Below are 72,089 nucleotides of genomic sequence, written 5' to 3' on the forward strand. Positions count from 1 at the left end.
TAGTAGTGGTCTATTACCGAAACACTTCATTAGGCAGTCTACGAAGTTCCCTCAATTACTTCGTGAAAGGAAACACTGACACATGAAGCTCGTCCGATCACTTCATAAAAGAAACGAATTGTAACAACGTAAATTTTCAAAACAATTTTTCATTTTTAAAACATAATTTCATTCATAAGATATCATAAGAATCCATTGTATCACATGTCATCATAATAAAGCAAATCCCAAGATCTTTAATACATAAATCCCATCAGTGTGTACAAATCATGCCGGCGCCTTCACGCGATCCTCACTAGTACCTGAAACACATCACACAAACACTGTAAGCATAAATGCTTAGTGAGTTCCCAAAATACCACATACGCACATACGCCACTCAAGGCTATAGCTCTACAAGACCTTCCGGTCCATGTGTCTCAGGGGACTTCTGTCCCACAATCCTGGTAGACCATCCGGTCCTACCCATAATGACCTTCCGGTCCATATCATAATGACCTTCCGGTCCATAACATACTACTCATAACATAACATAGCACATACATATTAAATAACAGCATACATCACATACTCCTCACATAAGACCTTCCGGTCACACATATTACCACTCTAGGTAAAGTATAGTGAGAAGACTCACCTCGTACGATGTCGGATAACCTCTCGTGCTCGATAACCCGACCTAGCCTTCTCCTATCAACATAATAACATCTCTAATCAATACTTTCTCTTGTCCTCATTTCTAAGGAGTGGGTAGAAGACCATTCTACCCCTCCCAGATCTTTCCCTAGAACTAGCTTGACCAAAACCCTAAGGTCAACTGAAGTCAACTCAAGTCAATGGTCAAACTTTGACCAGACTCGTCGAGTACACTTGTGTGACTCGGCGAGTCCAGATGTCTTCCGAATCCTCATAGATCCTCACTCGACTCGTCGAGTTAAACTTTCACTCGACGGGTTACCACCGGTCATGAATCGCGGGGCAACCCGACTCGACTCGGCGAGTTCCTTCCATGGCAACACTCAAATGACCTTCTGAGGTCAGATCTGTTTCTCTAACCTATAGATCTGACCTTACCATACTCAATAATCACGTAAAGGTCCGACCTTTACACTCATGTAACGTTCAATATGCTTCTTTTGGTGAATTAGCCTCTAAAATGGCAACCTAGGCTCATATCTCTAAGGAAGTAGCATAAAGCAGGGAGGTTGGGGCTCTCTGGACCTCTCAAGGTCCAGATCCAGAGTTTAACACTCAAAGGGACATCATAAGCATCATATCCAAGCCAATAAAGGATAGAGAAAACCCTAGATTCAAGGGTTCTTCACCAAAACAGAAAAGGGTTCGATTTAATACCTCAAAGATGGAGTTTCCTTGCTTGAAATCACAGAATAGCAACCCCCTTGACCTTCTTTTGCTGGAATCTCCTTCTTCTTTGCAAAAATCACACCAACAAGGATTAAAATAGCCCTTCTCTTCACACCACACACTCAAGCTCACTAGGGTTTCTCTCTCTGGACAGGTAGCCGCAAATGAGGGCCATAAGGTTCCTTAAATAGGGCACATGCCCGAGGATTTAGGGTTTCCACCCACAGTGCCTACTCGGCGAGTCTACTCTTGGACTCGTCGAGTAGTTCATTAAACTTATGTGGCCACCCTGCTTCTACTCGACGAGTTATAGCACCAACTCGTCGAGTAGGTCAATGATTCACAAAAATAAATAATTAAAATAATATACCTGGAAATCCGGGTGTTACAATTCTCCCCCACTAGAATCAGACTTCGCCTTCGAAGTCTCGTTCTGCAAACAGCTCTGGATGCTGTTCCCGCATCTCCAACTCCGGCTCCCAAGTCAGCTCGGACCCTTTCCGATGTTGCCACTGGACCTGAACCAGGGACACCTCCTTGTTCCTCAGAACCTTGATCCTCCGATCCAAGATCGCGATCGGCTTCTCAACATAATTCAGGCTCGCATCCACCTGAATATCTTCTAGTGGTACTACCGCCGACTCGTCGTCTATACACTTCCTCAACTGAGACACGTGGAAGGTATCATGTATCTGGCTAAACTCCGCAGGTAGCTCTAAACGATATGCTACACTGCCCACCCTCGCGGTCACCCTAAAAGGACCAATGTACCGGGGCCCCAACTTGCCCCTCTTCCTGAATCGGATCACTCCTTTCCACGGAGACACCTTCAGGAGTACGAAGTCACCAACCTGAAACTCGAGCTCGGAGCGTCGCTTATCCGCATAACTTTTCTGGCGACTCTGAGCTGTCAGCAACCTTTGTCTGACCTGCTGTATCTGCTCAGTCGTATGAAGCACTATCTCAGTGCTAACCATCACTCGTTGTCCTACCTCTCCCCAGCAGATGGGAGTCCGACACCTCCTCCCATACAACAACTCGAAGGGAGGCATACCAATACTCGAATGGTGGCTGTTGTTATAGGAAAACTCAGCCAATGGTAAGTACGTGTCCCAACTCCCTCCGAAGTCCAACACACATGCTCAAAGCATGTCCTCGAGCATCTGAATCATCCGTTCACTCTGTCCGTCAGTCTGTGGGTGGTAAGCGGTGCTAAAATGCAACCTCGTACCCAACTCCTCATGGAATTTCTTCCAGAATCTGGAAGTGAAACGTACATCTCGATCTGACACAATCGATATCGGTACTCCATGTCGCGATACCACCTCTCTCACATACATCTCTGCCAGCCTCTCTGCGGAAGAGCTCTCACTAATAGCAAGGAAGTGGACGTTCTTCGTCAGCCGGTCAACGATCACCCAAATTGCATCGACACCCCTCGCGGTCCTTGGCAATTTGGTGATAAAATCCATGGAAATATGTTCCCACTTCCACTGGGGAACCTCGAGTGGCTGCAACTTGCCATGCGGACGTTGGTGCTCGGCCTTAGCCATACGACAGGTCAAGCACCTCTCAACAAACCACGCCACATCCCTCTTCATACAGGGCCACCAATACTCTCTCTTCAGGTCCAAATACATCTTAGTGGCCCCGGGATGGATTGAGAACCTCAATCTGTGCGCCTCCTCCATCAGGATGGTACGTGCCCCGCCCGTAAATGGCACCCATATCCGACCCTGAAAAGTCATAAGCCCTCGGCTATCGGTAACAAAATCAGATACCTGTCCAATCACCCGCTCTCTCTTGCGGTTCTCCGGTCTCACAGCCTCTGCCTGGGCCTCTCGGATGGCATCCAACACCGGAGTCATCACCGTCATCCTCATACAAATATCTCGTATCGGAGCACTCTCCGCCCTACGGCTCAGGGCTTCGGCTACAACGTTAGCCTTTCCCGGGTGGTACAGGATCTCGCAGTCATAATCCTTTACCACATCCAACCATCTCCTCTAGCGCATGTTCAGGTTGGGCTGATCCATCAAGTACTTCAAACTCTTGTGGTCCGTGTATATGATACACCGAACCCCATACAAATAGTGACGCCATATCTTGAGGGCCACGACCCCTAACTCCAAATCGTGGGTGGGATACCTCACCTCGTGAGGCTTCAGCTGCCTCGATGCATATGCTATCACGTGTCCTCTCTGCATAAGCACCGCACCCAACCCCGATATCGTTGCGTCACAATACACCACGAAATCCTCCATTCCCTCTGGAAGGGCTAACACCGGGGCTTTGCACAACTTCTGGCGAAGAGTCTCAAACGAGGTCTGCTGCTCTGGACCCCACGTAAAAGCAACGCCCTTCCGGGTCAACCTAGTGAGTGGCACGGCAATCTTGGAGAAATCCTTGATAAATCTCCGATAGTAGCCGGCCAACCCCAAAAAACTCCTGATCTCGGTGGGGGATCTCGGCACCTCCCAACTCATCACCGCCTCAATCTTGGCCGGATCGACCAATATCCCATTCTGATAAATGAGATGCCCCAAGAACTGGACCTCTCGTAACCAGAATTCACACTTGGAGAATTTGGCGTAAAGCCTCTCCGATCTCAAAACCCTGAGGATCTCCCTCAACTGCTCCTCATGCTGCTCTCGGGATCTCGAATACACCAGAATATCGTCGATGAATACGATCACCGATCGATCCAACATCGGCCTGCACACCCTGTTCATGAGATCCATGAACGCTGTCGGTGCATTGGTGAGCCCAAAAGGCATCACCACGAACTCGTAATGCCCATAACGAGTCCTGAACGCCGTCTTCTGGATATCCTCATCTCGCACTCTCATCTGGTGATATCCAGACCTCAAATCTATCTTGGAGAACCAAGACGCTCCATGTAACTGATCGAACAGTTCATCGATCATTGGTAAGGGGTAACGGTTCTTGACCGTTAACTTGTTCAGCTCCCGGTAATCAATGCACATCCGGTGTGAACCATCCTTTTTCTTGACAAAAAGGATCGGCGCTCCCCACAGCGAGCTACTCGGTCAAATAAACCCCTTCCCCAGCAGCTCCTGAAGCTGCGAGGATAACTCCTGCATCTCTGGCGGCGCAAGGCGATAAGGCGCCTTGGCGATAGGCGCTGCCCCCGGAACCAAATCGATACGGAACTCCACCTGCCTCTCGGGAGGCACACCCGGCAACTCCTCGGGAAAAACATCCGGGAACTCACGCACTATCGGAACATCATCAATCGAACTCGATCTCTCCGCTGCCACCCGTGTATCCATCACATAAGCTACAAACCCGCTGCAGCCCTGCTGTAAACTCTGTCTTGCTCTGGCATCCGAACAAAATGCGGACCCACATCGGGTACCCTCGCCATATACAGTCAGCACTCTCCCACTAGGGTCTCGTATCGTCACTGTCTGCCGCTCGCAGTCTATAACCTCCCCAAATCGGCTCAACCAATCCATACCCACTATAATGCAAGCGTCCCCCATCGCAATCGGGACCAGATCTATCGGGAACTCAACACCGAAGATCTCGAGTACACATCCTCGAATCACGTCAGAAGCATACACCGCTCGCTCGTCAGCTATGGAAACTCGTAGAGGTCGACTCAACGCCTCTCGTCGAATACTGATGTGCTGCCTAATGCTAACGATACAAATGATCGACTCGCACCCGAGTCAAATAACACCAAAGCAGGTACAGAACTCACAAGAAAAGTACCTACGCATATCATAATATAAGCACAATATCTCAACTCAACATAAACAAAAGAATGAATACATACTAGCCACGACATTGGGCGCTGGGCGGACCTCCTCCGCTGTCAGCTGGAAGGCTCTCCCGCGAGCCTTCGGTGCCTCGGCCTTCACTGGCCGACCCTCGGTAGCTCGTGCAGTAGCAGGGGCAGATCCCTACGCTGATCCTTGTGATAGTTGTGGGCACTCGGCCCTCCGGTGACCCGTCTGGTTGCAATTAAAGCAAACCATAAATCCCTTGGGGCAGTCCTTGGCTCTATGCCCCTCCTTTCCACATTTGTATCAAGCACCCGCCCGACACACTCCATCATGTCCCTTGCCGCACTTCCCATAAGTGCGGCCCTTCTGGCCTCCAGATCTCGTATCAGCAGGCTTAGCCCGCTTGGCTGCCGGCTGTACCTGTACCGGTCGCCTGTCACTCCTCTGAGACTCTGCCTCCTCCCTGGCCTGAGTCTCTAGCTCAATCTCCCTCTTCCGGGCATTTTCCTGAAGCTCGGCAAACGTCCGGTACGTCGAGTTCGCCACAAACTCGTGAATGTCTCTCCTCAGTATGCTCAGATACCGGCTCATGCGTGCCTGCTCGGTAGACACATGCTCAGGGCAAAACATCGCCCTCTCATGAAACTTCTTGGTGATCACAGTAACAGAATCAGTACCCTGCTTGAGGGACAAGAACTTCTGGGCCATCCGTTCCCTTTCCACCGGGGGAACTTACTCATCACGAAACATAGTGGTGAACCTCTCCCAGGTCACCGCAGTAAGCTCAGCAGGGGTGAAATCCGCCGACACAAACTTCCACCAATCCTTCGCCCCCAAGCGAAGCTGGTTCAGTGCGAACCGTACTCTCAGATGCTCCGGACACGAGCAGGTGTAGAAGCATCCCTCAATGTCAGAAATCCATCTCATCGCAGCAATCATATCTTGTGTCCCATCAAACTCTGGTGGCTTCGTGTTGCTGAACTCCCGGAACAGCAACGAGTCACCCCCCTGAGGTCTAGCAGCAGCAACAGCTGCAGTAGCTGCAGCGGCTGCAGCCTCAGTAACCGCTGTGTATCTCTCGTCAAACGTCTCAATGAGGGTGGTCTTGATAGACCCAAACATCTCTGGTATCTCTGCGTGGATAGCCTCAGCCACCTCATCGTGGATCATCTGACGAAGCTCCTCGTCACTCACGCCGCTGGCCTCTACTCTGTGGCGTGTCCCAACCATGATGTCTCTGAAATACAACATAAAAATATCAGAGACTCGCTCGAGTATGCAGGCACTCGATACCCATCCCTACTTGTTCCTTAGTACCCTAAGGATTCTTACTTGGAATGCGCACTGATCCGGTGTTTTCAGTAGTACGGGCCCTATACTACCGTCCACACCGCATCAGTATTCACCCCAAGTCCTCCTCCTAGGATCCTAGATCACAAGTACTTTACTTCTCGCTAAGCACAGGCTACCCTTCGGTAGGCCCCTCGTAAGCTCCTCACTGCTACCTACTCACTCTCAAGCATCTCATAGCAGCAGTAATCTCCTAGGCTAAGGCATCACAAATAAGGTCACTCTAGTCCTAACATGAATACGTACCCTTCCCTAGCATACATAACATATCATATCATATCTCATAACACATAATGTAAGGGTATTTTAGGAAATCACCGTTCGAGCGCTGACTGATCGTACACACTACTTCTTTCTGTTTTTTTTTTCAAATTCTTTTACTTTTTAGAAAAATTGTTTCTTTTGTGAAAAACTTTATCAAATCCTCAGTTTCAGTTCAGATACACCCGGAGGTGCATCTGAATCCCTCAAACCAAGGCTCTGATACCAAGTTGTAACAACGTAAATTTTCAAAACAATTTTTCATTTTTAAAACATAATTTCATTCATAAGATATCATAAGAATCCATTGTATCACATGTCATCATAATAAAGCAAATCCCAAGATCTTTAATACATAAATCCCATCAGTGTGTACAGATCATGTCGGCGCCTTCCCGCTATCCTCACTAGTACCTGAAACACATCACACAAACACTGTAAGCATAAATGCTTAGTGAGTTACCCAAAATACCACATACGCACATACGCCACTCAAGGCTATAGCTCTACAAGACCTTCCGGTCCATGTGTCTCAGGGGACTTCCGTCCCACAATCTAGACCTTCCGGTCCTACCCATAATGACCTTCCGGTCCATATCATAATGACCTTCCGGTCCATATCATAATGACCTTCCAGTCCATAACATATTAATCATAACATAACATAGCACATACATATTAAATAACAGCATACATCACATACTCCTCACATAAGACCTTCCGGTCACACATATTACCACTCTAGGTAAAGTATAGTGAGAAGACTCACCTCGTACGATGTCGGATAACCTCTCGTGCTCGATAACCCGACCTAGCCTTCTCCTATCAAAATAATAACATCTCTAATCAATACTTTCTCTTGTTCTCATTTCTAAGGAGTGGGTAGAAGACCATTCTACCCCTCCCAAATCTTTCCCTAGAACTAGCTTGACCAAAACCCTAAGGTCAACTAAAGTCAACTCAAGTCAATGGTCAAACTTTGACCAGACTCGTCGAGTACACTTGTGTGACTCGGCGAGTCCAGATGTCTTCCGAATCCTCATAGATCCTCACTCGACTCGTCGAGTTAACCTTTCACTCGACGGGTTACCACCAGTCATGAATCGCGGGGCAACCCGACTCGACTCGTCGAGTCCCCTTATGGACTCGGCGAGTTCCTTCCATGGCAACACTCAAATGACCTTCTGAGGTCAGATCTGTTTCTCTAACCTATAGATCTGACCTTACCATACTCAATAATCACATAAAGGTCCGACCTTTACACTCATGCAACATTCAATATGCTTCTTTTGGTGAATTAGCCTCTAAAATGGCAACCTAGGCTCATATATCTAAGGAAGTAGCATAAAGCAGGGAGGTTGGGGCTCTCTGGACCTCTCAAGGTCCAGATCCAGAGTTTAACACTCAAAGGGACATCATAAGCATCATATCCAAGCCAATAAAGGATAGAGAAAACCCTAGATTCAAGGGTTCTTCACCAAAACAGAAAAGGGTTCGATTTAATATCTCAAAGATGGAGTTTCCTTGCTTGAAATCACAGAATAGCAACCCCCTTGACCTTCTTTTGCTGGAATCTCCTTCTTCTTTGCAAAAATCACACCAACAAGGATTAAAATAGCCCTTTTCTTCACACCACACACTCAAGCTCACTAGGGTTTCTCTCTCTGGACTGGTAGCCGCAAATGAGGGCCATAAGGTTCCTTAAATAGGGCACAGGCCCGAGGATTTAGGGTTTCCACCCACAGCGCCTACTCGGCGAGTCTACTCTTGGACTCGTCGAGTAGTTCATTAAACTTACGTGGCCACCCCGCTTCTACTCGACGAGTTATAGCACCAACTCGTCGAGTAGGTCAATGATTCACAAAAATAAATAATTAAAATAGTATACCTGGAAATCCGGGAGTTACACGAAGACTCCAAAGCTCTTCAAAATAAAAAGTATAGGGAAAATACTAATAAAGTACTCCCGTACGCTCCCGTACCCTGACACGTAATAGTGTCAAAAAGAAGAACTTTGTACATGATACTTATCGGATAAACACATAGTTTAAAAACACCTAATGAACACTTAGTTCAAAAATACCTAATGAACACTTAGTTCAAAAATACCTACAGGTTACGAGTCTGCTAACGTTCCACTAGACTATCTAGAATAGTCTGTGGTCGTTGTCTATACTCTGCTAGATGACTAAATCATCTTAAACATCGATACCTCTCATCAATTTTTATTTCATCGCACATCATCTAATTCATCTACCCATGTTTACCCCAACATATTTGTAGATATAAAATACATATACAGTTTAAATCATTTAAAACATGTATAATAGTGTTCATCTAACATAGATAACAAGTATACAGATAATATGCACACATAGCACGTAATTAATATAAAATACTTCATATCTATGTGTAAGATGAAAATAATATGCACTTACTTGTTAAGACGACAATTGGACAACACTTCGTCCCTTAAAACAATATTCTTCGATGAAACCGGGACGTTTTCTGAAAAACCGGGCTTCACGCGGGCAGAGTTTCGGCTCGAAAAACTCTTTTTCTCGGGAACTTCAGGATTTCTTCGGGTGCTAGGAGCGTTCCCGAGGCTTCGGGGTGTTTTAAGATGGCTAGAGAGGGAATATAGAGTGAAAGAGAGTGTGAATTAGCAACCATTCCCGGATACCCTCGAATTCTATTTATAGGGTGAAAATTCGACATTCACGTCGTGAACCAGGCATGTTCACGTCGTGACTTTGATACTGGTCATCCCCTAGGCTTGCCATGTGTCTTCTAGGCTCGAAACACGTCGTTTACTGAGTTCACGTCGTGAACACCGTGTTCACGTCGTGAATGCAGTCAAATTCTCGAAGTTTGTGCTCCGAACTTCAAAAATTCATATCTTTCGCATACGAGCTCCGTTTTTGACATTCTTTATATCCACGCATAGGTGAGATTATGCTCTACATCTTTCATTTAGACTCCGTCGGCTAACTTTGAATTTATTTTTAATATTATATTAATATTATATTTTTAACGAGCCGGGACAGGAAAAGTCCGTTAAAAAATCATAACTTCTTCATCCGACGTCAGTTTTCATCTGTCTTTTTACCGTTGTACTACTATTAACGAGATATTCGATTCTCGTTTAGGTTGTTTCGGCTAAAAACCACTCGATCTTTTATTCGAATTTCGGGCTGCATATTACTAAGCCGAAACTTCGAAAAATCATAACTTCCTCATACGTTGTCAGATTTGGGCGTTCTTTTTATGCACGCTCTCGGTTTAACGTATTCTAAGACTTTTGTTTAGATCGATAAGGCCAAATATCGCTCTATCGTAAATTCAAAAGTTTACGTCGCGCTGTGTCGTGCCGGTTCTGTCGCGAAACTTCGACGGGTCATAACTTCTTCGTTATAACTCGGATTTCAGCGTTCTTTATATGTACGGAATCCTTGTAACATATACTACAACTTAGTTAAGATAACTCTTTCTAAATAATCTTCCGTCAAAAAATCATTTTTGACGCTCATTGTCCTTAAATTGACTAGCCCGAATCTGCGGGCGTTACATGTGCACCCTCAGTCTAATGGTGGGTGGATAATATCATATCCTTCAAATTTCTCATTGATTTAAAAATGGTGAATTTTGTTTGGTCTAGAGGTAAAACCCTGCTAACATTGGTAGTTTTAAACATTTTCCATTTAGTAAAATCTGGTTCCAAATCCCAATTCTGATTTCAAGCCCAATTTTGGTTTCAAATCTGATTCCAACTTATTTCCAACCCTAAATCTGGTTCTAAATAGTCCAAAATGGTTTTATATCGATATGGTTCCCGATTCCACTAAAATATCAATTTGATTTTTGGATCTTCGGGTCTGTTCGGGTCGAGTGGACCCGTTTACACCCCTAACGAAGATCAAGTCTTGTGATCCCAATTGATGAAAAACAAAAATCACACACGAAGCTATGGGAACTATAGATATGTTAAGCTGCTTAGTAATACCATGAAATTACGGGAAAGACAATACTAGATGCTAGGTTACGTAGTGTTATGACGGTTTTAGAAGGTTTGGCTAAAAAGACACCCCATTTTACCATATAGACACCCTAATTTAATATTGAAATATTTCTATTGGTTAAAATTGCATTGTTTTCCGAAAAAGCTGATTATAAGTAGTTAATTATAAGTTGACTTTTAAAAAAGTGGTCAATGGAGTGTCCAATGGGTGTCTTATTAGCAATACCCTTTTAGAAAACCAATTTGGTTTCATATGTGAGAGGTTGACGATTGCGACGATCCAACTCTTTTAAAACCTTATATATATATATATATATATATATATATATATATATATATATATATATATATATATATATATATATATATATATATATATATATAGGGTGAGGTTCAATAGAGAACCATAATTAACCAAGGAACCAAGGACCAATCTTTTTTTCAACTTTTACAACTTATTTTTTATCAAAAAAAAACTAAAAATACAGAACTTCATAACTTTTTATCCTTTTTCCAATGATATCAAATTCGAAATTTTTTTTTACGTCAAATTCACAATGTGAATCCGGATTCACACGGTGAATCCGAAAAATATTTTTCACATTCACAATGTTAACATATGAATTTAGATATTTTTAGATTTTTTTTTTCGATAAAGAATAAGCTCTAGAAATTGAAAAAAAGATTTGGTTCCTTGAATAACCAATAATTATGGTTCTCTATTGAACTTTTCCATATATATATATATATATATATATATATATATATATATATATATATATATATATATATATATATATATATATATATATATATATATAGAAATATGGATCTCTACATAGTATCTAACTACATTGATAAGGCATATGATCGAGAGATATACAAGGGGTGTCTTATGAGGCGATTTGGAGGTCCTTGGAAGCTAAAGGGATCATCGATATATATATATATATATATATATATATATATATATATATATATATATATATATATATATATATATATATATATATATATACATATATATATATATATATATATATATATATATATATATTGATAACGTACCTAAGACGGCACGACAGAATCGCGCCTAGCCAAAACGTTGAGCGTTCCAGTCGGGCTAAGCCCAGCAGGCTCAGCGCCCGCCAACGCCTCTGGGGACAGGATGCCCAGGCGAAGGGCTCGCGCCCGCTAAAGAAGGCTCCCAGCTCCAAGACAAAAGAGACAATCAGGGGACAAATAGTGGATCAGACCATTACCGCCAGAGCCAATAAGAGCGCCCTGACGGTTGAGGATGCACGACTCTCCAATCAGCGCCTCTGATCTTGTCTCCCCAAAAAGCGATCCTGTCCAGTACGGACTGGGCAGGAGCGCTAGGTATAAAAGGATGCACCCTCGGAGTCACGAGGTAAGCTCTTCTCTCCTAAAGAAGACACCAAAAACCCTAGATATCTCCTAACTTGACCGTCGGAGCGTTCTTCCGGGAGCACCCTCCCGGAAAGCGGCTGACGGCTTCTCTTTCTTGTGATCTTGCAGGGATAACAAGTAACCTGATCCAGGGGTGTTAATCCGGCTGCAGACCAGGTCACATCATTTGGCGCCATCCGTTAGTGAGACGAAGAACACAAACTAAAAGCAAAAGGCTGAAGAATCAATGGCGTCCGACGGCAACGATGGACGCGACGACTCTCAGGCTAGTCCCATACGCTCCATGGCAACGTTGGACGAAACACCGCCGTCCACGGCGGCCAACAGAGCAACCCTAGGTGAAGGAAGCTCTACGATAGTCACCAACACCGCCTCGTCACCGGCAACTCACCAACCGAGAACAACTCCGGCGGGGCCACTCTTAACCACATCCCTTCAGATGCCGCCATTCTTTGTACCACCAACGCAGTAACCACCGCCGGTCCACCCAGCGATGCTACCACCAAGCCAAGTTTTCAACAGTCAACCGCCGTTTACGATGACACCGTTCAACCAAGTGACGGGTGGATTAGGCCCAATGCTTTCCCTACCCCCATTTGCGCAGACTATGGTGGCTCATACGCCACCTATCTACTCGAAGGCAGGCACGCGGGCCGGACCGACCATTGCCTCCAACCATAACCTCCAGCAGGCCTCGACGATCAGCCCCTTAACACCAATACACCCCTTCTCCTCCGGCTATCCTCTCCAGTTGCCATTCCAACAACACTCCTTTTACGGACCAAGTCCAGGCTATCATGCATCGTTGTCATGCGGTTTAAGCCTCCAACACCAGTCACAAGGCACATCAATCGTCCCAACCCAAGACTGCCTTTCTCGCAGCGTTACATCCCCGTTTGTCAAAGAGTTGCTAGACTACGAAATACCGAACACGGCTAAACTACCAACGCTCAAAACCTATAATGTCACTACCGACCCAGACAACCACATCGACACGTATGAGTGGACAATGACGTCTCTGAAGCTTGATGAGAGGTTCTGCTGCACATATTTCCCGACGACTCTCGATGGCAATGCAGGCACATGGTTCAAGACGTTACGTCCAAGCAGCATCTCCAATTTCGCTCAACTTAAATACTTATTCCTCACCAACTTCATGCAGCTACGAAAGTACAAAGGAGATTCTCATTCCATAATAGGCTGTAAGCAAAAGGAGGGTGAAAACCGTGCGAGAATATTTCACCAGGTTCATAAACGCCACCTTAGATGTGTCGGGACACGACGAGGGGCTCATAGCTGGCGCTTTCACATGGGGCCTTTTACCAGGTCCCTTGTCACAAAAGCTTATGGGTAAGAAACCCCAAACAAGGGCCGAGTTAAAGGAGAGGGTAGAACGATATCTCAGGCAGGAAGAAGGCGAGGCAGCGAAACAGGCATACCTAAATGCCATGACAACCAAACGCCATAACCCAAGTCACACGGACTTTCGAGGAGGAAGTAGGTACTTTGGCCAGGCAAGGAGGCCTCAGGCGAGGTTTCGACCATTCGATAGAGACGACAGACGGAGTCGTCGACAAGAGGTGTATGCGGTATCAGAGAAACAACAGCCAGCCAAGTCACCCAAGAGCCGGTATTGCGAGTACCACAAAAGCAAGACACACGATACGACCAATTGTTCGGTACTCAAGAAAGAAACGGAGGAAAAGCAGCTCAAAGGAGACTTGGTGGAAATAGCACGAAGCTTGCGCGCCAAGTTTGACGCCGAAAACGCCAAGAACGCACCTCGAGAAGGAGTTCAACCCAAGGAAATATTCATGATACGTAACAAAAGAAGTAGGGAAGCACAGTCGCCGAACCATTGGACCCCCGGGCCCCCGGCGCGGACGCTCACGTTTTCTGCGCAAGACCCTCGTCCTGAGGGATGGAGAGGTGATAACCCATTGGTAATCCAGGCCTCCATCAAAGATGTGACCATACACAGAGTGTATGTCGACACAGGGAGTTCGGCAGACATAATCTATGAACACTGTTTTCGGCTTCTCCCAGATCGATGGAAAGACAACCTAAGACTCACGGCGGGGCGGCTGGTCGGATTCACCGGCCACAGCCTGTGGCCGCTGGGCACGATTCACCTCCCCCTGACAATCACCAGCCATGATAAGCAACGAAAAAAGACGGTCCTGATCGACTTCGTGGTCATCCGAGATTCGGCAGAGCACAACATCATCTTGGGTAGAACGGCCCTCCTAAAGCTAGGAGCGGTCCCGTCGACTATGCATGGAATCTTGAAATTCGACACTCCGGCAGGTCCAGCCACAGTACTCGCCACCCCTCCCAGAGAATTGCAGTGCTTCACGGTAATGAAGCCAGCAGAGATGACTAAAGAAACAAAGAAGCCACGACGAGATCCGGCGAAAGGAAAGGAAGTAATCAATGAAGAATACCCTGATCAGCCGATCAGCATTGGTCATAACCTCCCAGGTCACGTGAGGGAGGCAGTAGTCGACCTACTCAAACGGTACAAACACATATTTGCATGGACTCCCACAGACATGGTGGGGGTAGATAGGAAGGTCATTGAGCATAAACTGGCGATCAAGCCAGGGACAAAGGAAGTGAAGCAGAAGAAAAGGGTCCAAGGAGGGGACCGCAACAGGGCAATTAATGCAGAGGTGGCTAAGCTGGCGGAGGCTGGAATAGTAAGGGAAGCAGTTTTCCCAACTTGGATCGCTAATCCGGTTATGGTGCGCAAGCAGGACGGGTCATGGCGTATGTGTATTGACTTCTCAGACTTGAACAAAGCGTGTCCCAAGGACTACTATCCCCTCCCGGAGATCGACCAGAAAGTTGAATCGCTACAAGGGTTCAAGCTGAAGTGTTTCCTGGATGCATATAAGGGATATCATCAGATTCTGATGAGCGAGCAGGACGAAGAGAAAACGGCTTTCTACACGGATCATGGCACCTTTTGTTACACCAAGATGCCTTTCGGTTTGAAGAACGCGGGAGCCACATACCAGCGCCTGGTCGACTCGATCTTCGTTGAGCAAATTGGGAGGAATATCGAGGTGTATGTCGACGATATGGTGATTAAGAGCTCCCATGAAAACAAAATGTTGCAGGACATCGAGGAGACTTTTCGTACACTAGAAAGGGTCAAAATGAAATTGAATCCGGCTAAGTGCACGTTCGGGGTAGAAGAAGGACAGTTCTTGGGATACTATGTTACCAAGCAGGGCATCCAGCCTAGCCCAATTAAAGTGGACGAGTTTATGGAGACACCACCCCCAGACACTCTCAGGGACGCACAGGGTTTGAATGGGAAGCTCACGGCTCTGAGTAGATTCATCTCGAAATCCGCTGACAAGGCCATGCCACTATTCCATACACTAAAAGGTTGTATTGAAAATAACAACTTTCAATGGACAGCCGCGGCGGAAGAAGCGCTCCAGAAGATTAAAGAAGCACTACACAAGCTACCTACACTGGCCAGTCCCGTCCCGGGTGAAACACTGCAAATGTACCTCTCGACCTCAAATGAGGCGATATCCTCGGTGTTAACCGTAGAAAGGGAAGGAGAGCATAAGCCGGTATATTTCGTGAGTAGGGCATTACAGGGTCCTGAACTCAATTACCCCACCCTGGAAAAGCTGGTCCTGGCACTCATTTACGCGGCGCGACGTTTGAGGCGCTACTTCCAGGCGCACCAAATAGAGGTGCTAACAAATTGCCCGATCAAACAGATATTGCTTAAGCCAGAAACATCGGGCCGGCTAGCAAAGTGGGCGATCGAGCTGGGGGAGCATGATATAAGCTATCGTCCAAGGACAAGCATTAAGGGACAAGCACTGGCTGATTTCTTGCTCGAAATTCCAGACGAAGGAAACTTAGCCAAGGAAAGAATCTGGGCGGTAGAGGAGGTCCCAGCAACGACCATTCGTGGACGCTATACACCGATGGGGCGTCCAGCAGGGAAGGCTCGGGTGCAGGCTTAATCTTGACCAGCCCAAAGGGAGAGGAAGTGACCTACGCTCTTCGGTTCGACTTCCACACCTCGAATAACGAGGCGGAGTACGAAGCCTTGCTCGCAGGGTTGCGCTTAGCCAAGCAAATGGGGGCGAAGGCTGTGACAGCCCTGACAGATTCGAGATTAGCCGCGAACCAAATTAACGGAAGTTTTGAGGCAAGAGATAAGAGAATGGAGAGGTATGTGAGAATGGTGAGACAACTGATCCAGTCCTTCGGACAGTTCACGATCAAGCAAATACCCCGGAGCGAGAATAAAAGGGCAGACGCTTTAAGCAAGTTGGCATCCACATGTTTCGACCATCTATCGAAGAAGGTTTTGGTAGAAGTGCTCAGGGAAAGAAGTACGGATGAGCAGCAGGTGAATACCTTGACAACTACCGGGCCCACATGGATGACACCATTTATGGAGTATTTGCAAAGGGGGGTGTTACCAGACGACCACAGTGAAGCCAGGAAGATACGAATAAAGGCGCCCTCATATGTATTGATAAACGGGTAGCTGTACCGAAAAGGGTTCACGGCACCGTGGTTGAAATGCGTAGCTCAGGCTAGAGGGATGGAGGCGCTACCGGAGGCGCACGCAGGTCAGGCGGGCGCACACGAGGGAGCCAGAGCTTTAACGGGTAAAGTGCTCCGAATAGGAATATATTGGCCCACTGTACACCAAGACGCGCTGGGAGTGACTAGGAAATGTGGGGAATGTCAGTCTTACGCTCCAGTCCAAGCAAACCCGCCAGTACCACTGCAGAACATATCCAGCCCATGGCCATTCTACCAATGGGGCATAGACATTGTAGGCCCGTTCCCGGAGGCACCTGGAAAGCTGAAGTACATGGTGGTGGCGGTAGACTACTTCACAAAGTGGATTGAATCAGAACCGCTAGCGTGCATATCAGGAAGACACATGATAAAGTTTGTATGGAAAAATATCATGACAAGGTTCGGAACACCTAGGGTGCTCGTCAGTGACAATGACCTACAATTTGCTGAAAATCCTTTCAGAGAATGGCGCGCCGGTAAAGGGATAAATCAGCGGTTCACATCAGTGGCACACCCACAGGCTAATGGACAAACAGAAGTGTCCAATCGAACTATTGTGAACGGCATCAAGAAACGGTTGGGTAAGGCAAAGGGGAATTGGGCAGAGGAGTTACCGGTAGTACTCTGGTCGTACAGAACCACTCCACGAACAAGCACACGGGAGACCCCGTTCAGCCTAACATACGGGACGAAGGCTGTACTTCCATTGGAGATAACTGTTGGCACGTTGAGAGCGGTCAATGTGGATGAAGAAAGCAATGCCCAAGACCTAAGATTGAATCTAGACGTCCTCGAAGAGAGACACGAGAAGTCGGAGATACGCCAAGCTGCATACAAGCGCGTAACAGAAAGATATTACAATTAGAGGGTGAATGAGAAAGCATTCAGAGTAGGCGAGTATGTGCTGAGAAGAAATGAGGCAAGTCGAACCCAACCTCAAGGCAAGTTGGGCCCAGTATGGGAGGGCCCGTATAAGATCATAGAAGCGAATAGGAACGGCGCGTATGTATTGGAAACAGTGGAAGGGAGGCGGATACCAAGAACATGGAACGCCAGAAACTTGAAGAAGTTTTTCTTTTAAGGGCAAAATGGAAAATAGCCCTAGTTGTCCACTGTCGTACTTAGCATACCACATTTTTAAGTACTTAGTGTACTTGATTTCATGCTCAGAGACATGATTCTCATACTTAGTGTATTGGAGCCCACAGTTAATGTAATCGAATGATTGATATGCTAAATTTTAATACTCAGTGTATTAAATCTTGTAGTGATTAAATACCTAAAACATTGAATTTTATTATTGGGTGCTTAGAGAACCCAGCCTTGACACTTAGCGTGTCAATACTAGTGTGGGCAAAATAAAATGCTTAGTGCATCAAAATACCATTAGAAGAAAGCAATGCTTAGAGCATGCAACTGGACACCTAGTACACCAAACGTTCTTACATACAATCAAAAGAGTAAATTTTTTAGCAAAACCCATACATCACGTGTCCAGATCGAAACAACAAAAAAGAAAGGAAACTAAAACAACCATAGAGAATATTTTCACGCCCCAGGAGGGGTAGCACATGATGCCGGAGCATCTTTGTTTTCATCACCATTGTGTCAATCGCCAACAACCATTCCCACCACCACATTCTCACCACCCACCCCAATGTCACGGTCGCCATCATCCTCAATACCTTGCCCACCCTGACCAGTATCACCTTCGATCACCTGCATAATTTCATCGCCTCGAACCACCATACCCTCAGGGGTACCTTCTGAACCAGAGAAAGAACACAACTCCCGGAGGCCCCCAATATCCAAATCGCCCAAACCCAATAAAGATGCATGATCCATACTAGCAAACGATAACAGAGCATCATTCACGCTAACCACCGGACCAGTGGAAGGAAGACGAGCACCAGCATCATCAGACCCAGCTCCAGCGGTCACCTTCTGAACGGATTCAATCCCAGCCACAAAAGCAGCGTGTAGGAATGAGACTTATAGCATTCGTGAAATCTGGATGCTCAATCAACTTATCCACAATACGAACAACACCCACACGCACTAACCAATCCAAATCCCAGCGAGAAGCACCCGCATATGATTGCAAAGAAGAGATTAACTTGTCACGATCAACAGCATCGCGCTCAAGACTTTCCACTTGAATCATCAAGCCTTCATTCACTTGGGTAAGGGAGTCGACCTTGGCCTCCAAAGTGGCTCTAGCTTCGTCAAGGATAGCCTTTTCAGATACAAGGAGCTGACATTTTTGTTCAGCTAGTTGGAGGTCTTCACCAAGCTCGCCAACGCGACGCTCCAGCCCCACCACACGCGACTCACATGTGGCATGGGTGGCCTCCATCTCGCTAAGGGAGTGGATGTGTCGGGAGCCGGCAACAAGGTAAAACATGGCTTGCGCGGTGGCGTAAGCCATATTGTGGACAAGAGAAGGATTACCCATAGCCTCCATGTCACTAACTGCAGCAGGAGGAAAAGCATGGCGAGAGAACTCCAGAGCGTTGGCACGAACAGATAACCGGGAGTCATTGTGAAGATTCCACCAAGGAGCAAAGACAGGGGGCCTGGCAGAACTCTCCCCGGTAACACCACCCAGAGGGAGTGACGCCTGGCCGGGATCACTAGAGTCCTTAACAGGAGAAAGCTTCGAAGGGAGAAACGGAACACTCGGAACAGGTAAAGGAGAGACAGACGAAACGACGGGCTGATCACGCGCCCCATGGATCCCCTCGGACTGTTGCGCGTCGTCATCGGGGATCACAACCACGCCGGTTGGCATGGAAGCCATAGAACTCAACAGGCGGGAAAAGCTACGCCTGGTTTGAATTCTTTTGGCAACAGTAGGTGCGCTGGTAATCAGCTCATCCATGGCCAAGACGGCTTTCCTCTTCGCCTGCATACACCGGGCGTCAGAAATGATACCCTCCTTGTTGTCCTCGCTACTCTGCATGGAAGAGGAGAGGGCACTACCCATAGGCATGACAGCAGAAATAGGGCGAGCATGGAAGGGATTCGTCTCCGACGCCGACTCGCCTGTAGGGGAAGTAGAAGGAGCAGCAGTCAAAGCAAGCTGGACCAACCGGCGAGGCGGAGGGAGCCGGTCAACTAGATCCACCTCGCTGTACTCCAACTTGCCCCGGTAGCGTTTCCGTAGAACCTCATCCATAGACAAAGAAGATTCAGCACCTGGGAAGGACAGAACGCGAAGTATCAGAAAAAAAAAAGAGAAGATGAAGAATAAAAAGAGGAAAGGAGAAAGCCAAGCAAAGCACTTACCGTCAACGTTGCAAAAGAACACCGCCATTTTGCCACGTCGCCTCCAAGAGGGACTCATCCCTACACCAGAAAGGAGGGCCTCAGAGTAGTCCTCAGGAGATATTTGGACGCTCTTAAGGTAATCAGCAACTCCCTGGTTGTGGGGGAAAAGCTTAGGGATGGTATCAGCAAAAACATTTGCACGATACCGACCGCTCCCAACCAGTTCTTGGGGGTTCGTCCGTCGGGAACTAAAGCATGCCCCCCCCCCCCCCCCCCCGCCGAACTGAAAAGGTGCATTTATCTCCGGTGACGCAGAATCTGAAGAAGTACTTAAACACAAAGTAATCGGGAAGATAGCCATTGGCCCTGCAGATCATCTCGAATGCTACCACTTTGTTAACGGCATTCGGGGTCAGCATCTGCAAACTACAGCCATCTTTCTGCAGAACCTCTTCCTGAAAGTCCGTCAACGGGATGCGGATGTCGGCGTCTAGGGTTTTCAAATAAACCCCGATTTTGCCAGGAGGGGGGGATGAGATGCTAGAACCCGGAGAAGGATATTCCACACCCTCCACAGAAGATAAACCATATGAGATTTCAAGCTGGCTGTATTCAGCGGCGGAGGGAAGGATACCAGGAAGACTCGCCATAGAGGAAGAGAAAGGAGGAAAACACATAGAAAGGAAGACGAAGAAGAATGAAGGAAGAGTGAAGGCAAAACAAACCCTATAAGCGTCTTTATAAAGAAACAGAAAGGGCGGGGCATTTAAAATGTCTGACACGATGACGTAACTGCCAGCCATCATGCGCAGTCACGTCGCCATTAAGGGCGGAACGACGGGTAAAGAAAAACCAACACGTGTAAGCTAGTTAAGCCCGGAACGCCGTAACTAGCGCTGCAACGCTACGGCTACCGGACTGGGGGACTTGATGACGTGCCTAAGACGGCACGACAGAATCGCGCCTAGCCAAAACGCTGAGCGTTCCAGCCGGGCTAAGCCCAGCAGGCTCAGCGCCCGCAAACGCCTCTGGGGACAGGATGACCAGGCGAAGGGCTCGCGCCCGCTGAAGAACGCTCCCAGCTCCAAGACAAAAGAGACAATCAGGGGACAAACAATGGATCAGACCATTACCGCCAGAGCCAATAAGAGCGCCCTGACGGTTGAGGATGCACGACTCTCCAATCAGCGCCTCTGATCTTGTCTCCCCAAAAAGCGATCTTGTCCAGTACGGACTGGGCAGGAGCGCTAGGTATAAAAGGATGCACCCTCGGACTCACGAGGTAAGCTCTTCTCTCCTAAAGAAGACACCAAAAACCCTAGATATCTCCTAACTTGACCGTCGGAGCGTTCTTCCGGGAGCACCCTCCCGGAAAGCGGCTGACGGCTTCTCTTTCTTGTGATCTTGCAGGGATAACGAGTAACCTGATCCAGGGGTGTTAATCCGGCTGCAGACCAGGTCACATCATATATATATATATATATATATATATATATATATATATATATATATATATATATATATATATATATATATATATATGTCCAGTCGATGATCGGTATTGGACCTATTCTAAGACTGAGAATCGTTCTCGGTTGAAATTGAGATCTATCAGAGTCCATCTCTTAGCTCGTACATCTTTTCATTGATCTTGGACGAGAGTCTTGCGAGATCTACATGAAGCAACTTTATGTATACTCTTTATTGACATTGTCTTGTGGTCGAATCTTTGACCGAGTTGAATACTCTATTAGACACCTAAAGGTTGTCATTGGAAAATAAAAGGCATACAAATCAACCGTTTTAAAATGAAATATCTTTGGTGCAGTTTTAGTGGGATGACAATTGATGGGATAGATTTATGGATACGGAGCAAGCTCTTTTCTGTTAGGATTCAAGTATTTGTGGTCTTATCTATAAGGGAGGGGTGTGGAGGTAGGTGTCACAATCACTGGTTTTCGTTTTGTGCATGCTAATGGTCATTTGTGTGACATGCTCAACATCTAGCCAGTGGCGAACGCAGAAAGTTTTAGTAGTGGTAGCACAAAAAAAAATCTGAACAAATCTAAATTAGTAGTGGCACTAATATTTTAAGACGTAGCAACTAATAGAGAAACAAAAAAAAATTACACTAACTGCCGGAATCGGAGCAGTGGCCCGGGACCCCCCGAGCTCAACTAATGTCCGCCACTGCATCTAGCTCCCTTACCCAGTTCCCAATTCAGATCGAATATTCATGATATGTTGCTGTTGCTATAGCTAGTGCTATTGCTATTGATGTTTTATCATAATAATAATCCAACTAGCTATAAACTATTTTTTTCATCTTGTTTAAATTGTAAGATTGGTTGGTTAAAAGGCATGCGTATAAAAAGTGTTTGGACATATAAACATTTGCCTTGGTTATAAATGGTGTATCATCTTTTCCAGACCCTAAGAGACATCCGCGACTATGGGTTAAATTATAGACTTCCGACTAATATGTCATTCGGAGTCGATGACACATCCATAAAAGCTTTTTGCTTCACTAAACTACATCATTGGCTAGAAAAAAAAATTATAATTGCTTGAAACAAAAAGATGGAATTCACCTTAATTGTTTATAGGTCGTTTTTCGTGTTTGGTTTATTCTTTCATTATAATTAAACAAAAAGATGTGGTTTTGTTTTCTAAAACCTAATATACCAACCTAGACATTCACATGATTCAAACATACAACTATCTGTCACACCTAGTTTCATTGTCACACCTAGTTTCATTGTTCTATTAATATCAGTCTCAGTCCCAATCATAGTCCGAATGAGGACATGGATAAAGGTCAGATGAAGACCACAAGGTGAAAAGAAAACAATGCTAAAAAAAAGACCAAAGACTTTAGTTGCATTTGAATTTTTTTTCCTTGTTTTGCATCACTCCATATCCATCCATCCAACCCCTCACTCCATATCCATCCATCCAACCCCATTAAGAAGTATATTCACTCTCACCAAATTAAAACAGAAGACATGAAATTGGAATAGGAATAGGAATATAAAAAAAGACAATCTCTGACTACTCTTCAAACTCATGCATATGATCTAACAGGTAATTAGCAGCCAGCTCTTCATTCTTGTTGCATGCAAAAAACACCTCCAACACCAACGCCCTATCAAATCCCATCGCTTCAAGCTATACGCATTTTTTTTTATATAAAATTAAAAATAAATGTCAATCATTTCCAAAAACAAAACCAAATTCAAATCAATACCACAAATAGAAACAGCTTACACGCTCAATAGATTCCCGCTCCTCAGGTGTCACAGTCACCGACTGTGGCACGGCTGCCCCAAGCTGCCCAAGTGGGTTCCTGTGTCAAAGACCATTTTACCCTTATATTCCAAAAGACAATTTTCACAATAGTCAAGGGCAAAAGGGTAAATAAAAACATACTCTCCAGCTTCAACAGGTTCGTTGATCAAACGAAGGAAATCAGCTTGGTGCTCTTGAATCAGTCTAACAAGATGCGGATTTTGCTTCCCCAATTCTTGAAGCATCGGCTAAAAAAAAATACAAAAATAAAAATAAAATAAAATAATAAAACATATTTATAATTCAAGAGAAATAAATAGAAAGTATGATAAATACCTGCAAGATTTGAGGATTCGCCTGCACCATTGCCCGGAAAGCCTGAAACTGAGGGCTGTTCCTCAGGAAATCCAAGTTGCCACCACCACCACCACCACCCGCCGCCGCAGCATTGGCGGCCATATCAGGAAGACCCTACCCAAAAATTTAAAAAAAAATCAAAGTTTAGGGACCAAATGTGGACAAACTCAATAGTTGGATGAAAATTTTCAACCTAAACCCTAATTTGCATACCTGAGGAAAGAGGTCCAATGGATTTGCATTTGGACCACTTGGAAGGACAGCTGGCGGTTGTGTGGTTTGGGGGATGACAGCTGGCGGCCCTTGCACTGGTGGGGCGGCGGTTGCTGGTGGGACTTCAGCTTGCTCAGGGATACCCTGACAAATGACATCATAAATAGAATAACATTAAACATTTATTTATTTTTTTATTCAAAGGATTAAATAAGTAAATGAGGATTCAGGGGTACTTACGGAATATAAATATTCAACAGCTCTTTCAGGGTTGTTGAAGGCGGCACGAAGGGCACGAATGACAGTGTCCCTGTCCCATGTCCCGCCACCCATATCAAGAATCTGCTGGATTGCACCTTCCAAATTGGTTCCTGCAACCAGATGTGATGCCGCCTGCCCATACACATTTTCCGGCGGAGCTATGGCGGTGTCTGATGGTGGAGGCGCAGTGGCAGGTCTGCATGGAGTCAGGGGCAGAAATGGAAATTTTATTTTTTTATAAACTGAATACAAGAGGAGTTATATAAAGTAAAACTCACGGTGTCACAGTAACAGGAGCCGCCTGAGGCTGAGGGGCTGCAGCCACTGGAGGAGCAGGGGCGGCGGCAGTGGCGGCACTTGGCTGAGCCGCCTTTGAGGCAGGTGCTGATCTTGAAGCTTCACCGGAGGTGGTTTTGTTCTGTAACGAATGTAGAGTTGGTAATAAATGAGATAAGATGAAGATGAAGATGAAATTACTATTTTACCCTTGGATAAATTCATGTATATTTTTACCTTGGATAACATAATGACAATAAAACTATTTTCAGCAACTTTGTTTTCATCCAAAGTGGTTCCATCTTTAAGAACTTTCCCCTGATGGATAAGCATTTGTTGTCCAGCTGGATAAACATCTGCTCCTTGAACAGTTTCGATGTTTTTCTTCACATCAGCAACCTGATTTATAATAATAATTAGTCATTCTAATAAAAAAAATAGGTAAAAAGTGTAATGGTGGAAAGTAGAAACATTTATTGTAAAGAAGCTTTGTATCATTATATACTTTGTAAACACTTTCGATTGTGATATAACATTGGATTAAAATGATGAAAACATTGGATTATATATGCATTTAGAGTAACAATATTAAGGTAACTAAATACGCTTGCCATGCAGAACCCTACAACAATAATTATTAAAAGAGGAAAGTCAAGGTATCACTCATAATTGAATAAATATGTGGTTGAGAATCATGCCATAACTAATGCACCAACAATTTTTGCATCACATAGATAGAAGGAATCATCATCTTAACTATATAATGGCACAAGGAAAACATATTACAGCAAAATAAGGATTGCAATTAACAATTTCACAACTCAAAATTTAACTTCCTAGGTTTAAAAAAGTTGAGAAATAAAACTGACCCTAAAAATGTGCATTATCAAGAAAACCACCATCGATTGTGATAAAATTCATTTTTTTTCCAAAAACAACAACATGATATCCAATAGTGCATGTTGATTGATAAGCCTAGGCAAATGTGGCATAATTAGATCAGCCATCAACTTAGAAACATCACATAAGGATACAAAAGTCTAAACTAATGATGCGCATATCAACTAATTCAATAAAGAATGGTACCTTATATGCTCAAATATACAGCTATCTAAAACACAATACAACAAATTGACTTCACAACAAGTTGTGATTTAATTGATTTCCTAAATGAGATGAGTTTCAGCTAAGTGTAATCAAATATAGGATTGTGTAACTGTAAGCCAATCTGGTTAACTCCCTGCATAACAGTAACCAGGCACAATCATATATGGATTTCACATCTTTCCACAAAAGGATTCCCAAATTGGATAAAATAAACCTACACACAAGTAACCAAGTAGATGGCTGCATAAGCAAGAAACATGCTTCAGCTTGCGCAATAACGTTTGACAACCAGTTTTATATCACAACCCAACTAATTCTTATATCAACTGAGCACAACCACGCAATTATACCTACTACGAGAGACTACTGAATCCAATTCTCCCAATCTTTACTCTAATTTCGGTGAATTCACAGGAAAAAAGAACATAGAAAGATTGAGAAGTCCATGCTTAAACCCTTCTAAAAGATCCCTAAATGTTACAACTCTACAGCAAAAAACAAAAAACACTCGTTAAACTTTCTCGAGTTAAATTACTGATCAAATAGCGCATAAAACCCTAATCTCCGATGAATCGCACGTATAAACATTTGGATTCCATAAAAAAATCAGAGGTAAATCGAAACAAACCGTGTCTTCGGGTTTCACTTGGATTTCGAAGTGAGTCCCCTTCAACGTTTTGACAAAAACCTTCATCCTTCAGTCTGTCGTCTAGAGTATAGAGTTGCAACTCAATCGAATATACGCTTCCGATCTGACGTATAAACAGGGATTACAAGGAAGAGGAAATCGGAATCAAGAACGGATATATAAAAAACTGAATCAAACCGATTTCGACTCCTGTGTGTTGTGTTTGTGCAGAGTACCCTACCCCAATTCTCAAAGCAAGAAGAAAGGTGGAGTAGGTATCACGCGTTCAGAGTCTTGTGTGTGAGACGCGCCGTAGGATTTGGGATCTATTTATTCTATTCCGTAAAAGTGAAAAATAGACAAATTTCACAAATGGTCCTTATTGTTTTAAATTTGTCCCCAATATATAAAACCTTTTTTTGCATTAATGGTCTGTTTCGATAAAACTTTGCACGCCAATGGTTCTTATTACTAACACCGTCAGTTTTTCTATTAAATATAACATGAAAAATACTATATTGCCCCTCTTTTATTTCATTACTCTCACTCTCTCTCTCTCTCACACACACACAGATCCATAAGGATCATTTGGAGGCTTCTTTTGTCTTTCATTCATCATCTATCTTCACTCTTTTAAAAAAACCCCAAAAAATCACACCCGTCATAGCTTAACTACCGTCACTCACCAAAGTTAGATCGTCGTCGTACACCATAGCTAGACCGACCGTCGCCACTCACCATAGTCGAACAACCATCATCAATGATATGTAATGTGCCATCACCGACCCCCGCTGCTGTCACTTACCACCATCACCCTCACATGTATGCTCTGATATGCTCGATTTTGTCGATCTTCTCTCTGTCGCCACCAACTGTCGTTGTCGGTCTGCTCCTTCGTCATCAACTACCACCATCTCCATCATTGTGTCTTCAATCTCCATATGAGGAGACCATGAAATTCATCAGACCCAACCACCACCATGAAGTCAATCCCAAAGGTCTATATTTCTGAAACTTCGACCTTACCCACCAAACATTGTGTTTCTAGGTTCAATTTAAGTGGGGGCAAGATTTGAAGATTTTCAAGAATAATCAATTTTCTAGGTTTGTTTCTAGAATTGAAATCGATTTCTAAATTTAAAATAAAATAAATAAATAAATAAATAAATAAATAAATAAATAAACTTATGGGTTTGCAAGAACAATCTATTTCATATGTGTCTATTCATATCTATTCTACGTTAAGGGTTAATGGAATCAAAGAGGTAGACAATGGTGCTTAATTAAATCGAAGCTAAAATCATCCCACAAATGGAATCAGAAATCGTGTGTGCTTTTCGGTAGATTAACTCATCGGGTGAACTCTTTTCATACTTTCCATGCAACTTAGATTAAACCACTGATGGGTTTTGATAACGAAAAATGATCAATTTTATAAAACAATTTTAAGAACGGTAAATGAAAGACTTTTCTAATAACTAGTTTATTTGAAAATCATTTCAAAAAAAACACCACGATGATCCAAGTACATGAACTAGAAAGATAACAACAACCATAGGATGTTTTAAGAGATAACCTTTGAAGCCTTTGATCCCACTTGGAATTACGGGAGTTGATGAAGATAGCAAAAGCTCAAGAAAATAGTTTATATACAATGTATCCACCATCAAGAATAAGACATTTGGAATACTAGTTCTCATCTTCGTTGAAGTACTTCTTAAGCCTTTAAGTGCTTATCTTAAATAAGCACTAAAGGATAAGAACAAAAAGACATGAAAAGGAAGGAGAATAGTGATTTCGTTTTTCACTTGAAAGAGAAAAAAAAAACTAGCCAAAAATGCTAGCCCCATGCATTCTTTTATAGTCTCGTGTAAGTAAAGTTTTTACCTTATAATAATATAAAGTAATATTAGTCTTTTAGAAGCATGGAGAACAAAGGAGGTAGGTTGAAAAGCAACCTCCATGGTTGAATAAAATATTCGGCCATGTCCTCTTAAGAAGAAGACAAAATGTTAGGCTAGTTTCTTTAACCAAAAAACTAATTAACTAGTAAGTCCATAGTTTATCAAAGTGTCCAAAACTTTGTACATGACTTATTAAATCATATTATATGATATAATAACCAGTTTTTCTCTCTTTAATTATTATTTTCACAAAAAACAATTATTCCCTAATTAAATACAAGAGTTGATTTTATTTATTAATAATCATATTAGTAATAAGTATTCAAAATGTGCCAACTTGATAAATGTATGACCATATAGGATCATATGTTATTATAAGTATCATTAAATAATGATTCTTAAGCATATAGATCCAACAATCTCTCACTTGTATAAGATTCATTACATATTGACATAGATGATAGTTGGCGTCTAGCAACAGGCTACTGTCCCTAACAAGACACGAAGGGTGTCATCTTATGTAACGCCCGTAGATCCGGGCTAGTCAATTTAGAGATAATGAGCATCAAAAATGAGTTTTTGATAGAAGATTATTTAGAAGGAGTAATCTTAACCAAGTTGTAGAATATGTCACAAGGGTTCCGTACATATAAAGAATGCCGAAATCCGAGTTATAAAGAAGAAGTTATGGCCCGTCGAAGTTTCGCGACAAAACCAGCACGACACTACGCGACGTAAATAGTGAATTTACGATAAATGACTTTTTGGCCTTAGTGATCTAATCAAAAGTTGTAGTATACATTAAACCGAGAGCGTGCATAAAAAGAACCCCCAAATCTGACTTCGTATGAGGAAGTTATGGTTTTTCTAAGATTTGGCCTAGCAGTGCACGGCCCGAAACTCGAATTTTAGATCGAGCGGTTTTTGGCCAACACGACCTACATGAGAATTGAATATCTCATTAATAGGAACTCAACGACAAAAATACAGACAAAAACGGAGTCTGTATGTAGAAGTTATGAATTTTACGCAGATATTTAACAGTGTAGTCACCTTCTACTGTTAAATTTACGATCGGTCGAGAATTAGACGACGGAGTCAAAAGAAAAGTTGTAGATCTTATTTTTACCTACGCGTGGATATAAAGAACGTCAAAAACGGAGCTCGTATGCGGAAGTTCCGGATTTTAGAAGTCAGAAGTGTGCTGTGCGAAAATGGGTGATGTGTCACAATCTTGGCCATTGCTTTCTCCCCAAGTCTTGCCACCAGATGGTGACATGTGGCACCAAGTTCAGCCATATTTCACCCTATAAATAGAACACCTCCCACCCTCATTTTCTTCACACATTTCCCATTCTTTCTTCTTTCTACACTCTCTCTAAACCTCCCAAAAACTACCCTAGCGCTAGAAGAAAGCCCCGGAGCGGTCGACGGCTCCGAGAAGAAGAGCTTTCGGCTCGGAAGTCCTGCCCCTGCAGAGCCCGGCTTCTAGCCAAACCCCCTCGTAGGTAAGATACGCCTACCTAATTTTTAATATAGCTTTTATTTAAATATAGTAACGTTATTAGGACCTTATAATAATTATTTGAGCTATTATTATGGGTTATATAAGTGTCATTATAATATCTTTTTAACCACTCGCGGTACGGGGAATCCGGATTGAAGGGCCGCCTGGGTTGTTGGATTTCAGAAGTGCTATATGCCAAAATGATCCTGCCCTCCAGTGTTTCATGTCTGGCCCCTGTCTGTACATAGTGGGTGAAGAATATTGTTTTAACGCTTATATAATAATAATAATAGCAAGACTATTAATTAGTTTCGTTGAACATTAGACTAAACTCTAGTGGTAATGATACTAGGTTTTGTCAAAGGAAAATTGTTTTAAGAGTAACGAAGTGTTGTCCGAGTGCCGAGTCACCACCTTTACAGTTGAGTGCATAGTTACTTTCATCTTACACATAAATATGAAGTATTTTATATAAATTACGTGTTATGTGTGCATACTGTCTGAATACTTGATGTCTATGCTGGATGAACGGTTTTATACATTTTTTAAATTATTTAAACTGTATATGTATTTTATATCTACAAAATATGTTGGGTAAAACATGGGTAGATGAAATATGAGTTGGATGATGAGATGAGAGGTGATATAGACCATGAGATAAGGGTGAGAAGCGAACAATGAGAGAATCCTTTTACCCAAGTGTTGGCCCCATCATCTAGCAGGGTATGGATGACAACCATGGACTATTCTAGACAGTCCAGTGGAACACTAGCAGGTTCGCAACCTGTAGGTGTTGTGAACGATGTGTTCACCGGTGTACTCTAAAAACCCATTGACATGTATTGCGAGTGGACTCTCGAAAACGATACTGTCAATAAACGAGATAACCCTGGCAGCTGCGCCTAAAAGACAATACCGGCAGCTGCGCCTTATAGAGAATGTCATAATTCTGGCACCTGCGCATAAATGATAAAATTAGCAGTTGTGCTTGACAGTTGTGTCATTGACAACGATGGACTTCGTACCTATTCCTTAGGATAATCCTTAGGAATAAATGAACGAGAAATAGCTGATTCTTAGGGTAGATCCTTAAGAGTAAAGAAGATAATGGGGATGGGTAATTGGGTTGATTGTTTGATGTTTAAACATAATAATTATATTATTGTGGGTTGAAAACCCTATGTACTCACCAGGTTTCCCAACCTGACCCACTCAAGCTTATTTGTATCACAGGTGTCGATATGAAGCTACTTTACACTGAGAGATTCAAAAGAGATGTAGATCACTAGTGTAAATGAATGTAAGTTCTGTTTATGCTTATGTTTCTGTATTGACGATGACATCCCAAATGCTTTAAAAAAATGAATAAAAATACATTTCTTAGGAAATGCTTTGATAATGTATTTATCATGTTTTTCTGGGAACAAATTCCGCAACATTTTTATTAAAAGAGATACTCTGATTTTTATAAAGCATAAACTGAATCGGTCTTTTCTGACCGTGAAAATGGGGATGTCACATCTTATCAACAACCAATTCCAAGAGCTCAAAGCTACAATTGTTGCTAAGGGTGTGGTATTAGATATTCCGTTGTCTAAGACATCATGTTGAACATGAGATACGAATCGTGATCAATCTCATGTGGTGTTCAAGTTTTAGTAAGACCTTAGATGTCTAACTTTTAACGAATAAGAGGAACAAATCTCATCTTGACTACATACGCCCATTATGTAGTTCATGTCATACCCAACGATGGTCGTTATAAATAATTATTCGGAACAACGTTAAACCATGTCAAAGCACAACAATTCCTACACTCAAGTCCCAAATATGTATCTCACGTCGAAGAATACAAATATACAACCTTTTATAAAACATTACTTATGACTACGATCCACAAAGTGATTTTGATGCGGGTCAGGTCCAATAATTATTCTCCTAATCAAGTACGTATGAAGATGGTAGCAACTCTTGTTATTTTCATCTATATGAAAATCAACCAATCCATTCACATTAGTCTTACCTCATAGATGCTCCCACAACTATGAACGACTATGGACAATTAGAATAACCAAGTTATTCAAGGATTAAACATGCTAATATAGAACACAACAATTATTTAATGAAAGACTATATCCAATATATCGACTCATTACAATATGTGTTGCTTGTAGTGCTCCAATATCCAAATACTAAATTTCAATCAAATACATCTACTTAGGACAATAAGGTCCTATAGCACTAGTGTCACTTTCATGCTTTAGCTAATGAAGGAACTTTGTTAAGTAGATTTGACAAACTTGATTTGTATAAACTTTGCGAATGGCTAAATTTTCAGTTATATATATATATATATATATATATATATATATATATATATATATATTGTAAATAATTGGTGGTGTTGTAAATAATTGGTGGATGACATAATAATTGGTGCATGGTACATATGTCAACATTTCTAACTAGTTACAATTATATGTTAGTAAAATTTGTAGTATAAATACCCCTCCATTGTAAAGAATGTGATACACCAAAACTTATAAGAGATATAACTTTCATATTCTCTCTAAATATTCTTTCTTCTCAATTAAAGTTTTTATCAAAGTTTACTAGTTTGGTTTGATTTATAGTTACATTAATTACGTTTAATTCATAACACGTTATCAGCACGAAAGCTCTAATCAAGGTTATTAAACAAGTGAAAAATCACATCTATCTTAATCAAGGTATGTATTACTTATTAAAAACACTATTAATTATAAAAACCTCAATCATATTAAAATAATAATAATACTAATGAATTAATGAAACTTATACATTATGGACTACTAACAATTTTTATTTATTATACTAACATTTCTTTATGTATTCTAATTTTTATACTAACATTTACATTATGCAACTAATTTTTATTTATGCAAACTAACATTTACATTATGCAACTAACTTTTATTTATGCATACTAACATTTATATTATGCTACTAACTTTTATTTGTTCATACTAACATTTAAATTATATTTATTTATACATGTCAATGTTTATTTATATTTTAGATACTCTTCATAATTTTATTTAAACATTTACTAATATTTATTTATGTTTCTAATTAGTAAAATTATGTATTAGTTATAAGTCTTATTACATGATTTATAAAATACATATCCATATATACGCAACGGGAATATATATGCAACGGTTATAAACAGCAAAAACAACGACTATATTTTTTTACCATAAATAAACATCTTTACCCTGCTTATTTTACCCACAACAAATTTTTCTCTCTTGTATCAAATAAATCAATTTCAAGAAATCAAGCTTCAAGATGATTCATCCTTTTGTGATAATCATGACTATAATAGTCATGTTACTTTTCATCCCAATCCTTAACATCGAAGATAATATGGAATTTCATCTACTTTTAGGCTTGTATGCAATGTTAGCTTTACCGCTTCTTTTTTGTGTAATATTTATTGAAATAAATGGATTTTAATTTTAATTTTTATTTTGTTTAAAATTTATAGTTACATTATGTCCAACATTGCAAAGCTCGAGTTTGCAGCACTTGAAGTTAGTGGGAAAAACTATGTGTCATGGATGATAGATGTAAAAATGCATCTTGAATCCATGGGTATCTCAAATACTATATATGAATTTAATAATTGTTTGGCACAAGACAAAGCAAAAGCACAAGTTTTCCTTCGTAAGCATATTGATGAAATGTTGAGATTTGAATATCTTGATGTTACTGATCCAAGTATTCTCTGGAATCTTTTGAAAGAAAGATTTGATCATCAAAAGGAAGTTATACTTCCAAATGCTAGAGATGAATGGAGAACACTAAGGTTTCAAGACTTCAAGAAAGTAAATGAATACAACTTAGCTTTGTTCAGAATATGTTCACAACTCAAGTATTGTGGACAAGCGGTTACTGATGAAGATATGTTGAAGAAAACTTACTCAACATTTCATGTAACAAACATTACTTTGATGCAACAATATCGGATGCAAAAGTTCACAAGATATTCTGAATTGAATGCATGTCTGCTCGTTGCAGAACAAAACAATGAACTCTTGATGAAAAACCATGAATCTCGTCCAACGGGATCAGTAGCACTTCCTGAAGCAAATGCTACAAATATTGATGGTCATCGAAACAATACACGTGGACGAGGGCGAGGTCGTGGTCGAGGACGAGGCCGTGGCTATTTTAATCGAAACCAAAGCCATAATCAGAACCATAATTCTGGTCGTGGACAAGTTAATAATCGTGGTCGTGGCCAGAAAAGAAATAATTACCAATATTCACAAAGAAACAATGTCCACACACAAGATAAGGCCAAAGTGGCAAGGCATGACACTGGGACATCACAAAAATCTGATGGTTCATGTTATAGATGTGGTAGCACAGGCCATTGGTCAAGGACCTGTCGCACACCTGCACATCTTTGTCAACTTTATCAAGAGTCCATTAAAGGAAAAGGAAAAGAAGCAAACCTCATTGATAATGTTGAATTCACTCAGCAAATGGACGAGGGCGAGGTCGTGGTCGAGGACGAGGCCGTGGCTATTTTAATCGAAACCAAAGCCATAATCAGAACCATAATTCTGGTCGTGGACAAGGTAATAATCGTGGTCGTGGCCAGAAAAGAAATAATTACCAATATTCACAAAGAAACAATGTCCACACACAAGATAAGGCCAAAGTGGCAAGGCATGACACTGGGACATCACAAAAATCTGATGGTTCATGTTATAGATGTGGTAGCACAGACCATTGGTCAAGGACCTGTCGCACACCTGCACATCTTTGTCAACTTTATCAAGAGTCCATTAAAGGAAAAGGAAAAGAAGCAAACCTCATTGATAATGTTGAATTCACTCCGCTAAATGTTGCTGATTTCTGCAATGACATGGAAGACATAAACTAAAAAAAAAATCTATTATTGTTCTAGTAAAACTGTTTTTCCTTCGTTTGTTTTTCATGTAATGTCTTTCCTACAATAAATGAACTTTATTTTTAATAATAATTATGATTATGTTTACTCATTTATTATTCCTTTTATATGTGAAGTTTAATATGAGTCCAACTGGAGCACAACACCAAGAAAAGATTGGAGATCTTTGTATAGCAGATAGTGGTAGTACACATACTATTCTGAAATCAAAGAAATATTTTTCCGAATTAGTACCAACAAAAACAGTCATACATACAATATCAGGTCCTGCAGACTTGATAGAGGGAACCGGGAAAACCCATTTTATATTACCAAATGGTACAAGCTTTTGTATAGAAAATGCCTTATTTTCTCCAAAGTCTAATAGAAACTTATTAAGTTTCAATGACATATATTTCAAAGGATATGACACAAAAACTGTGACCATTGAAAATAAGAAATATATGTATATTATAGACACAAACCATGTGCTTGAAAAACTACCAACACTTGATTCTGGTCTGCATTATACATATATACATATGATTGAATCAAATATGGTAGTCGAAGGAAAACATTGTGATCCTGTGACATTCAGTTTATGGCATGATAGGTTGGGCCACCCATGATTAACAATGATGCGAAGGATAATTGAGAATACACATGGGCATCCATTGAAGGACCAAAAGTTCCCTCAATCCAATAGCATAAAACCATGTACATCTTGTTCCCTTGGAAAATTAATTATAAAACACTCTCCAATGAAAGTTGAAAGGGAGTCACCTAGATTTCTAGAAAGAATTCAAGGTGATATATGTGGACCGATTCACCCACCATCTGGACCATTTAGATACTTTATGGTCTTAATAGATGCATCCAGCAAATGGTCTCATGTTTGCCTATTATCAACTCGTAATATGGCATTTGCAAAGTTTCTTGCCCAAATTATTAAATTAAGGGCACATTTCCCTGATTATACTATCAAAAGAGTGAGACTTGATAATGCTGGTGAATTTACTTCACAAGCATTTAATGACTATTGTATGTCTGTAGGAATTGTTGTTGAGCATCCAGTTGCTCATGTACACACACAAAATGGTTTAGCTGAATCACTGATTAAACGTCTCCAGCTAATAGCTAGACCATTGATAATGAGGACCAAACTTCATGTTTCTGTTTGGGGCCATGCAATCTTACATGCTGGATCATTGATACGCATGAGACCAAGTTCATATCATGTATATTCTCCACTACAACTTGCTTTCGGTCAAGAGCCAAATATATTCCATTTGAGAATTTTTGGGTGTGCAGTATATGTCCCTATTGCACCACCTCAACGGACGAAAATGGGTCCTCAAAGAAGGTTGGGAATATATGTTGGTTATGAGTCAGTCTCTATTATAAGATATCTTGAACCATTAACAGGTGATGTTTTCACAACACGCCTAGCAGATTGTCAATTTGATGAGGCAAATTTCTCATCATTAGGTGGAGAAAAGAAGATTCTGGAAAAGGATGTGTCATGGCATGAGCCTACTTTATCATATCTTGACCCTCGCACAAAGCAATGTGACATGGAAGTTCAAAAGATAATGCATTTCCAAGAAATGGCAAATCAATTACCTGATGCATTTACTGACACAAAAAGGGTGACTAAATCATATATACCAGCTGTCAATGTTCCAGCTCGAATTGACATTCCACATGGACAATCTGATGATAAAGTCACTCAAGAGTCTAAAACACGCCTGAAGCGTGGAAGGCCATTTGGTTCTAAGGATAAGAACCCACGAAAAAGAAGAGGAGCAGAAAATGCACTAGATCACGATGAAAGTGTTCCTGGAGAAACACGAATTATTCAAATTCCCCCAAGAAAGGAGGATGATGCATTAAATTATGGTCAGACAAATAGAATATGTGACCAAAATGAAACTGACAATATAGGTGCAATATTTTCTTATTCAGTTGCATGTGATATTATGAATGATGATCCCGAACCACAATCTGTCATTGAATGTCAAAGAAAAAATTATTGGGCTAAATGGAAGGAAGCTATGCAAGTTGAATTAAATTCTCTTAACAAGAGAAAGGCTTTTGGGAACATTATCCTCACACCTGAAGTTGTGAAACCATTAGGATATAGATGGATCTTCGTACGAAAAAGAAATGAGAAAGACGAAATTGTAAGATACAAGGTCAGGCTTGTTGCTCAAGGTTTCTCTCAAAGACCTGAAATTGATTATGAAGAAACTTATTCACCGGTAATGGATGCAACCACTTTCAGATATTTAATCAGCTTGGCAGTATCTAAAAATTTAGAGATGCGTCTTATGGATGTTGTTACAGCTTACTTGTATGGATCACTTGATAGTGATATCTATATGAAAATCCCTGAAGGATTTAAAATGCCTGAAGCGTTAAGTGCAAAACCCAAAGAAATGTATTCTATAAAATTACAAAGATCTTTGTATGGTTTAAAGCAATCTGGGCGAATGTGGTACAATCGTTTAAGCGATTATTTGACAAGTAAAGGTTATAAAAATAACACTATTTGTCTATGTGTATTTATTAAGAAAACAACATCTGGATATGTAATCATAGCAGTCTATGTTGATGATCTGAACATCATTGGAACGAATAAAGAAATCCTTGAAGTGATTGAACTTTTAAAGAAAGAATTTGAAATGAAAGATCTTGGAAAAACCAAATATTATCTTGGTTTACAGATTGAGCATATGCCTAACGGAATACTTGTGCATCAATCAAATTACACAGAAAGAGTCTTGAAACGTTTCAATATGGAAAATGCAAATCCTTTAAACACTCCAGTGGTTGTTAGATCATTAAATATTGACAAGGATCCATTTCGTCCATGCGAAGAAAATGAAGAAGTCCTTGGTTCAGAAGTACCATATCTAAATGCAATTGGAGCTCTTGTGTATCTTACCAATTGTACTAGACCTGACATTTCTTTCGCTGTAAACTTGCTAGCAAGATTTAGTTCATCCCCAACAAAAAAGACATTGGAATGGAATCAAACATATTTTTCGATACCTTCGAGGAACTAGTGATTTAGGGTTATTTTACCCTAACAATTCAAAACAAGGCTTGATTGGTTATGCAGATGCAAGTTATTTGTCTGATCCTCATAAAGCTAGATCTCAAACTGGATATGTATTCATGAATGGAGGTACTGCAATTTCCTGGTGTTCTCAAAAGCAAACACTTGTTGCCACATCCTCAAATCATGCTGAAGTAATTGCACTAAATGAAGCTAGTAGAGAATGTACATGGTTAAGATCGATGACACAACTAGTTTTAACTTCATGTGGACTTGAAAAGGATATATGTCCAACTTTAATTTATGAAGATAACTCAGCATGTGTCACTCAAATGAAAGAGGGATATATCAAGAGCGACAGGACAAAACATATACCTCCAAAGTTTTTTGAGTACACTCAAAAGCTTATAAAGAACCATCAAGTTGAAATCAAATATGTTCAATCCAGTACCAATGCAGCAGACCTTTTTATGAAGGCACTTCCTACTGCAATCTTTAGGAAACATGTCCATGGCATCGGAATGCGACATGTGCATAGAATATAATGTGACGGGTGTCTAAATAAGGGGGAGTCAACTATACACTGCACTCTTTTTCCCTTCGCTAAAGTTTTTTTCCCACTGGGTTTTCTTTAACAAGGTTTTTAATGAGGCAGTACGTCAAAGTTGAACGCTAAAATGATGTCATCCAAGGGGGAGTGTTGTAAATAATTGGTGGTGTTGTAAATAATTGGTGGATGACATAATAATTGGTGCATGGTACATTTGTCAACATTTCTAACTAGTTACAATTATATGTTAGTAAAATTTGTAGTATAAATATCCCTCCATTGTAAAGAATGTGATACACCAAAAGTTATAAGAGATATAACTTTCATATTCTCTCTAAATATTCTTTCTTCTCAATTAAAGTTCTTATCAAAGTTTACTAGTTTGGTTTGATTTATAGTTACATTAATTATGCTTAATTCATAACAATATATATATATATATATATATATATATATATATATATATATATATATATATATATATATATATATACTAGTTGTGAGACCCAAGTATTACATGAGTTATTTTTTTTTAAAAGTTAGATATAAAATCTAAATATTTGAGAATTTTAAATTTAGGGTTATTTCCATAAAAGACCCTATATTTTGATTTTTTGTTCTTTTTAGACCTAAAACTTTTTTCTTTTTCGAAAAAGACCCAAATTTTACCTACTACTTGTTATTTTAGACCCTAGCAGGTTACCAAAAGGGAAATTAAGTATTTTCATTTCATAAAAAACCCTATCTTTTGTACTTTTTTCCATTTTAGACCTAAAATGTTTTTTTTGTATTTCAAAATAAACTCAACTTTAAAATTGGTTACAACCTTTAACACTAGTTGTATAAGGTACTTAACTACACCGATTTAATGAAGCTTAACTTCGTTCATGCATAAAAACGTGATTATATCCTTTCAAATTAAAATGAAATCCTAAATTTTATTTTGGTAATTATTATGATTATCCTTAAGAATCAATAACAGTGACACCCGAAGGTACATAAGTGTGTATAAGTGGGTTTTCGATAATATAGAATTTCTGTGGGGGTTTTATTGTTGATTGTAGTAGTGGGTAGGATGTTGAGAAGGTAGGTGGCAAGAACAAGAGCATAGTTCCAATAAGAAGGAGTAACGGATGCTTGAATGAGATTGGTGCGAATCATATTGTTAATAGTGCGAATGATTCGTTCGGCTTTGCCGTTTTGAGGTGAGGTATAAGGACAAGTAAACCGGAATTGTATTCCATGGGTGTTGCAAAATTGGTGAAAAGAAGAGTTGTTAAACTCACGACCAGTATCGCATTGAATGGTTTTGATGTGTTTTGCAAATTTAGTTTGAATGTACTTGTGGAATTAGGAGAAGAATGGTAAAAATCCTCTGCCTTCTTATTAACGGTAAAGGGTATATATAATACAAATACATGTAATCCATATAGGATAGGAAACGGATAAATACCATATTTACATGGATAAATACAATAAATATATACAAGTAATATATTTCACTAATAAAATTATATGGTATTTTTTTTCTACAAATAAAAAAATTTGTTATTATGCTAAAAGATTCTTCTTAGCCATGTATTATCCATGTTACCAAAAAATATCAAATTAAGATCAAACTTTTTATTAGCGGTAATAATAATGTTTCTATAAACAATATATCAAGTTTAATGATATAATATATATCCAAGATAAAGTTTAATTATATCTTTTAGACAAAAATAAAATTTTGCAATTCTTTTAGGTTATATTCGCTCAAAAGATAATAGATTAGATAACATTTTTTAGTGTATACAATATACATGTATAATTTCTTTCTCGGTGTAGTCAAGAAGTACCTTATATATTTGGTCTTGAAGATTATAATCAATTTTAAAGTTGAGTTTATTTTGAAAAAAAAAACATTTTAGGTCTAAAATGGAAACAGCTACAAAATATAGGGTCTTTTATGAAACAAAAATACCTAATTAACCTATTGGTGACCTGCTAGGTCTGAAATAACAAGTAACACATAAAAGTTGGGTTTTTTTCGGAAAAGAAAAAAAATAGGTTTAAAAAGAAAAAAAAAATCAGAATATAGGGTCTTTTATGGAAATAACCCTTTTATGTATAAGAAAATAAGAAAAATAATGAATTATTAAAATTGAAATGTTTTTTTTATATTTTAAATTCAAAAAAATAATTTAAATAAATAAACAAAAGAAATTAATAAGCTTTAATTTGGGAATTTTGAAATTAGAAGGTAAGTCCATTAATGAAATTGATATCTATTTATTACTACATTTATTGTAATTATTACATTAAAATATTATATGAAATTTAATAAAATAAAAAATCCATAAAATGACATGTGGAAAAAGTTAATTTAAAATAACCAAAAAATAACATTTGACAAATTTAATGAGAATGTGACATCTGGCAAAAAAAACATTCATTTATTAGAGTGAATAGATAGATATAACTCACATATATAAAAAATTATTGAGAATGTATTAGATGTTTAAATATGAATTAGATACCAATACTTACGTAATAGGATTATTCACAATCATAATGAAATATACATTTTGTTTAGAGTTGACTAATATTCATGTTATATATTTTCTTAAATGTCATGCCTCTTGAAAACCAAATTTTAAAAACTGATCCAACCGAATTATAATTTGGATGGTTTGGATCAGATTTGAATTTAGTTTAAACTATTCGGATTCATGTTTTTAAAACCGAAATTATTTTTGTAACGTCCAAAAATTTCCGAGTAACAATTTCATTTTAAATAAGTCAAAATCATTTATTTATTATTCTAAAAGACGATTATAATAAAAGTATTCTCAAAACATCATAGTAAAATCATAAAGAGTTAGTGAAGAATAAATCTACAAGGGATGCAGTGCGATCAAGCCGAACTCTTCCTTTTGAAAACAAAAGTACCTGAAAACATTTTAAACATAAACCGTAAGCACAAAGCTTAGTGAGTTCCCCAAAATACCACATACATACATACATACATACATACATACATACATACATACATACATACATACATATATACATACATACATACATACATCGAGCCTCGCCCAGTATTCATCAGGCCCCGTCTGGCATCGAGCCCTGCCCGGAAATACAAACAAACACATGCAAGAGTCACACAGACAACTAACATCCTATAACATAACAATGGGTCGGCATTGGTGCATTTGACCCACAAATACTGTGCGGAGACTCACCTGAACTATTCAACAGAAGCCCAACAACTACCTCAGCAACAAAACATCCAACCCAAGCTTCCTAAAGCCAAACCGAAACAAATCCTTAGCAAAATACTCAATTCTACCCAAGTTTGACCAAAAGTCAAACTGGTCAAAAAGTCAACGTTCAACTTAGTCAAAGTCAACGTCACATCGTGACCATTCCTTGGTCACATCGTGAGAATGAAACTACAAAACAATAGCGATCATGGACACCGTCACGTGGTGACACATCTTATGTTATGTCGTGACTTCTGGTCAGAAGGCCAAAATCTTCATTAAGTGCTTAATCTCTTCAGACCAAGGTCTATAACCTCAGATCTAGTTCCTAAATAGCTTCATAATGGATAAAGGTTCCAACTTTATCCATTAGGATGATCCAAACAACCAATATCTAGTCTTTTAAGACTCAAAGGGACCAAGAATGCATCTTTCTCAGCTAAATCCATTAAGTCTAAGTCTCCAACCTTCATATTTGAATCAATATGATGTTTAGATGGATAAAGTTTCAAACTTTATCCATAATAATGTCTCAATCTTTCAAGATCTAAACGTTAGTACACCAAAATGGCCTAAATGACCAAAATAACTTGCGTGGCTGAAAGGGAAAGCAAAAGATCAAAACTTTCCTGGTACATGAGGTCCAAGAAAACATTCTAAACTTGTCAAAAAGGTGTTGGAGTCCATATCTGAAACATATAATGTTCTTGGGACCTTAGAGAGTAATAAAGTTGCAAACTTTATTCCCAACTCTCACTCAAAACTCATTAAAATGGACCAAAACACCAAATACACTTAGATCCAAAGATGAAATGCAATAAAGCTTGGAACTTTATAACTTACAAAGGTCTAGAAGGTAGATGAAAGTTGAGATCTTCAATTGCCAAGCTTCAAGGATCAATCTTGCATGAAAACATTGCTCCAAAACCACCAAAACTCCAAAAAAATGGATGAGAGAGGAGAGTGGAGGCTCAAATCTTGAAAATGGAGGCTATGGTTTCTCCCAAGAGGTTCTAGATATGATGGAGGTTAAGAAAATACCCTAAAACATGAATCTTTACCTTTAAATACCTTGAAAACCCTAAAAATGTTGTGGGCTTTTGGGTTGCACAGTTCTCATGTCGTGAGAATACATTCTCACCTCGTGAGCACTTCTCACGTTGTGAAAATTACTTCCTAACCTCGTGAGAACGAGTTTTCGCCCAATTTCACTTCAACTTTAAACAATCATAACTTCTTCGTTTCAACTCTGTTTTCGGCGATCTTTATATCCACGGAAAGGTATTGACGAGCCCCATATTTCTGTCTAGTTGATTTTGGCTTAACACATGTCGAAATAAAAACCATAATTCATGAAAGAAGTCTAAAACATCACTTTTCCCATTTTAACCTTTGACTCCAAGACACAAACCAAGGCTTTAATCACTTATCCAACATTGTCATCATCCAATAAAGTCTAAACCACATTCCCTTAAAGCCCAAGACCTTTACTTAACCCACTCATTGTCCACAATCCCGAAAATAAGAAACTTCTCAAAACAAGATGTTACAATTTTGGATTCACTTGATTGGATCGGATCAAACTAATCCATCCAAATGAATACCCCTATTTCTTATTACCACTCCTATTGAGATCCTAATTACCAGAACAAATGATCTCTCTTTTGCATATTGTCTAGCTTAAGGAAAATTCAAGCCACATCTGAAACATGTTTCGTATAAAGTAAATTAAACCTAGAATCATGTGTGTGTATGAGAGGAGAACCCCTATAAACAACCTCTTTTGTAGGGACCAGTGGAAGCCTAAAATACACTCATTTGAAAACAATAATTTCATAAAACAATAGCTTCACATCATATTTGAAACCCTTTTGACATTCAAGTCCATGCCACAACCCTTTTATCAAAGATAGAGATGACCCATTTCACTAAATTTCCACTAAACTAGTAATCATTTGACAAAATCAAGAAAATCCATATCCATTTGTACCTAAATAAATTTACCTATTTATCAGTCTATCAAGTTGTAGTCGTGGACGATTGAATAGAGACAATGTCTTTTTACCAAAATAGTTCATGATTATGTTCTGAAATCGGTAATCAAACATGATGGTTTTTTGTTGATATTGTTTGTAAGACAATGCATGTGGATAAGATAGTGGAGTCAATTAATCGGATGCCTTTAGAAGTTAGAACCAGATGTTAGTATATGAGGGTGAGAGCTCGAAATTAGTTTCCTTATTGTTTTTAAATACGTGTGATCATCAAGCTTAAATCAGTTTCCCGATTGAGTTTAAAGGATAGTGGCGATGACCTAAATTGACCATAAATTAGGATCAGTAAGGTGCTGTTTGTTTTTAAAAAAAAAAACCTCTTCAAACCACTTTCTGCTGCGCGGCGCAGTACACGCGCAACACTTTCCCTCTCGCAGCAGTTTGTTTTTTGGAAGACTTCAGACTGCAAAACCTCTGCGCGTGTGCTGCGTGGCGCAGCACTTGACTTGTCTCTTCAAACCTCTTCAGCTTTCATTTTTTTGAAGTGTTTTTTTTAGAATTTTGATATATCTTTTTTTTTTGAACTTTTATTTTTTTTTGAAAAACATAGATTTTTTTAAACTTTTATTTACGGATTTGATACAATTTCTTATTATAGTTTTCACAAAATTTTTTAACTTGTTTTTTTTTTTAAATTTTTTTTACCGTTTCTGTTAATAATATTTTGAGTTTCAATTTCATTTTTTTTAACGTGTGTAATTTTTTACGAACTTTGTAGACACCGTTTTCAATTCTTTCTTCATTTTTTTGTTATTTTCTTTTTTATGTTTTTTAAAATTAGTTTTTTTGTAGAATAAAGCTGTTAGCTTCTTTTATATTTTTGTAAGTTTTTTTTAAAGTTTTATATTTTTGTTTTTTTACATGTTATTTTTAGTATTCCTTCAATGTTTTAAGACTAGAGTTATTTAAATTTTCGTGTTGAAACTATTTTCAGTTTATAAAATTAGTTTATTTAAATTTTAGTTTACTGTAGCAGTCTGCAGATGTTAAAAAACAAACATGCTTCTTATTATGGGCTGCAGTCGTTTGTTCTACCTCTTCTGCTACAGAGGATTGCAGAGGTGGTCCGCAGACTTCATGAATTTTCGTTTCGATAAAACAAACAGCACCTAAGTGAAAAAAGGAAGGGATGAGGTTAGGGGTTGTTATTGGATAAAGTAGTGGTAGTATTTAGCCGAGACAAGCAGCAAATGATGGTGTGGTGGGGGTGGGCCACGAAGGTTTACTAGATTCAACAAATGGATGTCAATGAGAGAAATGGGAAAAGGTAGGGGTTGGGGATTACATGTATATATAAGCTTATTTATTTAATATTAAAATAAGTTAGAAATACCTAATGAAAAATAAAATAAAAATCAATATAATGGTAAAGTAGTGATTTTAAATAATATACGAAACAATATAAAACCATATAGACCAAACATGAGAATTGATGGGAAAAAAAGTTAAGAACTAAACTTGTTATATTTTGTAAAGCATAACGACCACTTATATAAATTTGTCTAGTAAGTATTATTTATTTATATTTTAATTTAATATATTATTTAATCATTTATTAATTTTAAAGTAAATTGCAGTTTCGTCCTTATGTTATACATGTTTCTACATGTTTGGCCCTTGTTTTAGAATGTTGATTATTGTTCACAAATCTATCGCTTTTGTTCTATATCCCAATAACCGTACTTCCATTCATTTCTTGTAAAATGACCATTATGCCCCTCTTTTTGTATTTTCTTTTATTTTGACATTTTTATTGAACTTAAGGGACCAACTATATATAAATTGAAAATCCTTCTAAAGGATCTACAATCCTATGAATCTACTATATCTCTCCTGACTTGGAACCTATTGGATCTAATGTGTCTATGCCACCTATTGGTACCTCTAACGACAACCACCTCCTTCATCATCCACCGTCACTCTCGCTTATAACTCTGGACATTGAATCTCTTTATCTTTATATATCTCTCTCTTCATTAACATATGGATACTAGATCTCTGTCTTTCACCTTTTTCACTCTTATATAACTCTAGCAACCGACCCTTTCTCCTTGTACTATTTATTTTAGTTTGTTGGGGGTGTTGATGGTGGTTGGTGGTTGACGGTAGATTGGTGAGTCCCATAGTGATATTGGTGGAGTCGGCGGTAGCAATGGTGGTATATGGTTGTGGTAGTAGTATACCATGGTGGTTGCATATAATGGGGCCCATTATATAATTTAATAATTATAATATTCTAAAAACATAAATATAAAATCAGAAAGAAATCAAAAAATAAGACATTTTAATCGTTTCATATGTATTTAACGGAATGATGTTGTTGGTAACTAGGACAAGACCAAAATTGAAGGATTTGTCAACTATAAGGATCAATGGTGTGAAATTTTCAAAACTATGAGCAGACCTAAAAAAGGTGTATACCACATGGACTAAAACTATAGTTTAATCTTCATTTTATATAGTTGTTTTCAAGTTGATGTGCATAAGTTTATTTTTCTAGTTTATCTCAATATAGTATTTGATGATACCACTTAATAATTTATATTTTACCTTTCTAAAAGCTATTTCATATAGTTTATCAAACGTTTATCATCTCCCATAAAACTCTAAAGTGACGTGGCTGATTTTCACTTGTCATTATTGTTTATGCGTACTGTCTCCTTTTATTTCATCATTGTCTTCCCCGACTGCATCTCTTTTCGCCATAACGGTAAAACCTTTTATATCCTCATTGATCACTACCTAGTTCTCTTTCATATTTCTCTTATATTCATTGATACCTCTCTTTTCATTTCATTGATGCAAACTTCTTTATTCTTGTAAAATCCTTTTATTTCCTTATATGTTTTTCTAATATCTTTATCACATCTACGAACTTTGAATTTTGTGATTGTGTCCATCTTCTTACTCGCCTTTAACTAGGTGTGAGCAAAAACCGAACACAACTAAAAAAACCGAAAAAAACTGCTTAGACCGAAACTGATAAATTGAAACAAAAACTGATGATGTCACTTTTTACTTTTGCAGAAACCAAAAAATTTCCATGCGGTGCGGTTTTGAAATATATATACCAACCGTAAAAACCGGACCGCACCAATTTATACATATTAAATGGTTATATATAGTATTTTATTATATAATTATTAATAAATTAATTATTAAAAAAAGGTAATCTTTATATTCAAGCGGGATTAATAGATATGTACCATACTTTTTTTTCATTGTTTTCTAAAATCGAACCACACATGAAGTTCATACGCATATTAATATATATGTACCATGTTTTTAATTGTTTTCTACAAATTGGAGCATTATATATATATATATATATATATATATATATATATATATATATATATATATATATATATATATATATATATATATAGGCGTAGGTTATTCTATTCAAAGTAATTATTGTGTTAGTGTATGCATAACTGTGAGCCAATCAATTTTACTTATTTTAAGAAAGTGATTAATATATATTATTGAATTAAATGTAATTAAAAAATATCATCTAATTTAATTACAAGGGTATTGTAGTCAATTAATATAGATTTAATAAAGGAAAATTGCATATTTTAAGGGATCATAGATTCTATTAGTTTAAAAAATCCGATTTTACGAATTATAACTATTTTAATTCGGACATTCTGACAGAATATGTTTATTTATTTAATTATTTACTCAAAAATAAAAATATTCTTGAACCATAAATAATTAAAATATTCTTGAACCTATTTCTTGCTCATAACTTTAAGAACTTCTTGTAGAATAACAAAATTCTTGAACAATCAATTGAAGAATAAAAACAAAAAATACATTATTTCTTATAGAATACGGTAACAATTGTTAAGAATTACATTTATTGTTAAAGAAAAAACTAAAAAAGCTTTCAAAACGGGAAAGAAAACATCAAAATCTAACAACGACTAATACATTCTAAAAGAATAATGTCGTCCGTTTCAATTTTGTGGTCCGTTCTTCAAGCATCAACTTTTGTGATTCCAACAGAATTGGAATTCGTGATTCCATTCCAATAGAATTGAAATACGTGATTCCATTCCAATAGAATTGGAATCTCACCAATATCATCCATTGAATCATCTACATAACATACTTGATACCTTTTCAGAATTCAACATTGTCAAGATCCTGCACTGTCCATATAAATGAAATGTTAAAGCAGAAAAAAAAACATAAATTGAAATATGAATCAGAACTTGTTCTTGTCTTCCCATTGCATGTCAACACTACAAAAGGATCTGAGAAACCCGAACAATCCAATGGAGCTAACTTGTTTCCCTCGATGAGTGCTACTGTAAGCACCCATCATTCACCTTGAGCTTTGACACCATGATCGTTTCCTGTCAACAATCAATGAGAGCATAAACATGTGCATAATCAATAAATTTTTGACGAGTGACAAAGGGAAAAGTTTACCTCTACTCAGTCTAGCTTGGACAAACCGGGAAACCATGATATAAACGTGCTCCAAGTTGAAGAAAATTACTCCACACGTAACAAATTCACCAAAACTATCAGGCAATTCAAGCCCATTAAACTCTAAACCTTGAATCCGATTCGACTCACATAGAAAAATATGCACAAAAGCATAAACAACCATGAAAACAGTAGAAAACATAGTAAAATTACAAAAATACCCCACCCCCAATTCCCAATGGGATTGGTGATCATTCAGCAAAGCCTCCAATGTTTGATCTTTGTCTAATACAATCAACTGATTCACGGGTTTGACTCTTTGACCAAGCAATCCTGCAAATTGGTCAAAACTCTCCTTCAATCCTTGCTTAGCACCACCTTGAATCATACCTTTCAGGCGTTTCCTTTCCTTCGTCTGCTGATTCCATGGTTTCTATTGATTCTTTCGAAGGTTGTAGTGAAGGCGGATTCTTCTGTTGACTCACCGTTGTCGGATGAAGTTGTGGGTAAATCTGATGAATCGTATTTAATGGAGGATTCATCGTGTTTATTGAAAAGCTTCTCGAATCGGCCCGCAATGGCTTTCATCATCTTTTTTGGTGATTTTGAGGTGTTGGAATCGTGTGTTGGGCTTTGTCTGCCATCGTGTTCGTCACTACTGCCATTGGTGATGATTGGTTGTAAGGAGAATTGATGAACGATTGATATGTCGTGCCCTCTCCCATGAAGTGAAAGTGCAAGGAGAATCTTCCGAACACTGAAAGTGTCGATGCTAGGGATTTATCGGGGTGGGAGATTGAAGACACGCCGATGCTAGGGCTGATTGTGAAGGTGGCTGTCGGCTCACGAACCCTAGGTTTGGCCGAGCACGACTTAAGGAGTGGTACATAGAGGTGGTGGTAATGGATTATAGAGGTGGCTGTCGTTGGCGGAAGTTGTGGTGGAGGCGAACAGGCGGTGAGGCAGGAGATTGAGAGGATGCAGAAGAGGGAAAAACACATCAATGATTGAAGGAGGGAAGCAAGGGGAAGATCGTCAGTTTGGTGGGAAGTGATTTTGTGGAAAAATTACATTGGACAAAAAAAGGTGGGGCGAGAAAGAAGCACCCTGCAATCGATCGACATCCATTGGACCTTGCAGCCGCTTCGTGCTTTCCTTCTCACCTTCATCGATGTACAAATACATCGGTGGTAATTAAAAGGGGATAAATTAGGTTAAAATGAACTAGCATAATTATAAGAAAGTATTTGGGGAAGTTGTTTATAAAATTACCTAATTACCCTTATTTATTTATTTAATTATTTATTTATATTTTAAATTTTGATTGGCCCATATTTATGTATACAATAACACAATAATTACTTTAAACATTTGAACCTAGATATATATATATATATATATATATATATATATATATATATATATATATATATATATATATATATATATATATATATATATAGGGTGAGGTTCAATAAAGAACCATAATTAACCAAGGAACCAATCTTTTTTTCAACTTTTAGAACTTATTTTTTATCAAAAAAAAAAAAACTAAAAATACAGAAATTCATAACTTTTTATCCTTTTTCCAATGATATCAAATTCAATTTTTTTTTACGTCAAATTCACAATGTGAATCTTTGAAAATTCACAATGTGAATCCGAAAAATATTTTTCACATTCACAATGTTAATATATGAATTTAGATATTTTTAGATTTTTTTTCGATAAAGAATAAGCTCTAGAAATTGAAAAAAAGATTTGGTTCTTTGAAGAACCAATAATTATGGTTCTCTATTGAACTTTTCCATATATATATATATATATATATATATATATATATATATATATATTAAATCTAAAGGAAGTTAGCAATAGTAATTTTTATGTTTTTAGGTTTTTGCCACAAATATTTAGTGAATTTGACATTTTTAGTCCTTAAAATCAAAACTTTTACATTTTTGTGTTTTGATTAAGTTTTTGTGCTTTTAGGGTTTTGCCACAAATCTTTAGTAACTTTGACATTTTTCGTCATTGCAGTGAAACGTTTTATATTTTGGTGTTTTGCCACAAATCTTTAATGAATTTGACACTTTTCATCCATGTAGTCAAAACTTTTACATTTTGACATAAAAAACATAAAAGACCTCCTTTAGAATTTTGCCACCATATTTACCCAACTTTGGTAACTTTCACATTATTGCCACAACATTTTTGGATTTTCTCCAACAGTGTCCCTTTTTTTGGTTGTTGTACACTTTTAGGGGTTGTCGACTTTCTCTCCTATTTGTGGTGATTTACACTTTCAGCACATATTTTTTTAAAGTTTGTCGATTTTCCCCATATTACCCCAAAAGCGGCGTAGCCGCGAGTTCATTGCTAGTTATTATGAAACTAGAATGCATAACTTGGCGTGATGCGGCGAGAATTTGTATATATAGAGAAGGCAAAACTTAATTTATCTATATATCTATATCATACTATATTATATAGAAAACATTTTTCCTTTAATCACATTCATTTGAAACTCCCATGACTTTTCAGTTTCTCTCTAATAATGATTATAAGTTGGTTAATAAGGTTAAATAAATATCTAACCTAAAGTGTAATCATATATAAACTAAATTTCAATATTAAAATAATATCTTTACTTTTACTTATAAAGTTATGTCTTTAACTTTTAATATATTATACTTAATTTATTAGTTTTAAAATGTTGTATGTAAACCATTATCATTTTAAAGCTAAAATTTTTGAACAGTTTGGATAAAATACTTAAATTGTTAATTTAAATATAATATTATAGGATCAACTTAAACATAAATTTTAGTTCAACTGAAACAACTCAAAGAATATTTTGTAAATAGTTAAAGGTGATAAATTGTAGTGTCTTTCTATTAATGATTATAAGTTGGTTAATAAGGTTAAATAAATATCAAACCTAAAGTGTAATCATAAATAAACTAAATTTCAATATTAAAATAATATCTTTGTTTCTATTTATAAAGTTATGTCTTTAACTTTTAACATATTATATTTAATTTAATAGATTTAATATGTTGTTGTATGTAACCATTATCAGTTTAAAGCTACAACTTTTGAACATTTATGATAAAATACTTAAATTGTTAATTTAAATATACCATTACATGATTAACTTAAATATAAATTTCAATTCCACTTAAAAAACCCAAAGAATATTTTATGAATAGTTAAAAGTGATAAATTGTAGTACTAAATGCAAAAAATAAATTGTAATCTTAATTTAATTAAAATATTTTCTATAGATATTTTTATAATTATTAAAAGTTTTCAAATAAATAGCTTACAATAACAATAGTTAAAAATAACATTATATAAATGATTATATTGTTACTTTTAAAAACAAAAAACAATGTTTGATGTTTTAAATAATTATAATGATAGAAATTAAAATGTTAACCTAATAAATTTTAAAAAATTAATTAACAATAACGACAACTATGAATAACATTAAACCATATATTATTTTTTATTTTCATTAATGAGTAACCCGTGGGTAGAGGTCATTCAAACGACGTTATTCAAAATAATCAATATATTATATCAAATTAGTATACGAATTATTATATCAAATTTAACAACACCGTTATTGTTATATTTAAAAAAAAAAACATATATCTGTAAAGATTTCAACTATATAGGTGTTTCTACGCAACGTGCGGACATTCGCCTAATAATAATAATATACACAAAAAAAGATAGACAAAAGATTATACATTTTTATTGTAATTATGAAAATAAATACCATAATACGTCCAGATAGATATAAATATGTGTTCGATGTTGATGATGGCTATATACAAAATGGAAAAAGCTGTGATGTTTTTCATCATCATTAAATCGACGGAGAAAGTACTTAGAACCAAATCTGAAATATCTATAATGTTAGGAAATATGTAAAAAGAAGTTGGGAAATAAAAATGTATTTTTTTTGTAAAGACATATAAGAAATTAGTTGATTTCCGTATTTTGATAATATTTTGTATTGATTTAAATTTCATATACTTTTTTGTTGAAGTCGGGTCATTTATGACGAATACAAAGTTTTAATCAGTTTAGAAATCGGATGATATTTAGGGTATCAATTTTTCTAGTGTGAAATACGAAAAATGTGTAACGTTATAAAAAAATGCAATTTAAAACAGAATATATAGCATATCCGATCTATATCAAATTGATACAAAATCAAATCAATATGATTATAAAAATATGACAATCTTAATAATATATTCAAATTTATACAAAACTTCAATTAATAAAAGTTATTATAAGAATTAAAATAACCTACTTAAATTTATTATAAATAAAAAAAATAAAATAAAAAATTATTAAAGTTGCAATGAATAGTTGGAATCAAACAAAAAAGATACTTATGCTCGACGGAGTGGGTCGCCAAATGAGGGTTGCTACAAGGCACTATCCTCGCTAAGCAACTCCCTCTGGCTCGTGCTAGGGAGCTCATCAACCCACCCTCGCCACCAGTCGAGAGAGAGAGAGAGAGTAAATGGCTTAGATTGGTGGTTGGCTGTAGACTAGAAATTTAATCCTCCTTTGACCATTTTTTTTAAATCATAATTTTAAATTTTATTACAACCACAATAAATAAACACTTTAACCTCAACATTTTACCACACACACAACCATTCTTTTTCTCAAAAAACTTCTCAATTCACCAAACACAATGTCTTCACCTAACCAAAACAAAACACCAACAAGAAACAAATAAAAATTCTTCAAACATTTCATCACTAAATCTTTCATCACCAACTTGTTATCGACATTCACTCGATCAACCCATTCAATCACCCGCTAGTTACTATTATCCTACTATGGCTCCACAATTGTATCCTATCCATACACACTCTTCTCAATTCTAATCTCAACACATGTCATTTTACTAAAACCAACCCCAAACTAATTTCCAATCCCAATCCATACCTGGTCCAAATCCCGAACTTGGTCTGTTTGAGTCTGTTCAAGAAACCCAATTCTTTTCCCAACCCCACCCCCAAACTAATTTCCAATCCCAACCATAGAACCTAGTCGATAAGCATGGCGATTCGTCCGATGAAGGGCCCGTTTAAGAGCCCAAAGTTAACCCCAAAGGAAAAAGTAAAGAAAAAACAAAGGCAGAATGTCAAGGATGGACGGATAAATAAGAGAGGGCATTGACATAATCATGGCTAGATCTAACGGAGGATCTGGTGATCGAGGACGACCAAAATAGGACTACATTTAAATTTCTACTAGTCAAGTATACTCGAAATGGAGGACCGCCAAAAAAAATTCAATGGAGTTCAATGACATCTACTTGAACTTGACCTGCAACCCGCAAAATGGTGCAAATGAGGTGGATGTCCTAGCAAAATTTCGTCAGATTTATAAGGCAAAATTCGGTAAAGCTTTTGAAAATGAGGCGTTTTGGGGAGTTATGAAGAACAAACCAAAATGGCTTGCTCTAAAAAGTACTAATGATTTTGCAGGTATGTACAAATGAAGCAGAACTTCCGAGTCAACAACGAAGATCCATATGAAGATCCAACTCGTATTATAGGAAGAGATAAAACTAAAAGGTGTTCAAAGTTCATCGAGTGAATTAGAGGAGATAGGGAATGACATCTGATGGTTGGACAATAAGATTGAAGAATATTTGGAAGTGGGAAAGGAACCGTATGCTAAAGGGTTTTTTTTAAGTGACTCGAAGTTGTCCGAAATGGATCATCGGATTTTTTCAAACGCAAAGGCGGAGATTGCGAAACAATACAATTGGGATAAGTAGTAGGATTTGTCTTAAATCTTGTTTTAAGTCGTGTTTTAAATTTAAGGTATTAAGTCATTTTTTAGCTATTAAGTTTTAATTTATTGTAACATTTTTTATTTAATATTAATGTTTGTGTTTTAAAAAAAAATTATTCTGTAACGTCCAAAAACACAAGATAAGATTTTCTTCATTTTTAAATTAACCACATTATTCATTCATTACTTCCTAAAGATAGTCAGGGTATCGTAAGGTGTTTCAAAATAACATCAAAGTAATCATAAAACATAAGTGCAAAATCTCTAGTAGATGCGATGCACTCATGTTGGGCCCTTCCCTTTGGAACCAGAAGTACTTGAAACATTAAAATATAAAACCGTAAGCATAAAGCTTAGTGGGTTCCTAAAATACCACATACCATACACAACATACATACCAAGTGAATGTTGTGGTCCTCCCATAGTCTTACAATCACTCACTATTGCAGTCCTCGAGCAGTCTGCATTGCTATGGTCTTCCCATAGTCTTTTATACGCCTGCCATGGTCCTCCCATGATCTTTCATACAAGTGTCATGGTACTCCCATGGTCTTTCATACAAGTGTCATGGTCCTTCCATGGTCTTTCATGCTAAATCCACAAAGACAATCTATCAACCTACATAGTATAGTGGTAAGGCTCACCTCGGAAATGTAGTCAACAACTAACCAACTCACACAGTCAAGAAATGGGTGCTACACACCACCTATTGAATAACACAAGGTAAACAATTAGTCTACCTTTTAAAACTAGCCATTTGACTAAAACTCAAACCAGGTCAAAAGTTAACGGTCAAGGTCAACTCTAGCTGGCCTCCACGTCATGGCCAGCCAATAGCCACGTCGTGGCTATCCAGTCTCAGTCGCGATCATGAAGTGTTGCCACACCGTAGCAACACCAAACAGAACCATCGTGAATTCCTTCATTCTCCACGTCGTGGCAACCAACTCTTCACATCATGGCTACTGTTCTTGGACAACTTAATGGATTGAGCCCCAAACCGATTAGGCCCTAAACTCATACTTTCTAGAAAGCTTCTAGGGGCTTCAAAGGCTCATAAAAACACAAAATTTATAGACATGCATGTCCTTCATCCAACTAGGTCAAAATGTGAGAAAATGTGACCTAAACCACATGTAGGGCCAACCCAAGCCCATGGAAAGCTGGGCCACAGCCCAGGGCATCAAAAAGTTAAAGGGCATCAATTTTTTGGACGTCGTTATGGTTATGTTTTTTTTGGGCCGAATATTTGCTACACAAGTCGCCAACAAAGTCTTGTACATTGAAAAGCAGGCGGTAGGCCTAAAATAAAAAGCGGGAATTCAAGCAGTTGAATTTTTTTTGAAGCTGAGGAGATGGGGAGAAGACGGGGAGATGGGTAGAAAATCCTCATGTATTTTACCATGACTAATTATTGGATTATTGGTTTTGTTATCAACCTCATGATCGAAATTGCGGTAAGGATTTTGTTGTCTGTTATTCATGAGGTTTTTATAAACCCCAAGGTATTATAAACTGGATTTTTCTAATTCGTATAATGACATATCTCAACTCATTCCCCTTATTTTATTATATCCAATCCTTACAGATCTATATGATAGATTTCAATTTGTTGGATTTTGATTTTTGATTGTTAGTAGTTGATAAATATTTTTCTTGTACTTTCTCTTTTTGGTTTGATTTGTGGCGTGTGACTCAGATTATTACTTATGTTATATATATGATTAATTTGATCATATTTGTACTATGTTTTTTGTGACTTGTTCTTTGTTAGTATGATTGTACTATTTTTTCGTTATCAATGAATTCAAACCCTTGAATGAATCTATGAACTTTTGGAACTTGAAAATATATCCCTCTTACTCTTGACTCAAAATCCAAGGTTGAATTTGTTGGATTAGGTGTCTAAGCCCATAACTATAATTGGTATGTACTTGAATTGATAGTAGCAATGTCCTTTGGGATTGCCTTCAAACCTAACAATTGAATAGGATAACTGTTAGAGAGAGAAGAATGATTTATTAATTTATTACTTGGTGTAACGACGTAAATTTTAAAACAATTTTTCATTTTTCAAACATGATAAAACTCATATAATATTCTCAAAATCTCATGTGTCAAATGTCATCATAATAACATATCCCATAATCTCAAAACATAATCCTCTGCCAGTGTGTACAATTCATGCCGGCGCCTTCCCGTGATCCTCGCTGGCACCTGAAACACATATCACATAACACGGTAAGCATAAACGCTTAGTGAGTTCCCCCAAAATACCACATACAACACATAAGCCACTAGAGGCTATAACTCGGTATGACCCTCCGGTCAATGTGTCTCAGCGGGACCCTCCAGTCTCGTAGCTCGTTGGACCCTCCAGTCCGGTCTAACTCGTTGGACCCTCCGGTCCGGTCTAAATCGTTTGACCCTCCAGTCCGGTCTAAATCGTTGGACCCTCCGGTCTGGTCTATATAAGATATAGCATACATATATCACAATGCACATAAACTCAAACATACACATAACACATAAGACCCTCCGGTCTGCACATAGATACCACTCTAGGTAATGTATAGTGAGAAGACTCACCTCGGGTAATCTCGCAAAGTCTCTATCTCGAATATCTGATCTAGCCTCCGCCTAATCACATAAAGTAATTATCTCTAATTAATACTGTTGGATTAATGTCTAAGTCCATAACTATAATTGGTAAGACTTGACCCGACCCGGCATGGTCCATTTGGGTTGCATGGCATCATGCATTTGGATAGACTATAATGAGAGAAATAACACTTAAGGTTGGTTAATATATTATAAGTTCTAATATATTAATAAGGTTATTTAATTAGTATTGATCAAGAATTAATTTGGAATTAATCAAGTGATCAAAAGGAGACTAATTAAATATATGGGTTGATTGTGTAAATCATTCATTCTTATATATGTGGGCTTGTGATCCAAGATTCCTTATGTTGGACTAAGTCCATGGGGTGACCCATGGATACTCCATGGAGGTTAAAATCCATGGAGCATAAGGAATGGGTAAAGTTATGAGTTACATGGTGTAACCCTAATAGCCACCATATAAAAGAATCCCATGGCTCAAGAAATCGTGCACTAATGTGTGAGTGTGAGGGCTAGACGATTTCAAGGAGTGTTCAAGTTTCTCTCAAGTTATTCCAACTGTATTTGGTGTTGTGTGAACCATTTGAGGTGTCACACTTGGGGCACTAGGCACTCAAGCTTCATGAAGACATTCTACATCAAAGAGGTATGTATTCTATCTTGTTATATTTATTATTTTGTATGCTAGATTAGGATAATATCTTGGATGTTCATAATTGTATGTATAACAGAGAAAACATAGATCCAAGGTATTTAGGGTTGCATGTACACTTAGGAGTGTTAGAATGCTCATAACCCAACAGTGGTATCAGAGCCTAGGCTTGTTTTCTTGTTATACTTGCAAAAGTAGCTGAAAAATCGAGTTGGATGCATATATTCGATTGTTTTGGCTGGAATTGGACTAGGAACATTACCCTAAGATGTTTTTGGACTTATAAACTTGTTTTTGATGTGGTAATGTTAATGCTAATCCAATTTCTAAGATAATTGTCATAATTTCAAGATTTGTATTAGTTTGTATGTTCATGCTAATTTCTTGAAGATTGATGATTTGAATTATCTTGTTCTTATGAGGTTCTTAGATTAATAGAAAAGTTGTGTGAAATAGTTGTTTTCAATCCATTTTAATCTAAGAGTTGATTCCAAAGTGTGTTTTTGTAACTTGTCCTCAAGTTATATGAAAAGTCACATTTAAGAATCATAAAACTCATAAAAGTTGGCAAAGGTTACAAAATGAAGAGTCTATTCATTAAATTAAAAAAAAAGTGTAACCTTAATTAGTTCCATAAGTTACAATAAAAAAAAGGTTATTTTTTTTATTAATTAGTTTAAAGTCTTCCATAACTTGTCCTCAAGTTATGGAACTTGAAGAGTTTTTTTTAATTAAAACTACTTTAAACTCATAAGTTATGGAATTAATTAGTTTTGAATAGTTTCAAAACTTGCCATCAAGTTTTGGAATTTGAAAAGTTTTCACTTATGAATACTTTAATTCCAAGTTAGCCCTTAGAATTTTAAAAGTTAAAATTCAACCCTTATACTTTATAATATTATAAGTTAATAATATTTATATATATGTATAAGAGTAAAGTCAGTCTTACCGTTAGTAGGCGTCATTCACGAAGCCGGTCTATAAGGGTGGTATAAGGTTACTGCCTAGAAAATGGCAGTTTAATGGGTGTCCACTCTCACCCACCGCTACCTTGACTGGTGGAGGGTCGTTAGCCGAACGGGTAGGACAAGGACTATAATTCTCCTTTCATTAAAAGTATTAATGATAAATACTAAGTAACTAAACTCTTATTAATACTTAATCTTAGTTACTTAGGAAAATGTGAATTTGGTGCTAACCCATGAAATTACACTTTGCACTTTGCTTAAGTCGTTAGTGGAGCGTGTGTGGTTAACCGACACACTAACCTGGACTTAACAAGGTAGGCAAAGGGTAACTTAATATTTATCATAGTATCGGTGGAGCGTGTGTGGTTAACCGGCACACTGATTAAGGGGTAAATATTAAGGGTACCAAGTATATTTGCATGGTTATTCACACCTTGTTTTGTGATCCTCGGCATCCCAGTCACAAAACCTGAAGGGCACACTCGAGATTGAAACATGCCTTTGAACAGTTCAATGAATCTCAAAGATCTAGGACTTTCAAATCCAATTAAAACCTAATAAATTATTTCGTTTTTCATGGTGGAAATTGGTGAATCGTCATTCACCTACCTTCAAATATTTTATAGCTTGGATTACGGCATCCCTCTTCTAAGTTATAAAATAGTTTGTTGGGTCCTAGCCTTAATATTTCATATTGGGTGTCATATTAAGGACTTTAAATCAACTATCTTGAATATCTCCCAAAAAGATGTCTGGTCTAGACATTTATGATCTTCCCAAATCTCTTGAAACAAGCTTTCCTAAATGAAGATGATGTCCCATGGATATCATACTTCTTTCACCTCCTCCAATTATTCTCCCTAACCCACAAGTTCCTAAAAAGTTTAAGGTCACTCAAGCCCTATTGGCAAGGCAAGGTCTAGGTGTGATCACATCTTGGAGATGTAGTCACATATTGACAAGCCGGGAGAGTTGGGTGTCAAAGTCTTGAGAAAGTTGGTGGCTCAACTACTTTCTAAGTCACATAGTGAGTTCTTTTGGGAATCCTATGAAACAGACTAAGACAAGACCCTTAATGATCTTATCTATTTGCTAAGATCAACTTCCTAAAATGCTATGGACATTGACAATGATGCCATTGGATATCCAGTAAAGCTCTCTCTTCCCAATGGAAAGGGATCGGCCATAGTCAACTCTGTTGACCCAATGGTAAAGAGAGAGGCGAAGTCTGAGATAGTCCCATTATCAAGGATCCATAGATAACTATTGCCAAAGGAAGGGGCATTGGTTACGAAGCTGCCAAATTTACCTAAGGATGTTAAAGTCAATAAGTTTGGCTCTACTTCAGGTAAAGTCCATTGTCTAACTCTATTAAGTACATGCTGATTTTGATCGCGAAGATGGATTTCAATCGCATGGTTCGCTGATCAGAATTTTGGGCTATTACTTAAGAGTTATGATATTTATATTGCTTAGGAATAGATAACAACAAGGTTTTCATATGGATTGTAAGGATAAGTTTTTCCGCAAAGTTTTAAAATAAAAGAAAAAAGGTTTTGATTTTATTTATTTTAAGTATCCTTACAATGGCATTTGTGAAAAGTTGTTGCTTATAAGATTCCATTGATAGCAATATTGGAAAAATGGATTTGATTCTTTCGGTTGTGGTAGTGTCTAATATTACCAAATAAGGAAAGATTCTCATCACCCAAGGTTCAATTGGACCGAAAATTGGAATCATGCAAGTTGTATAGTATGATGAATGAGAACTTTCAGCTTGGAAAATTAAGACTAGTTCCTTATGTGAATAAGGAAAGGACTAAGGGATCGAGTACACATTCTTGTGCACTGGTCAAGTCCACCACAAAAGATCAAGAAGACTATTCGTCATGATTTACTTAAGTTCAGTAAATATGGTTATACTTATAAGTTTAAGTATAAGTCTGTAGCATTGGAGAAGTTTCAATGTGAGACAGAACGAATAAGAAGAATCAAAGTATGGCAGAAAGATAAAAGTTTCTCAAATCTGAAAAGATGGGAGAGTACTTTAGTATCATGTTTATGATCATCTTAATGATTAAGATACCATATCACAATTGGTCCTCTAAAGTCATCTCTTATGACTAAGAAGAGGAGTCATGAATTGTTGAAATGGTTAAATCAAAAAGATGAGTCATACTTCGTTCCAAAACAATTCTTAGAGTCATACTCCAAGACTGTAACTTGAGTGACATATCTTAAAGAGGGTTTGTTAACACTAGTCAAATGTAAGAGTAAAAGGTTATCTACTCTTGTACATTTGAAATTGGTAAGTTGTGATGTTTTGGATAAAACAGAGACCAACTTAGGCCAATTGTGTAAAGTGTTAGTCTTGATAAAGAATCAGCACTATCTCTTGAATATTTGACAAGGGAGTCTTATATGTCAAGAGGACAGTGGGAGTCTTAAAGCTCTTGAAAGTTTCAAGACTTAATCAAGAATAAAACCTAAAGTCCTTCACTAGCACACGACTTGAGGTTTATAACCTATCGTGTTGAAATTTTTGTGCCTATTCAAGTTGGCTTTGCATAGGAGTTCTGAGAGTTCTCAATTGGTTGCACAACTACTTTGAAGCAATGGCAGGCACCTGAGCTGCCAAATGGCAAGAATTTAAGATTGCACAAGTTTAATCAATATGAGTTTGGATTTGTCACTAACCTTGTCTTGTGATTATGGTTTTGACAAATTCACATGGATAAGAACACATACACTATTAAATCTAAGTGTCATAAGGTTTCTCTCCGATTCATGAAAATGATGGTGAGGAAACACTTTCACTAAGTAGATTTTAGCTAGATAGCAATTGTGATATTTGCATTCTCAAAGTCGTTAGTGGAGCGTGTGTGGTTTACCGGCACACTAACATGGACTTGTGAGAAGTGGCAAAGGTCTAAACAATTGAGACTATGATTACGGCATCCCTTTTCATAGTTCTAAAATTGTTTAGACACACATGTGAGCTATCTAAGAGAGGTGTATGATTTTGATAAAGTTTTATCAAAACAATCTAGTATCAGAAATCTGAACTTTGGTAAGAAAGTCAGCTGATTTCTGAGTACATGTCAAAGCTAGTGGGAGCATAAGTGTTATGCTAATAATCATCATGTTAGTGGGAGCATGATAATTATGACAAAGGTTGCAAGTTAGCAATGTTAATTATAGAAAACAAAAGTTTCAATTCGTGAGGTTGCAGGGGTTGAAAAAGTTGTTTTGCTATAATTAAGGGAGAGGAAATTATACTTCATTTCAATTTTAAAAGCTTAGATTGAGATTTTAATCGTATTTAATCAAGGATATATATATGAATTTCATGTTGGAATGGCTCAACATAAGGAAATTCTATATATGGGTCCATTATTTGCGTTCTAAAATTCGATTATGATTACGACATCCCTTTTCATAATCTGAATTTTGAGAACTTGGCAAATTGAATTGGAAATATTATAGCAAAAGACTGGTTTAGTCTTTATTTGCGTTCTAAAATTCGATTATGATTACGGCATCCCTTTTCATAAATCTGAATTTTGAGAACTTGGCAAATTGAAATGGAAATATTATAGCAAAAGACTGGTTTAGTCTTTATGTGAGACATCATGAATCGTGTCCCATATGCTTCGGATATAGGATCGATTACATGTGCTATATTCATCCTTTCTAAAATTTTCCAAATGCCTGGGGCATTATGAAGGGAAAAGGTCTAGAATTGGATATGACTAAAATGATTAAGCAATTGTCGAGGACAATCTAAGGTTTACCAAAGATTGGTTGCTCAAGGACAGTTGGAAGTATAATGTTAATTCTGGAAGGACCATATTGACATAATCTGTAAGGAGGCAACTCTTGTTCAGAAGTGATAGTCAAAATGGAATATGGAAATGTTTCAAAGTTAGAAATTATTCAATCTGTGTAAGATTAGGAAACTTAATGAAAGAAGGATGTTTCCAAGGAGCTGATCTCCTTTGGAATGCTCTGTAATGATTGTTGTCAAGTCTTTCTGACTTTGTGCATAATCATTAAGAGGATCAATGCATATAAGTTTAGAATCTAACAGATTTCAGTAAATGGCATGAATTTGGAATTCTTGCATTTGCAGTAAGGATTTGGGACTGTGAAAAGAGGATCATTGGAGTGATGTTCAATTGATCTATTTTACAAAGTAAAGATCATAGACAAACATAGTATGCATACTTGGTGTATGGCATGACTAGTGTTTAGAAAACATAGTGTACATGCTTGGAGCATGTGACAACTATTGTTTTAAATTCAAGTATAAAGTTGATAAAACCGAAACAATGAATAATGTGTAATCATATGGTGATAAATAAAAGGTGTTTTATTTATATTCATAAGTTCTGAGACCATATTGGATTCGATTCTTATTGTGTTTCACTTTGCATGTTTTGACTTCCATAATAACTAGGTCATTCTTCCTGAATGATTAAGTTATTCAAACCATCCACAGTCGGTCATATGTTGGAAGTAGATATGAATCAAGACTGTCATGGGTTGGTTTGTAGAGGTCCAAGTTGGTGGACAAAGTGGTGCTACAACACTCATGAGTGCTCATAAGTTCTAAGTATTGGATTCAGCCCGCGCTCATTTGAATCACTTCATGGATTTTATCACGAGTGATCATGAGACGATAATATCTTATATTCTTCAAACCTAGAGATATGAGTTGTTACTATGAGTTGGTTATACATTGATTGCACGAAAACGCATTGGTAACTCGATGTTATAAAACGTGCCTTTGTGTATGATTCAACAAGTAGTAGAACAAGCCATATGAGTCGAAGTTTATCCATTCCTTTTACCTTCAGGATAAAAGCGATATATGTGGGCCCCTCGATGATTTAAAGATGATACATGTGAGCGCTTGGCCAAGCCAAGACTGATTTGATTTGTTCAATCAGTCAGTCATCATGAATCAGAAATCGGGAAACAACAAATGGACAGAGAGAATGATTGATAATCTATGTCTCAGTCCATATGATATCTAGAATGGAGGAATATATGATCCCTTATCTAATGGACAAGTCATTGACAAAGGTCAGAGTTCATCGACAAGGTCAGAGTTCGACAGAAGCTTTTGAGAGCTACGATTGCTGATCGGTTCCTGAAGTCATACGCAATAATAGTTTTAGACTTATCCAAGTGGGAGACTGTTGGATTAATGTCTAAGTCCATAACTATAATTGGTAAGACTTGACCCGACCCGGCATGGTCCATTTGGGTTGCATGGCATCATGCATTTGGATAGACTATAATGAGAGAAATAACACTTAAGGTTGGTTAATATATTATAAGTTCTAATATATTAATAAGGTTATTTAATTAGTATTGATCAAGAATTAATTTGGAATTAATCAAGTGATCAAAAGGAGACTAATTAAATATATGGGTTGATTGTGTAAATCATTCATTCTTATATATGTGGGCTTGTGATCCAAGATTCCTTATGTTGGACTAAGTCCATGGGGTGACCCATGGATACTCCATGGAGGTTAAAATTCATGGAGCATAAGGAATGGGTAAAGTTATGAGTTACATGGTGTAACCCTAATAGCCACCATATAACAGAATCCCATGGCTCAAGAAATCGTGCACTAATGTGTGAGTGTGAGGGCTAGACGATTTCAAGGAGTGTTCAAGTTTCTCTCAAGTTATTCCAAGTGTATTTGGTGTTGTGTGAACCATTTGAGGTGTCACACTTGGGGCACTAGGCACTCAAGCTTCATGAAGACATTCTACATCAAAGAGGTATGTATTCTATCTTGTTATATTTATTATTTTGTATGCTAGATTAGGATAATACCTTGGATGTTCATAATTGTATGTATAATAGAGAAAACATAGATCCAAGGTATTTAGGGTTGCATGTACACTTAGGAGTGTTAGAATGCTCATAACCCAACAAATACGGATCTCAAAGGCTAGACTAATCTCTCCCTATATCCTCTCAGAAGGGGAAAAGACCATTTTACCCCTCCAATGGTCCACTGTCCAAAAGTTGACCGAACCCTAAAAGTCAACCCCAGTCAACGGTCCAACTTTGACCAGACTCGTCGAGTGCACTCGGGTGACTCGGCGAGTCCATATGTGTCCTCTGAATCCTCCTATGGCCTCACTCGAGTCGTCGAGTTAACCTTTTTCTCGACGGTTACCACTGATCACAAATCGTGGTGCAACACAATCCGACTCGTTGAGTCCGCTCATGGACTCGGCGAGTTTCATCCATGAGAATGCTCAAACGACCTCCTGATGTCAGATCTGTTTCTCTAACTTATAGATCTGGCCTTCTAACACCCAATAATCACGTAAAGGTCTGAACTTGGTGTCCATGCATGGCATTTTGGGCATGAAATGCCAAGAACATGATTTAATTGGGGTTTTCACTCATAAATACCATCAAGGCTGAATAAAGCAGGAACCTTTGGGTGCTAGAGACCTCCTAAGGTCCAGATCTAGAGTTCAAGCCTCCTCATGAACCCCAAATCCTCAAAGTCCCAAAAAGAAAGGAAAAGAAGCCCTAATCTCCAAGATGAGAGATATACTCAAATAAAAGGGAAAGGTTCGAACTTGATACCTCTAATAGAAGCTCTTGGACGAATAAACAGTAGATCTATCAGCCTCTTCTCAATCCTAGCTTGGAATCTTCTTTTCCTGAAAATCTGGATGTTACAATTCTCCCCCACTAAAGTCTTACTCTGCAAACAACTCTGGATGCTGCACCCGCATCTCTGACTCCGGCTCCCAAGTCAGCTCGGACCCTCTCCGATGTTGCCACTGGACCTGAACCACGGGCACCTCCTTGTTCCTCAGCACCTTGATCTTCCGATCCAAGATCGCGATCGGCCTCTCAATGTAATTCAAACTCGCGTCCACCTGAATATCCTCTAGCGGCACAACCGCCGATTCATCGGCTATACACTTCCTCAACTGGGATACATGGAAGGTATCATGGATCTGACTCAACTCCTCGGGTAATCATACATCCCTTCATCAGTTGCATTGTCATCTATCACAGCATTCCCAATCTGCACATTCACAATACAAAACACCCATTGGTTGTATTCATGCTTATGTGGCGTCTGTTACATGTTACATGTGACATGACTTGCCTTGTCTTGTTTTGTCTGATAACTACTTACCGCAATCCCACGAAGATTAATGATTGTTCCGTTAGTTTTCTTGTTTTCTGAGAGAATGAGAGAAGCAAGCTGGGGTACGTAGTGACCTGCGTAGCTTTCACCTGTAATAAAGAAATCTCGGGTTTTGTATTCGGGGAATCTTTCTAGCCAGTTGATGAGAAAAGTGTACGAGTCTTTAGCTGTTTGCTTGTCCCCTGTCGCGTACGATGTGTTTGAATACGAGAACCCCACTCCAGCAGGCGACTCCAAGAATAGCACATTAGCCACTGTCAAATTTTCAGGATTTAGCCTTTTATGTTCATTCAAACCCTAGATGTCAATTTTTTGTTGGTGGGAGATGGACTTGGTGTTTGATCTATCTTACGTATATTAGACCTGAACGGTATGCTACCTTATCCACCCTCGCGGTCACCCTGAACGGACCAATGTATCGGGGCCCCAGCTTGCCCCTCTTCCTGAATCGGATCACTCCTTTCCAAGGAGATACCTTCAGGAGTACGAAATCTCCAACCTAGAACTCGAGCTCGGATCGCCGTCTATCCGCATAACTCTTCTGACGGCTCTGGGCTGTCAGTAACCTCTGTCTGACCTGCTGTATCTGCTCAGTCGTCTTAAGCACTATCTTAGTGCTACCCATCACTCGCTGCCCTACCTCTCCCCAACAGATGAGAGTTTGACACCTCCTCCCATAAAGAAGCTCAAAGGGAGGCATACCGATACTCGAATGGTGGCTGTTGTTGTAAGAAAACTCAGCCAAAGGTAGGTATGTGTCCCAACTTCCACCGCAGTCCATAACACATGCCCGAAGCATGTCCTCGAGTATCTGAATCGTCCGCTCACTCTGCCCGTCCGTCTGTGGGTGGTAAGCAGTACTGAAATGCAATCACGTACCCAACTCCTCATGGAATTTCTTCCAGAACCTGGAAGTGAAACGTACATCTCGGTCTGACACAATCGAGATCAGCACTCCATGTCGTGACACCACCTCTCTCACATATGTCTCTGCCAGCCTCTCCGCAGACGAGCTCTCGCTGATAGCAAGGAAGTGAGCGCTCTTCGTCAACCGGTCCACAATCACCCAAATTGCATCAACACCCCTCGCGGTCCTTGGCAATTTGGTGATAAAATCCATAGAAATCTGTTCCCACTTCCACTGGGGAACCTCTAGTGGCTGCAACTTGCCATGCGGACGCTGGTGCTCGGCCTTAACCCGGCGACAGGTCAAGCACCTTTCTACTACCCATGCAACATCCTTCTTCATACAGGGCCACCAGTAGTCTCTCTTCAGGTCCAAATACATCTTTGTGGCCCCGGGATGGATCGAAAATCTCGATCTATGCGCCTCCTCCAACAGAGTGCTACGTGCCCCGCCCGTATACTGATGGGTTTTCAGCATTCTAACACTCCTATGGTGTACATGCAACCCTAGAAACCTTGGATCTATGTTTGACTAAGATACATGCAAATAATTATTTTTCCAAGGTTCTTATCCTAACTAGCATGGCATGGGGTACTTGAATCAAATAAAACTAGTAGAATTACTTACCTTGTAGTAGTAGTTGATTGCTTGGAGTTTGAGAGCCTAGCACCAATAATGTGGATGCCTCAAATGGAAGTCACAAATCACCACAAAGTTGGAAACTTAAGAGAATAGTCACAAACTTCTTGAAATCGGTCCTCTTAGTTTACACACATCAACTAGTGCAATTTCAAGAACCAAGGCCTCCTTTATATAGTGTGGTGGATTAGGGTTACATCCATGTAAACCCTAATACCCATGTCTTTTCATTTCCATGAGATCCATGGGTTAAAGCTCCATGGAGTATCCATGGACTTTCCATGCAAGCCTAGCCCATTCCAAATAAGCATTAGCCCACACTATATAAATACAAGAGCCCATATTTAATTAGTCATACTTTTGATCTCTAAATTAATTCTAAATTAATTATAGATCAACACTAATTAAATAATATGATTTTATATTAATATATTAGAACTTATAATATATTAATAAATCATAACTTATACTATTCTCAAAAGATTATCCGTAAATTGTTCGGGTGAAGTGCAACCCAAATGGACCATGCCGGGTCGGGTCAAGTACATACCAAATATAGTTATGGACTTAGACACTATCTCCAACAGTCTCCCACTTGGATAAGTCTAATAACTATAGTTGCAAGTATGACTTCAGGAACCGATCAACAATCGTAGCTCTTAAAACTCTGTTGAACTATGAAGCGCCATTTTAGATAAGTGATCATATAATCCTCTGTTCTAGATATCAGCCGGACAAATACATGGAACATGGTCTTGCTTATTGTCCAGCATTTGTTTCCCAATTTCTGATTTGTTTGACATAGAACTTAACTGAACACATCAATTTAGTTATGACCGGGCCCGATACATAGGTCAAAACAAAATCATCGAGGGGCCGAGATATCGCTTCTAATCCTAGAAGGAACAGATAAACTTCGACTCATATTTTTGCTCTACTACTTGTTGAACTACACACAAAGGCACAGTTTATAACATCGAGTTACCAATGCATTTTCGTGCAATCAATGCATAACCAACTCATAGGCAACAAATCATATCTCTAGGTTTGAAGACTTATATGATATTACCGTCTCACGATCACTCGAGATAAATTCCATGAAGTGATACAAGTGAGCGTGGGTTGAATCCAATACTCAGAACTTATGAGCACTCATGAGTGCTGTAGCCCCGCTTTGTCTAACATCTTAGACCTCTACAAGCCAACCCATGACAGTCTTGATTCATATCTACTTCCAACATATGACCGACTGTGGAGAGTTTGAATAATATGATATAAACCATAACATAATTATTCTGGAAGTCAAAACATGCAAAAAGAAATAATAGTAAACGATTGACAAGAGATAGCAACACTTTACTCATAAATAACAGCTTTTATTTATCATCAAATGTCAATTGTATTTTACAAATTTCAAGATTATCTCACTACTAAAACTAATATCATCCTTCAGCCCTATGCTCCGAGCATGCTGGAGATGCTTAGCCCGAGTCAGTCCCTTCGTGAGGGGATCTGCTGGGTTCTCATCCGATGATACCCTCTTTGCCACGAGGATTCCTTCTTCTATTCGATGTCTGATGAAGTGATATTTTCTGTCAATGTGTCTGGATCTCCCATGATCTCTTGGTTCCTTGGCTAAGGCAACCGCACTATTGCTGTCACAGAAAATCTCCATTGGCTCCTTTATAGCTGGTACAACTCCAAGGTCTCCGATGAAGTTCTTTAGCCATATAGCCTCCTTTGCTGCCTCGCTTGCTGCTATATACTCTGATTCACAAGTGGAATCAGCCACTGTCTCTTGCTTGGAACTTTTCCAAGTAATTGCCCCTCCTTTTAGAGTAAAGACCCAGCCCGACTGAGAGCGGAAATTATCCCTGTCAGTCTGAAAGCTAGCATCACTGTACCCTACAACTCTCAAGTCCTCACTGCCACCGAGGGTAAGGACCCAGTCCTTAGTCCTCCGTAGGTACTTGAGGATATTCTTTACCGCAGTCCAGTGTGCCTTGCCAGGGTTCCCCTGATACCTGCTAACCATGCTCAAAGCAAAGGCTACATCAGGTCGAGTACACGTCATAGCATACATGATCGATCCTACAGCTGAAGCATAAGGTATTCGACTCATTTCTGCTATCTCAGCCTCAATACTAGGGCTTTGTGTCTTACTCAATCTGGCGTTACTCTGGATGGGTAACTCTCCTTTCTTGGAGTTATGCATGTTGAACCTTTTCAACACTTTGTCCACATAGGTGCTTTGACTAAGTCCAATTAGTCTTTTACTCCTGTTTCTCAAAATCCTTATCCCTAGGATATAGGCAGCTTCTCCAAGGTCCTTCATAGCGAAACACTTCCCAAGCCAGGACTTTACTTCCTGCAGGGTTGGGATGTCATTTTCTATGAGTAGTATGTCATCCACATACATTACCAAAAAGCTGACTATACTCCCACTAGCCTTGATATAGGCACAAGATTCATCTTCACTCCTTGAAAAGCCAAATTCTTTGATTTTCTCATCAAAGCAAAGATTCCATCTGCGAGGTGCCTGTTTTAATCCATAAATGGATTTCTCGAGCTTACACACTCTACTGGGGTACTCTGTACTGACAAAACCCTCTGGCTGAACCATGTAAACATCTTCAACCAACTTTCCATTAAGGAAAGCGGTTTTGACATCCATTTGCCATATTTCATAATCATGAAATGCAGCAATGGCTAACAGAACCCTAATAGACTTAATCTTGGCCACTGGTGAAAAGGTCTCATCATAATCAACTCCCGGAGTTTGAGAATAACCCTTTGCAATCAGTCGTGCCTTATAAGTGTGTACATTACCATCCATGTCGGTCTTCTTCTTGAAGATCCATTTGCACCCAACTATCTTACGATCATGTACATTATCAACCAAGTTCCAAACTTGATTGTCATACATGAACTGTATCTCGCTATCCATAGCCTCTTTCCATTTAGTAGCCTCAGGGCCTGCCATGGCTTCCGTGTAGCTGTTAGGCTCATCCAGATTTACCAGTGTGTTATCACTGATAAGTGTCTCACCTTCTGCAGTAATATGAAAACCATAATAATGCTCAGGTGCATTCCTAACTCTGGTGGAACGCCTCAGAGGTATAGATTCTTCAGTCGGCTCAACAGGAGTTTCCTCCTCAGGTTGAGGGCTAGGGTTTGAGGTTCCTTCACCACTTGACTCTTGAATTTCCTCAAGGTCAATTTGCCTCCCACTGTCTCCTTGGCTCATGAATTCTCTCTCTCGAAAGAATCCTCTTCTTGCTACAAAGACCACATTATCACTGGGTCTGTAGAAGATGTAACCAAATGATTTCTGTGGGTAGCCGATGAAAATACACCTTTCGCTTCGGGGTTCGAGCTTATCGTGAGTCTCGCGTCTCACGAAAGCCTCGCAACCCCAAATCTTGATGTGGTCTAGATTGGGAACTTTTCCAGTTCACACCTCGTGAGGTGTTTTGGCAACCTTCTTTGTAGGGACTAGATTAAGGATATGGGCGGCAGTCTCTAAGGCATACCCCCAAAATGAGATTGGTAGCGAAGCTCGACTCATCATGGAACGAACCATGTCCAACAAGGTCCGATTGCGCCTCTCAGCTATACCATTCAACTGTGGTGTCCTAGGAGGTGTCAATTGTGAGACAATCCCACATTCCTTAAGATAGTCAAGGAACTCAGTACTAAGATACTCACCACCACGATCGGATCGAAGCATCTTAATGTTCCTGCCCAACTGATTCTCCACTTCTTGCTTAAACTCTTTGAATTTCTCAAAGGTTTCTGACTTATGCTTGATTAGGTAGACATATCCATATCTACTAAAATCATCAGTAAAAGTCACATAGAACCGATTAACATCTCTTGTGGCAGTTCTGAAGGGTCCACACACATCCGTGTGTATGAGGTCCAACAAACCTTCACCCCTAGCACAAGTGCCAGTAAAAGGTGACTTTTTCATTTTACCAAGCAAACAAGATTCACAACTATCATCTGACTTTAGGTCAGATGACTCCAAGACTCCATCCTTTTGGAGTTGGCCTATGCGTTTCTTGCTTACATGTCCAAGACGACAATGCCATAAGGATGCTTTATCTAAGCTAGTGGAAGAGTTAACACACAATACATTGTTTCCTAGATTATCTACAACAAATACAGTTTCATACACGCCATCACAAGGTAATGCTTTAAAATAAAGAACATTATTAAAGAAAGCATCAATACTACCATTATTATTATCAAAATAAAAGGTAAAACCTTGTTTATACAATGCATGAAAGGAAATAACATTTCTTGCCATTTCTGGCGAATAATAACATTTATTCAAATCTAATGTAAACCCACTATTTAGCACTAAGGAATAAACTCCTATCTTGGTGACAGGTGAAGCTTTCCTGTTTCCCATGATCACGTTTATCTTTCCCTGCTCCACATTCTCACTTCTTTTTAGTCCCTGCAAATCACAACATATGTGAATACCACAACCTGTATCAAGGACCCAAGACTTAGAATGAGGTGAGTTATTAGACAATATAGTGTATATACCTGCATGGTTGGGTTTTACTTTCCCATCCTTCAAATCTTGCTGGTACTTTGGGCAGTTTCGCTTCCAGTGCGACTTTTCATGGCAATAGAAGCATTCAGCCTCATTAGGGTTAGCAGAAGGAGTGACAAAACCTTTCTTGGTTTTGCTTGAAGAGGAGCCTTCAAGGGTCTTACCCTTGGTACCCTTAGAAGGGTTCTTTCTCTTCTTCCCTTTGCCATGCCCGATTGCCAAGACATTAGCCGCAGTTGGAGTAGGAGTAGGAGTAGTAACAACCGACTTACCCTTTAGACCACTTTCGGCGGTCTTCAAGAGTCCTTGAAGTTTGCTGAGGGTGACTTCTTCCTTGTTCATGTGATATGTCATGCGGAATTGATCATAACACGATGGCAAGGAGTGCAAAATGATGTCTATTGCTAACTCCTCAGGGAAGTTCACATTCAGCTTCAGTAAACGGTCCACATACCTTTGCATTTTTTGCATGTGGCCCGTGATGGGTTCACCATCCTTCATTCGGGTTGTTATCATGGAGGAGATTATTTCATATCGCTCTTGACGAGCACTTTGATGGTAGCGGTCCATCAAGTCCTGGTGCATCTCAACAGGATAATAGTCCTCATAGGACTTTTGGAGCTCGGCTGTCATGGTGGCCATCATGATGCATGCCACTTTTGTAGCATCTCTTTCATGTACCTCATATTCAGCAACCTCTTCAGGAGTAGCAGTTGGCTCGGGTACCTTCAGCTCCTTGTCGAGAACATATTCTTTGTTCTCATACCGAGTGACCATCCTGATGTTTCTGATCCAATCTGTAAAGTTGGACCCATCAAAGATGACTCTCCCAC

General features: G+C 38.6%; 1 protein-coding gene across 1 annotated transcript; it reads right to left on the reverse strand.

The window, feature by feature from the left end:
* Nucleotides 1–22,870: 22,870 nt before the first annotated feature.
* Nucleotides 22,871–26,443, reverse strand: LOC145131664 (ubiquitin receptor RAD23d-like). Its single transcript, XM_079066320.1, has 9 exons — nt 26,147–26,443; nt 24,649–24,810; nt 24,414–24,553; nt 24,115–24,331; nt 23,875–24,018; nt 23,641–23,775; nt 23,446–23,552; nt 23,284–23,362; nt 22,871–23,184 (listed from the first exon to the last, which is right to left on the reverse strand). Exons 1-9 carry the CDS (start codon nt 26,210–26,212, stop codon nt 23,068–23,070), a joined length of 1,167 nt encoding a protein of 388 aa, XP_078922446.1. The 5' UTR covers nt 26,213–26,443; the 3' UTR covers nt 22,871–23,067.
* Nucleotides 26,444–72,089: the final 45,646 nt, after the last annotated feature.

This window comes from Lactuca virosa, chromosome 8 (assembly GCF_052849685.1).
Source record: "Lactuca virosa cultivar CGN04683 chromosome 8, Lactuca_virosa_CGN04683_v6, whole genome shotgun sequence".
Taxonomy (NCBI): domain Eukaryota; kingdom Viridiplantae; phylum Streptophyta; class Magnoliopsida; order Asterales; family Asteraceae; genus Lactuca; species Lactuca virosa.

What these genes read in the sequence shown, in the direction of transcription:
- LOC145131664 (XM_079066320.1), bottom strand. Translation starts at nt 26,212, where the DNA reads ATGAAGGTTTTTGTCAAAACGTTGAAGGGGACTCACTTCGAAATCCAA. An exon ending in AAGTGAAACCCGAAGACACG is followed by an intron (nt 24,811 to 26,146) that starts GTTTGTTTCGAT and finishes ATTATAAATCAG; the next exon opens with GTTGCTGATGTGAAGAAAAA. An exon ending in CATTGGACCTCTTTCCTCAG is followed by an intron (nt 23,776 to 23,874) that starts GTATGCAAATTA and finishes ATTTTTGGGTAG; the next exon opens with GGTCTTCCTGATATGGCCGC.